Source organism: Chelmon rostratus, chromosome 5 (assembly GCF_017976325.1).
Source record: "Chelmon rostratus isolate fCheRos1 chromosome 5, fCheRos1.pri, whole genome shotgun sequence".
NCBI lineage: Eukaryota > Metazoa > Chordata > Actinopteri > Chaetodontiformes > Chaetodontidae > Chelmon > Chelmon rostratus.
In genome coordinates, this window is record NC_055662.1 from 23,329,172 (window position 1) to 23,401,260 (window position 72,089).

Genomic DNA, 72,089 nt, shown 5'->3' on the forward strand with positions numbered 1-72,089 from the left:
CCACTTTGTTATTACAAATAATAAATGAACATTAGGCAGCTGGTAATGCAACCAATTTGTCTTTCTGAGGGTCGCTAATGACGCAAAACACTCTGCGTGAACTCGCCAGAAAGAACTTTGGATATTCTGGCATTTTCCATTAAAAATTGAAATGCAATCAGCGTTGTAATCTTCGGCTGCAACTCTTGCTGAAGTCAATGGTGCTGAAACAACAGCCAGCCAGTTCAATCTAATATCAATCAATCATCAGAGATTGTGCTCGCTGGATGAAACTGCCTAGACAGAGAGATGGAGGCAGGTTCTGCTGGTTGTGTATACATAACCTCTATATATTCCACAGTGAGACAAATGTGAACTGATTGAGGTGCTGACAAAATGTCCTGCATAACCTGCCTTTGCATTACGATTTTTACAATGAGTTTGAGCTTTGAACTCCATTTGACCTCAAATAAATATATATGCTTGTTCTTTTAACTGGGGATGTCCTTGTGTGTGTGCTCCATTCGCTGCCCATGCTCATTACATATCCTCCCATCGGGTCTCAGGGTCATGGACGCTGGGCCGAGCCGTCTGAGTTGTCTGTGGTGTGGAATACCAGAGAAGCCCTGCCAGTCATACCCCCCCACACACACACTCAGCCCTAATGAAAGAAATGAATTATTGCTCTGGGTGTCCAGAGTTTCACAGAAAGTGACGTCAGCTCGAGCCACAATAAAGCTGCACCTCATACTCACACAGAGGAGGAGGGGACGGGGGATGACTTTGTGTTCTGCATGCACTGTGTCGTGTTGTGTAGTGTGTGCATTTGTGTGTCTGAGAAAGGGAAAGCACTAGGGGCAGTGGGGTAAGGGAGGGGGGTAGGAACAGAGAGAAACTGTACACACAAACACACACACACACACACACACACACACACTGCAGCCCTCCTTCCCACTACGATTCAGTGGCTCAGTAAAGCCCAGACGTCGTAAACAGGATTTATGTCATTTAATTAAGCTTTTGTACAATTACCTTTATTTACAGCTGCATGAAGCGGGCAATGGGGAACTCATGGCAGTGTGAGCCAAACAGAGAGGTCGTAATTTCTGTCCTTTACTTCCCACTGTTCCCAACATATGAGAACAAGTCTCCTCAGTATGTAGGTTACATGATTTGCTTACGGAGCTACGTGTTTACATTTAGCGTCGATTAGTTCTTCCTATGTAATAGTAATAATATATTGATTTCATAATTAAGGGGTTGTCTTGGGAAAATATTTTTGTTAAAACTGTGGAATCTAAATGTAAAGCTCAAAATCTATATTACTCAGGCTAAATGTATTCTGAGATTCTGCATTTGCTTCTGTTCCATTCTCCTATTAACGTACAGAGTTCATTCCCACCAGTCTGTTCAATAATTTGAGAGGAAATGTGTGGCTGACATGTCTCATAATGGTGATGTATTCTTCTTTCGTACTGCAATTTAAGGACACCTGCCTCAGATTTGATGTTGCAGTGCCATCTACTGGCCGGCTCCAGGTTTTGGCTGGTTCCTGATGCGGAAAACATATCAAAACATGTGATTCTGTGAACCGTGCCTGTTTGCCTTGACAACAACAGAGGCCCTTTCTGACAACTGTTCCCATCTCTGTGACAAACCATCAGAGCACATGGCAGTGTCTGTGTGTGCTGGCTCTCTGCCACGTGGCACACTCACACAGACGCGCTGTGACTGCTGCCATTGTTGTCACTCCAGGAGGACGTGAGTCTCGTCAACATGGGCATTGTGGAGCAAGAGTCACACAACATCAGCACTGTGGGTGTCTCGTTTAAAGAGAAACTGCATCACATCAAATCTGAAGTAAGACATATGACAAAACAGGGTTTTCTGTGCATCATCTGTCATTAGCGCTAATTGCTTTTTGAATATTTTCAGTCAGATTTTGCAGATAATTGCTACATTGTGTGCTTTTTGTCTCAGTTTTACTCAGACAAAACATCTCTTGTTTGAGGGTTGCGAGCTCTGACCAGCAGAGGGAGCGTTACCCACACTTTTCCTCTGATTGGCGTTAAACAGCAAGAAGACCAGAAAGTCACATTATCTTTCTTCCATCGTTCTTGAATTTGATACCTCAAATAAGATTAAAATCAGCAACGGTTGACATGCAACTGAAATCAATCAACAGTGCTGCTTTTGTTTCCATTCCACTAAAGTCATCTCACAGAGTCCTTTAAAGCAGTGTAAATATTTCTAACTATACTACTTAAACATCGGCTCAGATTTAATAGTGTTGGCGAACAGTAGAATTAGTATCTCTCTCTCCTCACATCAGGCCATGTCCTCCTAAGAATAGCCTGCTGTTTGCTTTTTTTTTTCTTTTTTTTTTTTTTGTTTGTGCATCATGCCCTTTCATCAACCCCTATGAATGGGATGGGACATGAAACTGAGCTCAGAAATGCAACAGGCCCTTGAGGCAGCGAGACTGAATGCAGAGCTTTACTTCTCATTATTGTCCTCATAAAGAGGCTTTTGGATGCTGCTGGCCTGCGGAGGTCCGTGGAGGAAAGTGAAAAAAAAAGAAAGGATGAAAGAAAGAAAGAAAGAAAACTGAAGAGGCAGATGGTAGAAAGAACAGAACAAGACTAGCAAGTTTGGATTTGCCGGTCACAAGACAAACATAGCACAGAGATAAAGGCCTGGCTTTCACATAATGAATTCAGATATCTATCTATCTGTACAGACTCTCTGCATGTGCAGAGCAGAAGGCCACAGCAGTCGCCTCCTCTCTGAGCTCCTCCATGAGGCCTTCAATGACAGATGGGCATCTGCCACTTCCATTCAGTCTCATTAGCAGCTTACACACACTCATTTAAACTTAATGCACTTAAAATTGAATTTTCTATATGACTCCAAAACTGCACAACTCAGAGAGAAAGGAGCGTCCTCAGCTTACACGACATACAGTATGTGTGTGTTCACACAGCCCTGGGTTATGAATTCATAAGCTGCCATTGTCTTAAAAAGTGAGAGAGGATGAACAGCAAAAAAACCCAGCGTCATTCACTGCTGCAGTCAGTGTCTTAGGCCCTTTTTGCAGTGTTTTGGAAGTGAAGGAAAGGACGGATAAAAATAGTTCCTGTCTAGCCCTTAATGATAAAACCATACCTGCTGATCCGGAAGCTAACCTTCATCCCCTTTGAAGACAAAAAGCTAAGAGCAACATCAAGAGCTCCTGGCCTATTCAATCATGCACAAAACACACTACTACAGTCTGCAGGGAGCACTTCTTTGCATTGTCTTGAGCCCTCTTTTGTGATCACTGAATCCCAAGGTGCATTTTCAATATATTAAATATGCAGCACTGCAAGATAAAATCAAGGTTGCTGGGACAAATTCTATATTCTGATTAAAATTGCTGAGGAGGCACAGCAACTCTGAAGTTCAGAGGCTGGAAATGTGTGTTTACAGTAAGCGTGTGTCTTTGTGAGGGGCGGCAGGAACATTAGCTAGTAAAAGTGAGGAATAAAGTAGTCTTTAATTAATTGCAGAGCAAGTTTTGCCCTGGAGCAAAAAACTATGGCTGCTCCTGTTTTCCAGAGACCCTGAGAAGATTGCCTCTGGTGAAAGTACAAGCTGCTCGCTGCAGGCCTTTTCCAGTCAAAATGAGATCTGTCCAAACATCAGCATCAAGACCCAGGCTGCAGCTTCAGCTGCCTGCCTCAGTTGATAAAAACACTTAATTTCACATGTATTGTTCATGTGAGATCGGAGGTATACGTTAATGTGTCCCAGTAAGGATTAAACTTGTAATTTTCAATTATTTAGGAACAGAACAGCAGGAGAAGCTGCTTCGTGCTAAATAAAGATAGTATTTCTAGCCTGTTTCTGCTGGAACACATGGGTTAAGCAGTGAAGATGAATATCCTTCCTCATCTAATGGTTTGTCCTAGATTTCCCCACCTGCAGTGCCCTTATTTTTCACCGTGGTGTCTAATCCGCCATCGCTCTTCCACTTAACACAAAACAAAGCCTCCTCCAGTGTTACTCTAGGCAGCCCATGGGAGCTGCTGTGTTGAGGCCCCAACACACACTTAACACACTTTTTATGACATTCCGGGGAGAGGATTATGCCAAACAGATAGCAGACACTCACCCCTTGTCTCCAAGCACTCTGCTGATTTAGAATGCAATCTGTTCCGTAATCTAAATTTGTTTTGCATTATTCATGCACGAATGTACTTTTTTCAGCGGGATAATTTGCTTGTTATCGAGCCACTGAATGATATAAAGAGCTTCACAAGGATGTAGCCATTTTGTTTCTGACACCGCCGCTGAAGTGATCAAACAAAACGCTGCAGCCAGATTGGAAAGTCGATGTGTGAGTTTATTAACAGCTACTGTCATAATGTCACAACCAGCTGTGTAAACTGCATTTCTTGGCATGCAGAGGTCTCTTGATCATACAGTGCCCTCCTCCCATTTCCTGCCATTGCAGCTTTGGTAAATATAAGGCAGCAATGCCAGGAATGAGCTACATTTCAGGGGCTAAAACACTTTATTTTACTTACATATCTTACCTTCTAAATTACTAGTTACTTTACTTGCAAAATAATGCAATCGTTGTGTTTTGTTGATACAGGCACTATTTCCTCGTTGTTTGGGGCCCCACAGACTCCAGTGCTACATTTTCTAAAATAACAACAAGCAAAAGCAAACATTTTTTACCCTTATATATCTCGTCTTTTCTCCTGACCTGGAAAACATGTAGAAAACATTGAAGTAGTAGCCCTTCCCTCTGCCACCAACTGGGTTTGCATGATTGATGACAGGGAGCAAATCTGGAAAGAATAGGCAACAGAATGAGGGTGTATTTCATATTTTACAGTATATGTTAAATGGGCCATTCATGAATACATACATACATACATACTCATGCTCAGAATGTTATCTTTTATTGATGTTTTATTGATCGAAACTCCAATAACTGAAATCTAAATAACCTTATTTGGGATTTTGGGGAGGTAGTGCTGCATAAAAAATACGCTCAGTATCAACTGCAGATATAGGGCACATGAAAATCCATCGTATTTAATAACGTATTACAGCTCTGCAACCCCAAATATACATAATTAGCAGACTTCTGAAACATATCATCTGTTCAAAATCATGTTTAAACCTATTCTCCTTTAATTAAAAAAGTTTTGAAGTATCAAGGTCGTAGAGCAAGTTTATAGTATGTTGTTTGAGCTGTTGCAGTAAAGAGGGCCCGGGGTCTGCAGGACCCCATACAGAACAACAGGGTTTAATGATTATTGTTTAGTGTTTTTCCAGCTTTAGCATCCAACAAGCCTACAATTATCTATGCCCAGTTTTGAGTGAGAGGCAGGCTACCTGCCCATTACTGCCCATGTTTGCCAGAGCTGGCAGTTTTCAATACAGTTTCATATCAGTCACGAAACATAGTTTAGCCGACATGTCATGACAATATGATGATGTAAAGTAGCTCATATAATGTTTTCTGCAGTGAAAAATTAGTAGATTAGATCTTTTTTGCATAAATAAACAGCGTCTAATGAGAAGAAAAGAAATGATTTAGTGCAGACATTGTGTCAGTGTTGCTATGCTGACGAAGTGTATGTTTACACACACACACACACACACACACACACACACACACACACACACACATCCCACTATGTACATACCAAATGGGCTGCGTCGGCAGCCACAGGGAGCCAGATCAAGCAGAATTAAACAACATACACCTCAGTGCTGAGCAGTCGGGGGTTACACAGGTGATTGTAAAACACGGTCGGCCTAAGTAGCGGATTTGCTGAACATAGCACAGATCAATAAGGACACGGTATGTTGCTAGGTTGTTACCCCCAAGAGATTTCCTCTGTTAGTGTAATCAACTGCCGTGGCATTTAGATCTCTGCCTCGCTATCTCTCCCTGTACCTGACACGTACTGTAACACGTTCACATACATGTGTGCACGCAAATGTGGCACTTAATTCTGATATGCACATTACAGTCAGGAAGCTGCTATTGTAGGTCACTGGCGTGCATGAAAGAGATGGTAAAAATAACAGCCTCAATGAGTGAATATGACCCAAAGCCCACTATAATGTGCACACACACACACACACACACTTCTCCAAATGTGTCTTTAAGTACGAGACATTCAGCCCCTGCAGACATGAAAAGCGGTTGTAAAAGGTTTGTATTTTGCTCCATTGCAGAGGGGGTGGGTGGGGTGGGGCGGCTGTCAGCTTAGATTCAAGGCAGATTCAGTTTATTTTTATTCCACAGCTGACTCAGTTTCTATCTGTGCATGGCAGCATTGAGCCTCCTTTACATTACTGCCTTGTTTGTCCAATTTGTAGTGAGTCATTAACACGCCTGATGCCATGAAAATTGATAACAGAGAAATCCTGCGGCTTGGCTGATGACGATGCAAAGACAAGAGGTCAAATTACAAAGACACTACGTTTGGCTCCGGGAGCTTCTCAATCCAGGCTCAGTCCCCTGTCCTGATCCATTTCTCCCTGACGTGCACAGAACAAACATCCCAAAGGTAGATATCTGAGTAGGACGAAAGGATCTTTGTTGTGTTTGAGGAATTGCTCAGCTATGCTTATCAAGCAGATCATTTTAAAGACTTTTGCCTCTAAAGGGTGCCCCCTGAGAATTAAGCGAGGGCCTTGCTTTGTTACCGCTGGCCTGATTTCTCATTTTGTCTCACAACAATATTGATCGAAGGATCCTGTTATGGGGTTTAAGGAAGGATTCCACAGATCGCTGATGAGATGTTGCTTCGAAAACCACCTCTGCTGTCGTAATGCCAATAAAACGCCCCGAGGTGGCCAAGGCTAAAGATTAGGAGAATGTTATGCTTGTTGGATAAAAGAGCCCCAGCTTGTTTTTCTGGGGGATTATAGTATCTGCTATCATGTAGCCGACTGAAATAAAACAGGTGTGTGAATACATAAAAGGTCATTTATAGAATTAGGAGTAAGAAAATGTTTTATCATGCGACGTTGAAGGCTTTGCATGAAGCTGACTTTGGTTTACTTACATTTAATTTGTTTGAATATGTATTTATGTATATTCTGCAAAGTGCAAATGAAATGTGGCACATCATCACAGTACGTGCTCATGCGTGCCCGACTGTAACTACACTTTCTGCCCACCATATGCGTAGAAATAGTGTTATGAGCATGACATATGTGTTGGAGAGGCACAGAAACACAGACTGTTGTCCTGTCCTCTCCATGGGAGCACATGGCGCGCTGCTGTGACAGTCAGCATTGAACATGTCTTTGGGGATGCTCCATTATTTACACTGTGCCTTCCTGTGGCCCAGATGAGACATGACAGGAGCCACAGGAAGCTCATGAATTAAACAGAGGGGCCTAAAAGCACAAGGGGAGGGTAGAGGGTGATGGGGAGGCCCGGGGAGACAGCAGAGCACTGGGGCTGCAGATTGCAACGCACATGTCGCCACGGCCTGAGGGGCTGGAGGGAGGTGAGGCAGGGAGGGAGGGAGGGACATGCAGGGGCAGAGGGAGGGAGAGATGGCATAGCACAGGGAGAAGATTTTGCTGAAGAAAAAAGAAAATGAAATAGAGAAAGAGATGGAAGCAAACAGGCGTTATATAAAGTCTCTCAGTAATGATGCAGACAGATGAGAAAAATAGCTGAAAGAGCACAAACAGCAGTCTTAATTTAGCCAAAGAGACATTAATCCCTTACTGATGCACATAAAACACAGGAGTGAAGATGATGTCATGCATTCAGTGGGCAGTTAGCGGGTGTGTGATGTCTCAGCTGTTGTTCAAATAGGTTGGGCAGTGAGTAGCTTCTGGTGTCAGCCCGCCAGTCCGGATGGATGGGATAACCTCATTTGGGCTGTGACTCATCACCTGATGCAGCAAACCAATACGCGGTAGCTGTGGGCAATAAAAGACTCCGGCAGTACCCTTCCTGTTTTAGTGAAGTGATAAAATTTGACTAATGGGTATTGAGGTCCCAGACATGGATGCTGGATTTTCACGGATGATGAATTTAATGCATATATATCAATATACAGCGGCTTTTTTATGCTCTGCTGTGCATGTTGTGTGTTTCTAATCAGAGTGATTTTTCTCTGGATTAATCCATGATCAACACACACACACACAGGCTCACACACTCTCTTATGTGTTTTATGAGTCTGATATTTGTAAGTAACTTTTTACAGGAAGTTCCTCTAATGACAGCCCCTTTCATTGGTCCCCGGGGAGCTGCTGTCCATCTCTCATGGCAACCCCGGACGGGAAAGGGAACCGCCCAGACCGTTGGTGCCAGGGTGATATCATCTGATCATCAACCTCAAACATGGGCGCTGAGCCACACAGTGCATTTTCATATAGTGGAAGGTCTTCATCCTTCACTTTCCCCTTTTATATTCAGGACCTTTTATCTGCAAATATTAATCCTGCAGAACAAGTGAAATTGGCTTGTCATATAAAATGGGGCGTTGTGAGCGTTATATATCTGAATGGGCGCCAAGTGAATTAGGCTTATTAACTTGAATCTGTAAAATCTCTTTTTTTAAAAACCTCAAGCTGAATGTAGCTTCTCTTATTGATGCAGTCCATTAGTTGTAATAGTAGTCTGTCTGTGGAGTATCAGTTGTCGTTCGACTTGTGCTTGAGTGCTCTTAATTCCCTCCAGAGCCCATCTGGACAAGCATTTTTTAAAACAACATGACAAGGGACCGCAATGCAAAATTAAGATTCAGGCATCACATGAGCTGGACATTTACACTTTTCAATCTGTTCCCGAATTTACTTCTATAGCCTCAAACATGCTGAGGCGCATGCATGTGAATTGCGATAAGGAACGTCTGTCTAGTGAAGCTGTGGCATTCTACTGCATTTACATAAACTTCAATAACACAGATTGATGCGGCATGTGAAACAATGAAATAATCAGCTCAAATAAATAGCAGAGGACTTGTGATGTCCCTTTTTCCTCTTCCAACTCACAAGCACCAAGAAACTAAATATATGCTGGAGGCAGAGCACGCTCCGAAAGGATTTATATTACATGTCTGGAAAACAAATGTAGCGAAAAAATTCGGTCTCCAAACACCTGTGAATGTATGTGTATGTGTGAGTGTGTGTGAAAGACTGAGAAATAGACAATGTGTTAGAGTGTCGACATTTATTTCAGCAGGAAGAAAAAAGCTGTGAGCACGTTTCACCCCCTATGTAACACCAAACCTCGGTGCAACAGAGCTCTCTAGTGACGTGTTAGGATGCCTTTATGAGAGGAAAGCATAAGAATTGCATCTAGACGTCACTGCTGATGCTGCTGTGTCTGCAAATATGAGATAAATAATGAAGACAGTGCAAGAGTACCAGTGCTGATTGTCCAGAAATAATGCTGCAACTGTGTGTCCACGTTCACATAGTTCCGGCAGTCAAATGTGGTGTTTATCGCACCTTTCTTTTCTCAAAATCACAAAAAGCTGTGCATGCAGAGAGCTGCTCATTTTCTACCACCATCCCTCTCTAAAAGTGTGACTGAGGGGGCCATGTGCTCTCTGCCCTCCCTCCCCACACCCCCATCTCACCACCACTCTGCCCATATGTGCATTCGAGTGGCAGCTGCAAACTCCCCCGCTCGCCCTCTGAAAAAAGAAAGTGAAAAACAGCCCCCAACTCCTCAGCAAGAGTAGGAAAGCTCCTCCGGTCAGGCGATGTCTGGCTGCCACTGTGAGCGTCAGGAAGAAACAAAAAGCAAAGCTTCTGGCGTCTATTGTTGTAGAAGACAGTTAACCAGTCATTTGTAAGGACTCTGCCGTCTGCAGCATTCATCTGCGAACAAGAAAAGTCTCTCTTTTTTCGTAATTTCACACTGTTTTGCAATTAAGTCGACGCATTTATTGCGCACATGTGTGCACACCGCACACACAACCTGCAGTTATCCGCTAATAAAGCGCCACGGTGGCCTCCCCATCTGCCTTCTCCAGGTCCTTTTAGGGACTCCAGGAGGGGTAGAGCAGCAGACTGTGCCGTAGCCTGCTCAACACATTAGTAAGTCAGTGACACACGGAGGCCGGGCGGGCACATATTGCACATATTGAGGCAACTCCAGCGGAACTCTCATCCGGCACCAATTAGAATATTACAAGACGAGCGTGCAGTCAGGAAAACAAATCCAAGAGTGAGCTGCACATGCAGGCATAAATATGGAGCAGGCCTCGTACTTCTGCCTCTCTCGCAATTTCTGTTTTACATACACCACAAACCCTGAATGAAATGTCACCTCATACATACACACACTGGATCTGTTCAGTGACAGAAGGACCTGCTGGCTCATGCAGCATAATACGCATCTTGTGTGAAGGAGGAACTGCAGTCGTGTGGATTCTTAGCATACAAAATGGACCAGACCCACAACAACAGAAAGTTAAAGCCAACAATATCATGGTGCACTGATGACTGGAAAACTTAATGCTACAGATCAATTATGCAAAACACATTCCCAAAACATAACTAATAATCAGCGCAGTGTCCTGTGTTGGTTTGCATGAGTAACTCTGTGCCGCTTCAGTGTACATAATAGATATTAATGTGAGCAAAGGCAAGTGTATAAACATTAGCAGCACATCCTGGCACGAGCTGAGACATATTCTCAGAGAGGGTTATTTTTTCAACTTAAAGTTTCATGTCACATCTTGGGACTCACATTGGTAATTCACACATGACATTAAATTTTAAGCATCTGGTTAACATTGGACGTGGCACAGGGAGGTTTCATGAATACCATGAATGTTGGGAGCCCACTGCTCCCGAGGACCTTCGCTCACGCTACCCATCCATGTGTCACTCACTCCCTTTTTTTAAAACTTTTATGTCATCTGGTTATTTATTCACACGAGTCCTCATGTGCCCACAAGGATCATTTGATTGAGTTGAGGGGGTGAAAGGCAAGTGGGTTTGTGCACTGATCCAGTAACTTGAAACATATGTGTTAATGTGTGTACTGTAGCTCAGACAGTCACCACTTTAGCACTTAAATGAGACACCATTAAGAAGATTTTACTGAAGGTGTATGTATGCTTGTGTGTGTGTGTGGTCTGTATATGAGAAGGATGACAAATAGTGAGACTGAGAAAGTGCACATATAGCCTGTCACACTCACTGCCGTATTTCACTTTATGTCTCACGTATGACTTTTATTCTGTATAAACTTACCAGAAAGACGACTGACACACACTCCATGGTTGCCATGACCACAGTCTGCCCACTTCACTATGTCATACCTGTAAATGGCAGAACAGCAAAGAACCTTATTTTAGAAATTACATTTAACATGCCTAACATCACAAGCAACGTGTCAGTAAATGGCTTCAAAGGTGTAGGTGGGTGGAGATCTTCCCATGTGCTGTCATCAAGGGCAATGAGGTGTGATGATAATATGAGAATTAATATGGATGAGAGCCCTCAGTTGACACCTAGTCAGGCTCCCGTGGTACTCAAATCAGCGTGCATCCTCAAAGCTGACAACGCAGTTGTGGTGAGACGGAGCAGAACAGCCGGACTGCCCTGCCGTTCTCCTTCACACACTCTTCCTCCCCTTCGCAGACTGTCAGCGCCAGCCTCCCTCCCATGACACACATGCACAGATACAAAGATGAAGACAAAGGCATGACGGTCTATGCAGATTGAGACAAAATGGCAGAGTACACATGCACTCGTGGGCTAAACTCTTGAGGTTAGATTTTGGATTCGGTTATTTAACCTCCGCAGGTATGAAATCTCTTTTTTTCATACTCTGTCACACATGCACGGGTTAAAGTCAAACACTCTTCCTCTCGGCAGGTGTAAAACCCACTCATATTGCCTGACTGCCAGGGGAAGGTGATTAGCCACATCCTGTCCGCAATCTCATTATGCTCAGTCTTGGAGAATCCACAGGACACAGTCGCACTGCCACACAGAGACAGAGGATGACCCCAGGCCTCCATATTACACTGCCATATAAGGCCAAATGAAGACCGGGGACCACCGGACCTAGCAGCAATGACGCCTCGGGCATGACCATACAGTAAATGCAGGGGCAATGACGTCTTGATGAAAAAAAAAGACCAGGCTGTTGTGCCACTTCAGCAGGCCGCTTACTCTGGAGTGCCCTACGTGCTTAATGAGCATGAGTGCATGATTATAGCTAGTGGTACATGTTTGTCTGCGTGTTTACAACCTAGTATTTGTGCGATCCAAGTAGAGTGGCTTTTATGGTTATATGTCAAGTCAATGTCAGCCTCTAGATTTCACAGTTCACTGACCTTCTGTGTCACAGGACTTCGGGGAAGCTTGTGCTGTAGAGGAGAACATAGGCATCAGCTCCCTGAGCAACCCACGGGAATGCCAGGCGTGCTTCCTCCTGAGTGGCAGTATAGTTTTTCACACCCTGGCCTGTCCACCTCTGTCATGGCGCATGTCAGGAGCCATTTGTCATGAGAGGACCACTCAGAAAACAGAGAGAGTGGAGGAGAGGGGGTTACTGATAGGTTGTCACTCACATTAGATCAGAGAACATTGCAAATCAGCAAAGATTTGGATACACGGATGGGAACTGACAGCAGATGTCATCCAGTTCTGCTTTAAAATCCTCATCTATCTATCTATCTATCTATCTATCTATCAGCTCATGTGCAGCTCCAGTGAAAATAAACATCACATATGATCATATATCTGTGTTTTCTTTCAGCCTTTTGTGACATGTTATGTTAAGACTGCAGCACAGTTATTTTGTGGTCACTCAAACCAAGTCCACTACCCACAGACATCAGCGGACATTTGTTATATTCCCTGTTGTTTTGCTCCGCCAGGCCTGCACTGTGTTTTCACGTCTTGCTCGTTTCAGGGGGTATTTTTGTCTCCCGTCTGGTCTTTAGTTTTATTGTGGCCATATATCTGGCTTAGCCAGTCAAGCATTTGTCTATAAAAACCATGGCTGCCTTTCCTGCATCTTTAGGATCATTGTCTTGCTGCACTGTCTCAAAACTGGACAATTACCTATGTATACAACTAAAACAATTGAAAACCCATTACAGCCCTAATTACTTTCCAAATGCACTGTAAGTAGAACCTTGCTATCGGTGCCAGTCTAGCTAAAATGTACAAAGACAGACTGTCTGTCACAAAGCCAGAGCTTTATTCAGATTGTCTTCAGCAGTGAGTCAAAGTGATAATTAAAAACTCCCACTAGACCAGATTGCTACATATTTAAATTAGCCATCAGCAATAAAGAATGAATATTATGTAAACTGCCAGTCTGGAAAGACTGAATGATGTCAATCCAGTGTACTGACAAGCTTTATGTGCATCGCTCAAAAGGAATAATCCTTGGATTCAAGCAGAATAAGGAGCACAATAAATGAGTTAAAGCACTTAAAAAAGGGATCTTATTGTCAATGTAGCCGAATCATTTTGCCGGTTCCTATTTCCTCTTTCCTCTTTTTGGTACCACTCTTTCTCAGAGAGTCAAAAATAGTTACTTGTTTAGTGTGGTTGAATACTTCAAAGCATTTGTTCAAAAGTGTCAAAACGTACTGTGAATATAGGCCGGGATAGTTCAATATGAGGTAATAGAGAATAGAGATGGAAAACATGCGACTACTCCAAGTATCCAAAAGCCCGGTTTTAACAAAACGTGTGCTGCTGGTCTGCAGTTGTACCTATGTCTCTCCGAAAAATAGATCATTATGAAGCTGTATACATACATACATATTTAATCTACCTTAATATCAATGAGGATCCAAATCCCATTTCTTAGAGTACCGATTGAAGATGTAATGGATTGAACCGGTGCCGCTCTGTGCTCACTTGGCTGGGTCTGGTCGGTGACTGGAGAGGAGTGGGAGAGGGAGGGGAGAGAGAGCAGCGCAGCAGCGGGCAAGCCACCAGCCCTGAAACCCAGAAATAAAGGCGAACTTAGCTTGTATGCGCAAGAATAATTCACTGTGGTTCACGATATGGTAGTTCGCGTAGAACAACATATCGTTCCGGGGATTTAGGCGATAGAGCCGGGTCGTTTGTGGACTCTACGCGAGACGGCTGGAAACTCAGAGGGAAAGAAAACAACAACACTGGAAAAAAGACGGGGGTTACACACAACAGTGACAATAAAACAACACTCCCCGACAAGTGGTCTGCCTGGTGCCGAGGGTGAAGTCCGAACAGAAAAAACTGGAGATTTTGGTGAACTGAAATTCTGTTTGATACGTTTTAAATGTTAGTTTCCAGAAAGCGTTTCTGTGTGAACTTTAAACTCAGGAAACAATGAAGACATAGCGAGCAAGAACTCATCAAGTGTCTCGAAGCTGCTAGCCATCCCGCTAGCGTTAGCTGGGCTATCTCGCAGCGAGCGAATGCGAGGTGAAGCTAACGCCCGCTAGTGCAGCCAAGTAAGCTAAGTTAGCTTGTCGGCTAATGTTAGCTGGCTAGCTAAACGCGTTTTAGAGAAACTTTTGGTGTTGTTTCCCCGGAGCCCAAACACTGAAGGAGTGTTGTAAGAACAGAGGGGAAGGGCAGGTTCCCTTCTGGACTTTTTCCCCTCTACATATTTCCTAATATGATGGCTGCGGAGGTCAGCAGTGAGGATACGGGCTCGGTCACGACAGGGACAGGGGTGGCAGGCGGAGGAGGCCCGGAGACGGCCCCTTTCCCCTACTATCCCAAGTCGAGCAGAGTGCGAGTCACTGATTTGGGACAAGGAGCAGCACCAACCCTCCGCCAACATTCAAACACCTCTCCGGACTCACTTTCCGACATGAGCTTAATCTATACCATGGCTAGTGGGGATATGACCGGACAAGTGCTGTCCGCAACAGGGAGTGGCGGAGCAGGAGGTGGACATTCAGTTTTCCAAGGAACAAGCTCAGGGACCGTGGGCAGCATTTGCTGCTCTCCCACTTCCGAGGTTCCAGCTAGTCGATTTTCACCCACATCAACAGGCCCTGATGGGTCCTCTGTCTTCCCCCCACTGCCACCACCACCTCCTCCCCCTCCAGGCTGTGGAGGGCTCGGCGGCACTATGGATGAAAGCGACATGCAGGATGGACCGGAATACGAAGAAGAAGAGGTGGTGTTCCCCCTCTCTGCACCTCCCACGAACCAGTAAGTACACCTCCAATAAAATGACGTCTTGCTCATTGACACCTAGAAATCAACATGTTCAAGCATCCTGTAGTTTTTGTTGAGTTCATTTCCTTCCTGTTAACATTTGAGGTCTGATTTTGACAGTGTTGACTCCTGCAGGTTCAATAGTGACATGTGCGACGTAGGTATAATCAGTTATGATCTGCATTCACAGCCCACAATCATGACTCCGTGTACAGTGGATTCTTATAACTAATAACCACATAGTTGTGGCCATGAAATAATCCCAGTTTAACAACACCTGTTACCTAATGTGTATATTTGTCATATCTGCAAACTTGTTGTACTTTTTGGAAGAATCAAAATTACTCTGTCCATGTTGAGTTGGTCGCATGATGTGCAATTTGACGATGCACACAGTCAAAGTGAAACCACATTATTGTTGGGTGTAATTGTTACACCCCTATTTGAATGAAGCTAACAAGACATAATTAATTACTGTTTCATGTTTTTACAATCTACTTCACAAGCCTTACAATGAGAAATTATGTATTCAGAATAAAGTTATGGCAACTTTATTCTGAATACATCATTTCTCATTTCAAGCATTTCTGTTGAATATCTACCACATTATTGTTCAAGGATTGCCCTAAAATTTGTAAGTGTATTCAGTGTACTGAAGTGCAGCTTGCAGCACAACCCAAGAAATAGGTAAGATTTTATAATAAACACACATATTTAATTTGATGAACCAACACAGAATAAAGCAAAGTAATGAAATCAGACACATTGCCCCTACAAAATTAAAAAGATTGAACATAATCATTGGATCATATACACGTTTCGTTTGATTATGTAGAGGAGACTAAAGATAAAAGAAACTTAAAACAAAGCCTTACTTGTCTATCAGCAGAAAGCTGTAGTATACAAATGCCTTTATCAGGTAGAAAAAATGAATTGGTTGTTGCATTCTCTTTGTACGCCTTAAGTCTCTCTGGTTTTTGTTCATAGCTCTACATCCACCTACTGGTTGATTAATCGTGCAGTCTTTTCACCACAAATAAATGAGATGATCAGTTTCACAAGCGAAAATAAGTTGGCAGATCAGTGAATCAGATCATGAAGGAGTGGTAAGAGGAAACAGCTAAAGTGAACTAGTTTGATGAAGAGTTGCAGGTTACAAGTGCTTACTTCAGTCTGGGTGAGGTCAGTGGATGTTATCTATGATTTGTGCCGTTTCTGTTGAATCAAAAACCAGTTCGGTTATGGCTGCTGATGTTGATCACAATTGCACTCAACTGAATTGAGTTCAGTTTGAGACAAGGTGCAGGGGACACCTGCAGGGATAGACCTGATGTTCAGATGATGCACAAAATACTGCCCTGGCAACTTTGTTAATAGTATATCTTTGTTGAATGAATCAGCATTCACGATTTACATTTGTAATCTAGAGTTAATCATCTATTTTTTGGCTGAATTGTGATTTGTAGGGTGCCACTCTGCAGCACCATAAAACCACCTGTTAGTATGTCCAGTTAGTATGTTTCAGTGAAGGATTGTGTTTGTGTGCTGCATGAGAAATAGAAATCGAAAGAAAAATCTGATTTTTGTGCTTAACTTCACAATTGTTTACTTAAAGCCAATTACAGTCCTCTGGCTTAATGGACATTAGGTATCATAAATATAACATTTTGTTTCTGATTACAGTGAAACAAGCATAAACAGCATTTGTAGGCCTTTTTTGATTGCTGCAGGGGAAATACGTCCCAAGCATTGTATTTTAGAATCACATCTCTAATAATAGGCATTTCTATGAATTTATCAGGCATGCACACGAGCACATGTCCAAACCCGTGTGTGCTGGTGTTGTAATAACCTAAATACGGCCCTCCCATTTGTTACAGTCTCATTAGAGAAGTGCTGAGCTTTGTCATTTCTGGCCCTCATACTATAAGATATGGAAGTGACTGGGCCTGGAGTGTGGATTCAGCTCTTATTTTAGGAGCCACCCTATATCTCCCTGTCAGATTACAGAGGAAGGGGAAGGCCAGCATTTTACCAGTCTTGCCTGTACTGGCAATGAACAACCCTAAATGGAATTAACTGCAGTTGAATCAAAGGTCTTACATACATACATAGTACTTGTGTGGAAATAGTGGTTTTGCCAAGGGAATACAGACTTCATGGGTTTGCACTTGGATTCCAGTTTATCAACTTGCAGGGTTGCCAGTGAGGCAGTGGAACAGTTGTCACTTGTGCATGAATGGCATTGATTTTCTTTGGTCTTGCTTGTTTCACAATGAGAGACTTGTAGTCAAATGTTTCTCTGCCACATTCACTAACACATAACTTTACACGCTGTTGAGAGTCAAAATGAATCTGCTCACTCTTGCCTACTTGGAGACGTTTTACTCAACCAAGTTGTGCAAGGCATACACAACACAAGCTTTTCCTCTTTTTTAGGTTTGTGGTTTTGGTGAATTGCTTGTAGTGGTGGTGAATGCACCAGAAAGCTGGACCGCATAGCTTTCTTTCCTGGTTGTTATTAGCCCGCAGTTTCCCAATAGGTGTTGCTAAGTGTGTTACAGTGTTTATCAAAATGAGGCCTACGCTTATGGCCTTTATGGATGTCGGACTTTGTTCACATAAAACTGAAAGGTGTTGATATGTGGAAGGCAGTGAGAAAAAGTCTGCTCTTAGTATGTGCTATGTTCTTTCTTTCTTTCAAAGCTGACATTTAAAAATATTGAGGTCACATGTTGAATGTATATAGATGTCTGTGCCCATCATGAGAACGCCTGCCATTGGCAATACAAGCAAGGCCAGAGCTAGGCACACAGCCTTCATTCATCCTCTTGTCTGGCGATGAGTGCTTCTCGAGGAAGACAAGTAATAAGGTGCTGCCTTTGCCTTGTAATGATGACCCAGTTAGGGCAAGGGTCTGTCCCTCCTTCAGGATGTGCCACTGATCCACTGTGATATACACTGTGATTGCTGTCTTGTAGAGGATGCCTAATGTAATATGCAGCGATTCAGGCAAAATGCATCACTGTCATGGACGTAGCTCAAATTCTGGCCCGGAGGCAATAAGATGAAATCAACTTATCTTGTGTCACATTACGTAAGTGAACATCCTAGTCTATGTGTAATTGACGACATTCATACATTTGTTTTTTACGATGGACTTTTTTTTCCCACTGTGCTTATAATAGCATATGCCAGTGGCAAATCTACCACTGGCAGCTATGGGTGTTGCATTCACAGCTGACTGAATGATTGTGAATCTCACCCTGCCCCTTCAGCTGTGTAGTTAGCTGTGTATGCCTTCTGTAATCGGGCTCCAAGGCTGATCTTGTATTCCTTTGAGTTATGTTAGCAGCCTGCAAAGTGCATGTTAGACGAGTGATGGTGGAAAACTTCCACACTGTTGTAAGCGGTCCCACTGTGTGTTGCACGGTGACTGTGAAAGCTAAACTTGGCACATTTGCACTGTGCGGTAGAGTGAAATTGTTTGTGAGAGTGAGAGAGAGACAAACAGCAGTCACATTCATTCACACCTCTGTACAACATTGTGTCATTCATAAACAATGGATGCAGCACCGCAATAAGAATTTCACACTGATGATGTCTTAACAAAGAAGCAATAGTGAAGATGTGAGGTGGCCTAACAGTGTGCGTTCCTGCTGCCAGTAGAAACCTCCGGCCCAGTGCCGGAGCTTAAACAAACAGCACGTTGGGAAACGAGTCGTTGATTTTGAGTTTCCACGAAGATTAGCGAGGATTTCAAGTCATAAAGGGTTTCCCTGAGGAGCTGGTGGTAGGAGGAATGAGAAAAAAGGCAAAGAAAAGTTGGATTTGAAGATCAGTGGCTATGTGAATGAATTTACCAGATTTAGCAGTTGGCTGTGGAAACATCTCTGTAACTGCGGTGTTACTTGAGTACACACACTACCTAATTGCCCTTTGTGCTGAGTTGCAGAGACCACAGAATTCTGAAATGGCACAAGGATCATGTCACATAGCTGAACTAGGTTATTCCCTCATGGAAATTGTTCCAACTAGCTAAAATGTTAGGGTGCTTTTATAACAAAGCAGGGTCTTTATCAATAGGAATGATCATTACACAACTCCGTGGTCATTCCACAGTTGTGATGACTTGTGAGCAAAGCAATTAGTATTAAGCCTGTAATTTCCTGTTTTACGTTTTTACAGCATTATGGAAAGTTACATACCCCACTGCAGCGTATATGAAGCTGTTTGCACCTTGTCGAACAACTGCACACTCAGTCCCCCAACCATTATTGCGTAGGATGCACATGCTTTGTGTTGGTTTACTAGACCCATTTATTGAAATACCCGTCCCACTTTTATAAGTGTAAACTCTGTGCTGTGCATTGATAAGGCAAAGCCTATGGTTTCCATGCATTTTCAGTGTGTTACGCAATGTCCTGTCATGCCCTTCCAATACCCACACTGCCCTGCCTTTTCTCTCCTGCATCCTGTTTTCAAGACTTCTGAGCCACTCATTGTGGCCATAACTGGATCCTTAGAAGCATTTCAGTTGTGTTTGACAATACCCAGGACGTTTGATTTGTATGACTTTTCACATTAGTTAGGTGTGCTGGATAATAAGTTGGGCACTTTGCATAGAAAATGTTTCAGTGCCAGGTTAGGCTTAAGCACTATAGTACTGCAGGCATGACTTCCTGCACAACAAGTATGATAAAGGTGTTTCTTTTGACAGTGTTGTCACTGCATTATTACTTGTACAAAAGGCCAGCCACACAAAAGAAAGCTAGTGTTGCACATTTCGATTTTATTTAGATGTGTCTCTCTGACTTGTGGATGTTTGCCAAAAATGATGGTTTAAATTGTGCAGGAAGAGAATGTTCTTAACTGGACACCCCTGCTTGTAGAAATCAGAAGCACAGGAGGAATATTGTATGGGCAGATGACAGTGAAGCCTGTTATCACTGATGTAATGATGTTATTTCAGGGAGGCTGATTCACAGCAGGAAAGCAGAGATGTCGGCTTTGGTCCCTGTGTGTCTGGCTGGGCATTAAAATGATGATGGTTGGTTAGCATTCAGGCTGAGCAAGGCTGAAGATGCATGGATGGACCTTTCCCATCTCTCCATCTGGACTGTTTAAGTCCGCCTCTGTGTGCTGTCACTCTCGTGCCCTCGCTGAGGTAACAAGCTGTGGCAGTCCGTCATGTGCAAAGCAAAACAAAACCAGTTCTTAGCTGCTGTCAGGCTCCACAGCTCTCCACCTTTTTATCTTTCCACTGTGGAAACTTGAGCACACAAATATAAGTAAATGGTTAAGGGATTGCAATTTACATAGCAGTTGTTTGGCTGCCTGGTTTGCACATAAGCCCATACAGTTTTACATTAAAATCTCTAGTGTTTGTTCATTTACTGAAAGAATGCTTGATGTGAGGTTGAAACCAGTCTGAAATTGTGAGGGTGAGAGAGGTTCACATTATCATGTGTTTTAATCTTTAAGCATGGTTGAAGCCAGGTGTATATTAAGGCCACAGCAGGTCACAGGGTTGTGTGATTTGTTTCCACTATTGCATGTCTGTGTATTTGAGTGTTCATTGACAGCACATAAATGTGTATTCATACAGTCGTCTGTGTGCAGAGATGCCACTCCCTACCCTTGCTGTCCCACTGCTTCAAAAACCAATAGGCAGCATGCTCATGATGCGTGGCTTTATGAGAGAGAAAGAGGGAAGGGTAAGAGAAAGAGAAAGCCATAGTGGGATGAAGTGGGAGCAGAGACTGCACGGTCACAGTTAGACTAGTCTATGAAAGATCAGCTTCTTCAGATCAGCATCTAAAGGAGGATGAACAAGACGCGATCCTTCAATTTTCCTCAAATTAGTTAGCACAGCTAAATACATGTGGGTGTCAGTCTGCATCTCTGTGCCCTCCTGTTCATCTTACTTCCATGGATGTTGCTCGACGGGAGATGACTGTATCAGGGCGGCAGCAGGGTCACATCATCATGCCTTGTAAGGATTTAGAGCTGCCATTGCTCTGCTTTCCACGTCGGCGCTCACAGTTTCTGCCTGGCCAGCAGCAGTATCAGTGGAGTGGGTGCATCTTGTGAGACCACGGGACACAGGAGGGAGATGCAGCAGAGGGCGAACTCGGCGTAAGTGGGGCACCAAATCACCCCGCACCTCTAACCTCGCCTCCTTAACAATGGGCTGGTAGAAACACCTGACAGCTCCTGCTTTTCAACTGTTTTCGATTTTAGGATTCCAGTTTTATTTTGGTTGTTAAAAATATCGTTTGTTAAAAAGGAAAATCGTGCCTGTGTGTAGTTCATTCATATGTGGGGGACTTTCTGCTGTGTAAGATTGTTCAGACAACCGTGCGTATCTGACTTTTCAGTTAGACAATCACAGGAAATCCATAGATCTTTTTGTGTTCTCAGTGTTTTGCTTGGAAAGGTGGATAGTCAAACACTTTTGATATAATGGTGTGATATGCCAATTTTGTCAACCAATTTTTGTGAATCACATAATTCACAAACCTGACACCAGAAGTTACAGGATAGATCATATTACATGTGTAGCTGCATGGTATTATGTGATTTCAAGACAACCTAATGGAGTATATTGGCTCCATGCTCCAATGCTAGTGGGATGTTTACTGGGAGTTAAATTGATGTGTAGCTAACATGTTGTACTCAGTACCCCCTATAGAAAGTCAGCAGCTCCCCTGAGGTGCATTGCTAATGTACAGTAATGCAATGTTTGACTACTTTTTGATAATGATGAGGTCTGACAGTACGTCTGTGGAGATGTTTGAGTACAGCTGCATCCATCAAAATAGAAGAAGATGAATAAGAGAGACAGAAGCTGAAGTGAAAGAGCTCACAAAAGAGCATAATGATAGTCAGACAGACTGACAGAGAGACGAGGTCCAATTCACTCAAGTCACGACAACCTATGTTTGTCCTGTTAGTCTCATTGCCAAAAGACATTTTATTTAAAGACATTTGCCTGATTTTTCTAGCGTTTGGTAATAAAGTTGGACATAAAGGGGATGGGCACAAATAGCATCTGCTTACCTGAAATAATCATTAAAACTAAATTTAATATCAGTGTATTATTGTATTTTAAAGAATGGATGATATAGAACTGCTTCAGCAGTCCATTAACTGAGGCTTATTAAAAGGTTGAGTCCCACCCAACATATTCTGGCTACTTACTTTTTCAAGATAGTTACGCTTGAATGACTTTGGTCAGTCGAGTATGCAGTGTCCTCATTTTGAGCACAAAATACTCTGTGTTCCTTTCAAACCGTAGCTTGTCATGGCTTCAACATCTTTACTATTTTAGCAATAATGCCACATTGTGATGACACACTTCTGAGAATTTAAGTCAAAGTCAAAGTCAGCTTTATTGTCAATTCTGCAGTATGTACAGGACAAACAGAGAATCGAAATTGCTTTACTCTTCAACCCTTTTGTGACAGGACGTATATTAAAAAAAGAGAGATAAATAAAAAATGTATAATCTAAATAAAAACTGTACAAACTAAGTAAGTAAAAACTGTACAATCTAAATAAAAACTGTACAAACTAGGTAAAAATACCCCATGTTAAATACCCCTTACAGTTGCAATGATAAGTTGATTGAGGGAAAATGAATCGCCAACTATTTTGATAGCTGATTAATTGTTTCAGTCATCTTTTGAGCACAAATATCAAATATTTGCTGGTTGATGCATCTTGAATGTAATGATTTGCTGTTTTTCTTCGTCATTTATCAAACTTTTTTTTTGTTTTAGAGACTAAATAGTGAATCGATTAATTATAAAAATGATAGGCTGGTTAATAGATAATGAAAACAATCATTAGTTGTAGCCCTACTTAGAACAGTCTGTTGATGTTATTGTCATTTTCTTGATCCATTTATAATTCATTTCCTTATTTCTCCTATGGGGACTATATTGCATGCTTATGCTAGTATTGCTGTCTTTAAGTGCAGTCTAAAATACCCTAATCATGTGTTGAGTACACATTAATGACCCAAATAATGCATGCAGGGAATGCTGTTTACGCTAGACTTTATTTATATAACCACATTTATATTGCTGTATAAAAACACGTCTGTATGTAACAGCTGTTGCACATTTAATTAAAACATCAATTACATACTCTACATGCGTGATATGCGCTGACACTTTCTTCTCTGCAGTCATTGCAAATACAGCATAAATTAGGCTAGTTGTGTTCCATTTGATTTCCAAAATAAAACATTGTCATGAAAGAATTGTAGAGCTAAAGAAAATATAAAATATTCATCCAAATAAGGTATTTTACTGTATTAATTTGTTATCTTTGTGCAGTTTCTCTTAGAAAATTTATCTCATTTCAGATGTACGAAGAAAACTACATTGTTCACTTCCTGTGGCTTCATGGCACCACAGGTTTTTCTTGCTGAATCAAAAGCTATAAACTGAGAAAAAAAAGCACGGTGAGGGTTTATGCAGCTCAACACTACAGGCATAATCTACAAACAGAATGTCACTCCTGTCCTTTCAGAGCTCTTGTGATGCAATATTTTTAAGGCATTCAGCTTTAAAAATATAGCCAGAAGCATTGTATACACAATAAATCATGCCGCTATGCTTGCTGGAGCCTAAGCCCTATGTTTTGGCGTTTTGCCCAAGCTCACTACGCTTGGGCATGTTTGATTTCAGCAGGGCGCAGTAATATTGTTCTTGACAGCATGACACAATTAGCTGAACTGTGCATGTAACTTAACCTAGTAACTCGTATGCTCACAGGAACAGCTGAAAGGTTTGCCCTTGCCTCTTGATGAAGTGTCTAAAGCTGTGTCCTGTGTGAAAGTAAGGTTCAGGATGCGGGCATTGAGAGTGGTGAAGGATGACAGTGTGGTGGCACATCAGGCTCACTCACCTCCGCAGTTTGAAACATATTTTGGTGTGGTGTCATTCACAGATACTTGTGATCTGGTTCGTGGACAAAGCGCTGTCTTTTGCTATGCATGCAAGCCGCCACAATACCATGCATTAAAATCTGTGCTCGCTTATTATCTGTCTGTTTGTATTAGTTAGCTCGTTTTAGTTGACCCTGGGGGAACTGTATGCAGAGAGATAAATGTCTTATCCTGAGCTGAGCGTCAGTAGAGGAGAGAACCAGGACGTCACTGTGCTGCTCGCTGTTCATGTACTGACATGACAGGGCATTCCTCAAGCTGATAGTAGCACTGTATCCTATCACTGCTGTCACGGCTTATGCTCATAGTCTGTTTATCATAACACCCCTCCTGCCTGGTTAACCCACTCACATCCCATGTTATCATGGACAGTGTAATTTAAGAACTGAATGTTATAGTCCATACATAAAGCAGCAAGAAATGTTATCTAAATGGCTTTTTTTCCAAATCTATAGATAGGTGTGATGTGAAAAATACCACATTAGTCTTTCCTGAAGATGCAGCCACGGGGATGTTAGGGTCTTCTGCGTTAGATGTATGGCAAACTAAATTGACAAGGCAGCATAAATAATGCAGATGACCTAAAGGCACTGTACAGCAACAAATCCACATGGCTGGGGTTGCTATGGCAACATAGAAAACATTGTGCACAGCGGTGAAGTAATAGAGGGATACCACAGCTATAAAATGTATGTTTTAGTGCGGTGGATGCCAACCCATACTGAAAATACAGCAAAGCAACCTCACCCAACATGTAACCCATTGGAACGTTTGCTTGTGCTGAATACTGATCATCAATACTGGACTAAAATCCATCTTAGCACAAGACTGGTTTATGCATTTTGTGCACCTGCTTGATTCAGTGACCCAATCAATGGCATAACAAGGTTTGTGTTTGACTCTGTGTGCTTGAGGCAAAGAGTAATAGTGGGTTTCTATAATTAAACAATGCCAACCAGATATTTATTATCACATGTCCACCCAAAGCCAGAGCTATAACAGTAATATATGGTAAGTGACAAACAATTACATTATATCTGCCATTTAACAGTTGAAAACTCACCTGTTGCTGACCTCCACAGAACACCAACGGTGAAGCTCCCCTGCAATCTGCATAAAACAAAGCACTGTTTTTTGTGGAGTTCTGTCTTGAATGCATAATGCAGACATATATTCATTTTCATCCACACCTGGAAGAAGTTGCTTGGAGCTTCTGTGGTTGAATAATCAATCAAAATGGAGAGTCTTCTGCTTTAAGAGTCCTGTATTGTTCGACAGTGTACAGAGGTTAGCAAGTCCTCAAATGTACCCAGATAATCAATTGCATTTTATTTAGTTATTTTTTTGAAATCATCTAAGGTGGGTGGAAGACAAGTAGTAACAGTTAAGAGTCAGAATACAAAAATGAAAGTACTGAAGTGACAGGTTAGATGTAAAAGCAGTGGTCTAACATATTTCTCACCCCTGCCTTCTAATCTGTTAAATTCCCTCCAGTGTTGCTCTTTAAGCCTTAATGCACTTAAGTTACCACACAGTCGTTACACTCGGTGCGACTTGGTTAGACTATGTGTGTTGGATAGCTTTTTGGTTTCACCTTAAGTTACTATTTTTAGACTTTCAACTGCAGCTCTAAACAGCCCAGACGAAGCTAGCCGATGCACTTCTCGGACATCTGTACCACAGCCTAACCCACAGCAGCAGGCTGCCGGACGGCACGATGCACAACCTCAGACATGCATGACACGTTTCAGGTGTATTATAGACAAAACTGTAGACTGAGCCACAGTCTGACTGGAGTAAGGCTAGAACCCACCAATGTTGAAAGTTTAATTTGACTGCATAGATGAGTAAACCTTTTGACTAAAATACCAACAACTCGCTTCGTGCGACCTCATTTGAATTATCCCCCCACCTGTTTGTGCCTCTCCTCCTACCTGTGTACCATACACTGTGGGCAAATTTCAGGGTCAGGAAAATAACCAAACTGTCTGGGCACTGCTTGCGCTGCCCTGACAATAGGGCCCGTTGTGTGCAGTGTTTATGGATAGCTGCTTAGATTAATGACTGTCGCAGGGTTAATAGTTGTTGTCATGAGTTTTTTTCTTTTTGAATATTTATTAGTGACCCAAAAACTTGGGTGTGCCTGTCAAATGCACCCCACACTCTTCTAGAAATGTCATTAATTGGTGCTAGTACAACAGAAGTGGTTTTGGAGTTGGTAAACAGAGCAGACTGAAAACCAGGACAGAGAGGAGAGGCCCTCATTACGAATCAGCATGTTCTTGTCCATCATGATCCATGCCGTCTTGTTCCTTGCCAGTCTCCCACTTGCAGACATTGGCTGCTCCCTCTGTTTAGTTGTTTAGAATAGCTTAAAGCAATGGAAACAGTAACTGGCCCTCACATTGTTTTTCACGTTGGATTGTGGCTAGTTTTGACTGTATAGTTTTTTTGTTGACGTTGCGGTATGGGATGAGTACTTTGGCTCTGAAAGCCAGGGTCTTTCTTGGCTTGGTCCAGGTTTAGTTGCTGTAGAAGTTTGTTTCCAAAATGTCTTTTATTTGGCTTTTAATGTCATTAAATACAAGTTTTAGTGGGTGGTGTGTATATGTGTTTGTGGGGCCACAAACTACTGAAATCATATCACGCTGTAATAATTGGAACCTAGTTGGTTTTGCTTGAAGGATGGTGTACCAAACTCTGCCTTCAGCCATTCCTCTTTTGTAGTCTCCAATCTGTCCTTCCCTCTTCACTCCCCCTATTCTCCTTGAGTATTTTTTCCCTGAACCTCCACAGCCCCTCAAGGGCTGCTTGGCCCTGCTCTCCAACTGCTCACAATTGCCCTCTTCAGATCTCTTATCACCCAAAGCCCCCTCACGGACACTTAACTCTCCCTCTCCTCTTCAGCCAGCCTTCCCCAGCTTACTCCACGATAGCAGACTTCATCGCATTTTCTTTACAAGTAGAGACCTCTTCTTTCCTAAACCAGATGGGAACCCCTTAGGTCTCCCGTGAAAAGAGCTACTGCAGCTCCTCATTCATCTTCTCACCGCTGGATGTTTTTCCAGTCACCGCACTCCGTTCTGAGAGGCACCAGTGGCCTAAATTTGGAAAAGCGTGTTAATTTTTTACCCCAGCTGGCAAGGCCCAGTCAAGTTCAACCTCACCTGCTGAAATTTTAACCAGTGTTGTTCCTAAGGCTCCTGTTTAATTCAGAAAGCAGCAAGACTTTAATGGTGTGCTGGAAACTAAAAAAAAAAAAAAGCTTTTGAATTAAAGCTTTTAGGTGCCTTCCCCTTTCCGCATGACCTGCTCTTGCTGTCTGGGTTGTACTCTTACAGAAGTCGGTAGTAACATTTGTTAAAGCTTCATATCTGATCTGTAGTTCGTACTTATTACTTACTTATTGTATTAATAATTTTTTTTGATGGCTCATTTGCTTGCTTGCTTATTTCTCTTGACAGAACTGATCTGAAAATTATAAGAAGTGGAAATGTATTATCTAGAACATGCGGTATAACCTGATGAAGGTGCTTGTTTGATGTATGTTAAGTCACTATTATTGTTCAAATTTTACAATTCTGTAATATTGTAGTTTATTATATTTATACAGTTCTTAGTACCGCTGCTAAGCATCTAATTTTTTGGTTAAGTTTGTTCATTTTTTTTGTTTGTCTGATTTTTAGTAAGATCACAAAAAAAACAACTGGCCCGATTTCCATGAAACTTGGTGGAAGGCTGTAGCATGGGCCAGAGAAGAACCCATACAATTTTGGAGCGCATATGAATCACGAGGCAGACACACAAATTATCTTTCAAATGCTACGTGACTCCACATCACAATCCACATTCATGGGTACCAGTAATACTATGGGGCATCACACATGCAGTTCATACAGAAAGCAGTCGTTATGGAGTTCTCAGGAGCAGTCACACATTTATTAATTATCACATTGCCACATTGTAACAATGCTTACCAGCCAAATCTGAATTCTATACAATAAAATCCACCATGTTCGAGAACAAGCAGAGTCTGTATGGTTGGAAAGATATTGAAGATATTGAATAACATATATATAACAATATATTTCCTCCTTGTCTGTCTTTCCCAGGTGGTACCATGGCAAGCTAGACCGAACCATTGCTGAGGAGCGGCTGCGCCAGGCCCGGAACCCTGGCAGCTACCTCATCAGGGAGAGTGACCGCCGGCCCGGTTCCTTCGTCCTGTCTTTCCTCAGTATGACCAACGTGGTCAACCATTTCAGGTACGAGCGAGAACATGCAACAAAGAGAAATAACGTAATCTCAGATCCCAGTCTGAATCTGCAGCCTACTTAAATGCCTAAGAGAGAAGTGCACTTTTGTATAGACACATTCAGGTGGTCACGTCACAAATTAGTTTTTCAGAGATGTATCTGACCTGACTTAGCCTACACAATGCTGTCAGAAATGCCCAACAAACTGTTTTTTTATCCATTGCTGCTATAATTTAACGAAAATGGTCCCAAACAGGGGATTTAGATGAAATTGGAGGGTCCTCAAGGCCTCAGTTGTGTTTACCATACCAATTATAGAGGCTACATAGCTATTCTGCCTAGCATGGTATTGCTAACACTATACAACCGAAAGAGCTCTGAGGTGGAATTGTTAGGTGTGACTTGAAGTGTATTCTTAATAATAAAACAAAAAACACAGTATGCCATCTCACAATAATCCACCCTCCAGTAGAAGATAAGGGTGGGGAACTGCAGAGTTATTCATTACCTACTAACCAAAAGGGCAGAAAGCCACGGACACTGCAGTGAAAGATCAACCTCAGAGATGAGCCAACACTAAAGTGAACATGTTTAGGTTTGTTCCTCTCTGGGTTGGTTTCTGGTGGCCTGACATGCCACTGCAGACTACTTCATTCTGTTTGTGTCACAGTTGTTCAGTGTAATGCATGTGGGTGGACATTAAATAAAGAGGACAGCACATTTGTCTAACAGCAATACTTCAGGGTATTTTACAACCTTATAGTCAATAAAACAAGACAGAATATTGTGTCGTCCCTCCCTGAATGTGTAATACTCAGTATGAGGATACATTAACCCTGCAGCTCACACTTTAAAGGTGAAAATATGCAGATCACAGTCAAATGACGTGACATCCTATATTCTAATTCTACTTTTTTAGAATGGCTTACTTGAAGATGGGATATGATAAAATGAAAGTATTCACTGGTACACGAGATCAATAAGCAGGCTACCAATAATGACATTGTTCATTTAGAAGTACCGCCTAGGTTCCTGCATTCTCTGGTGTGTATTTAATACTAACTGAAGGTGCTTGAAGACACAATGTGATCATGTGATGAAAGTCTCTCTTTCACCACATGTCTGTCCAGGCCATTGTGCTGATTGTGGTTGCACTCGCCCACCTCTTTTCTCAAGCACACTGCTGCGCATTACACAAGAGAAGTATGCAGATTACAGTTCTTCTCTTTTTTTAGCTTGTTTTCTCTTTGATGCACCTACAAGTGAAGTTAAATATGTGCATTTTTATAATATTTCTAGCAGCTGCTCTACTGGTCACGTTTGACCTGCTAGTCCTAATTTTGCACCTTAGTAAGCGAAAGGCATGTGCTCTGAGAAATCCTTTTCTCCAGGAAATGCACTTTCCAAATTAAGAAACAATGACATCATCTCCTTCACTCACACCGGCTTCGTGTGGACCCATGATGTCATTGATGCTGGGGGGAAGGAGCCTTTCTGTAAAGGAATTCTAAACATAAGGTTAATTGTGTGACACCTACACTTCAAAAAGCTCATGTCCTTAGATTGTGCCTGCAGCAAATGAGTAATAGCACACGTGGGTTTATTATAAACCCTCAATTAGAGATCCACTCAACTGATGAGCAGAGAATTAGGATTAGTGGCTGTGCAGTTGGATATGTTTCAGAGCAGTACTTCATGATACCATTGTAATCACTGAAGTCATTTACAGGTTTTATCTCAGTCACAAATTACAAATATTGTGGTCATGATTGTAGGATTCAACAGGGCAGCATCTCTCTCTCTTTCTCACACTGTCTGAAATCCTCTTTAGATACTTACTTTTTTCTGACATTTATGGATTGTGATACAGATATTTAATGTTATTTTCTCATAGTTGAGCTATATTTCATCTTAGGTGCAGAAGCACTGATGAAAAATAAAGTTGACGCAGCCCAGATAGAGAATTTTACTGTCGAAGGAATAAACATCTGCTATTACCACTTCTCTGCACAGTGAGTAGCCTGGATGTAAAAATAACTGTGCTGCCTTTTATCATTGTTGTGTTTTCTCTCAACAGGATAATCGCCATGTGTGGGGACTATTACATTGGCGGGCGGCGGTTCTCTTCTCTATCAGACCTGATTGGTTACTACAGCTATGTGTCTTGCCTGCTCAAAGGAGAAAAACTGCTATCACCAGTTGCGCCCCCAGAGGTGAGGTTAACTCCATGGCTGGAAGTATGTGGTAGATTCCAGAATAAGGTCAACTTTAAGGTCAAATTTTGCATCATTCCCCTACAAATTCCACATTACTCAGAACTCTTCCATTGCTTGAGTGACATGATATTAGGTTATAGTTGCTTTTGCCCAGATAAACATGGTGAAATACACCATGTCTAAATAATCTGAGGTCCTCCCATTAGGTTAACAGTGTCAGGTTTGAGGTGAACTTGTGTAATATTAAATATTCTTTTTATATTTCATTTTAAAGACTGTACATAATAAAAGAAGCATCTTGTTTTGCCTTTTCTGTGTGCTTGACTGGGTTGTCACTGTCATTAATGTGTTTTGCTGCAGGTGAAGCACAGATAACAGTCTGATGCTTTGCTGCAAAACTGCATCCAAAGCTTTTTAAATATGCTTCGACAAAAGTAATACAACCGCATCTCCTGAAATGTTGTCCAGTAAAAACATTTCAACCTGAAGAAATGTTTCACAGTTGAAAGATGTGTAAAATTTCCCTTTTTGGGTTAATTGAGGTCAACATTGATTCTTATTTTCAGCCACTTGCTCGGTGAACAAGAGAGTATTTTTCACATCTTCCTCCTCCCGCTTTTCTTTTGCCTTCAGGCAGTATTCAGAGCTGTTAAAGGCAAAGCTCATGCTAATGCTAATTATCTTTTTTAGCCGAGTGTGATATCTCCCAGAGGGAGCTCTAGTAGAATACTTGATTTTTTTTTTAATAATTGGGGGATTTAACATGGATGTGGTTTTGCAAGGTCAAGGCTAAGAGTGAGAGTTTTATTCTTTGTGTGCATGTTTCCACAGCCTGTAGAAGACAGGAGGAGAGTCAGGGCCATACTTCCATACACCAAAGTGCCAGATACTGATGAGATCAGGTAGGTATCTGGGTGCATCTGTACAAACTAGACCTTTCTTTCCTTATGCCTGTAGTATAGCATTTTCATATCCTTCTGGTTGCTTTCTTAAAATACTCTCAAAAGTGTGATACATAATGTTTGAGCCACAGACAAGCACTTGTGATTTCCTTGACTTAGAAATATAGCATTGTGAAGTCAGAGCAGTCAAATGTCACAGGAATGCTCTTCCCCTCACAGCAACCTGGAAAGCACATCATCTGACTTGTTAATGAAAAACAGTCTTGTCGTTGTTATTAAGCTGCAGTAGGCACACTTACCAATCATTCCAGCTACCCCTGATTTCCTAAATCTGATAAACATCTGTCTGAAGTCAACCTCAACCCTGAGTCTGCTAGCAGACCACAGGCTTAACTGAGTAGATAGACATGCAATATGCAACTCAAATGTTATGAATCAGAGGAGACACCTGCTGGTAATGTTGTGGTATTACAATCGACACAACATAAATAGACAGTTTCTTCAGCTGGGAAATTTAAGTTATACATTTGCAGATGCCCAACTTTTCCTGGTGTGAGACAGATGGTGTGATATTATAATAACCTATGTCAAGCAGAGTTTAGAGTGTGTTTTACACATTCCTTTATTTTTGCATTTTTTATACATCTCTCTTTCTTAATATCTATTTTGCCTCACTGTATCTTCAGCTTCCTGAAAGGGGACATGTTTATTGTTCACAATGAACTGGATGATGGCTGGATGTGGGTGACCAACGTTCGCACAGAGGAGCAGGGCCTCATTGTGGAGGATCTGGTGGAGGAGGTGGTAAGTACTTAAAAAAATATATATATATGTGTGTGTGTGTGTGTGTGTGTGTGTGTCAGAACGTCAAATATCATTATATGGAATAACGTCAAATTAATAGTAGCTTCTGCACAGTTAACTTGGTGTATATGTGGATCAGAAGAAATCAATGTGAGGTGACAGAGTTGTGATAAAATGTCTGAATATACAGTGTTACAGCCCATCGATGTCACAGACTGCAGTGATTGGCCCGTCAGAGTTGGTGTCTTGACAGATTTGTGTTTCTGATATTTTTCAGGGGCGGGAGGAGGATCCACATGAGGGAAAAGTGTAAGTTGTATTTCACAGAACTCGCTTTACTGAGAGTCCAATATCTGATCAGTGGGAACGTTTCAAAGCAGGATGTGAAAGTTCTCATGGATAAAAATCTGTGATTTACAATTGTCTCTGATACAGGGACGTATTACTCAACTTTATTTTGTGAAACTGCTTGTTTCCTTTATTCTTTTAGATGACAAGATGTCATTACAGGATAACATCCACCCTGTTAGTTCAGCCCCTTTGTTTGCCTCCATTCACACAACCTAGTTTGTCCTCAAGATATAAATTATGTTTTTATTTTCTCTTTAACAAACAGAATGGCATGACGGCACAGTGTCTACAGTATGATACAGTTATTCATCAATCAATAATGGTCACATTAAGCTCTTTCTCTTCTTTCTTTTAGCGCCTTTAAACAATAAAACATAAAAGGGTACTTTTGATATGTTTGAAGACCCCAGCAATTCATTTTGTTACTCAGATTATTGTCCCAACTGTTGTGTCAGTAATATTTCTGTGTTGTTGCAGTTGGTTTGCATTTTGTTGACTGAGTTATGTTTATTGTGTGCATCTCTTTCTTCTGCTGCTCTCGTACGATCTCCTGAACAGCTGGTATCACGGAAAGATCACCAAGCAAGAGGCCTACAACCTGCTGATGACAGGTACCATTCCTCTTTGCCTTTCATTAGGCAAAGTTGTTAACCACCTGCGACGTTATCCTGCCCTCTTTTTGTCAGAAATAGCTTGCGTACATCAGTTCATTTATCAAAATATACTGCTGAGCATGCACCAAAACCTCGCTGGTTCTCCCTCGCTCTGACTCTTTTGCTCCCTCTCCTTTCATAGTTGGCCAGGTGTGCAGTTTTCTAGTCCGACCATCAGACAACACACCTGGGGACTACTCCCTCTTTTTTCGCACCAATGAAAACATCCAAAGGTTTAAGATCTCCCCCACCCCCAACAATCAGTACATGATGGGGGGGAGGTACTACAACAGGTAGGTCTGACCCCCTGCGGCAGTTGTTACATCAGAATAATGTAAAGAAAAATGATATGCTAATTGTAGCATTTATAGCTAGCCTTTATTGTGTATCACCTGTGTAGTTACTCATGTGCTGCATCTTGTTTGATCTCACCGCAGCGTTGATGACATTATCGACCATTACAAGAAAGAGCAGATTGTCGAGGGCTACAACCTGAAAGAGCCGGTTTCAGTGCAGGTACGTGCAAATGTACACCGGCATGACTGAAGCCTGTTTGAGTCGATATTTTTTGACTTAATGGGAGGATATTTGACTATTTAATGGGTTTGACAAGACTTTAAAGATTCATTTATTTTGTTTTATTTTTTACTTTTTTGTATTTCCTGTAGCACCAGGAACAGGTTCTTACTGACACAGTGGATGGGAGAGAAATTTATAACACTATCAGACGGAAAACAAAAGACGCTTTCTACAAAAACATTGTCAAGAAAGGCTACCTCCTGTTCAACAAAGGTATACCTGACATCTGTGTTATACTACATTTTTAAGAAAGACTTTCAGTTGCACCTTGTATCACAAATAATATCATCTCAGCCTTGTTTTGTGGTCGGGACAGTCAGGATCCGTTATGTTAAACTTTTCTTTGGGTCCTCTCACCATCAGGCAAAGGCAAACGATGGAAGAACCTTTACTTCATCCTGGAGGGTAACGACGCCCAGCTCATCTACTTTGAGAGCGAGAAGAGAGCCACCAAACCAAAAGGGCTGATCGACCTAAGCGTGTGCTCCGTATACGGCGTGCACGACAGTCTGTTTGGCAGGTGAGATGTGAAATTACTGTTCTTGGTCCAGTTTAGTAAAATTGTTTGGAATTGCTGTCACGCAGTTGTAGATGAAAAGTTGCTCAGACACCTCATGAAATTTATTTTAAATTATATCTTTTACATTACAGAATGATTTAAAATCTTCTCTTCTGCTTGACTTTTTCAGGCCAAACTGTTTCCAGATTGTTGTCCAGCACTTTAGTGAGGAACAGTATATATTCTACTTTGCGGGGGAAGCTCCAGAGCAGGCCCAGGTAATAAGAGGGTCAGCAATGCCCTGTCACTAATAACTGCTTTGTCAAACAGGGCAGAAGCACAAAAAAAGTGTGTGCTCTGTTGTGAAAATGACCCACAATGCTGTGCTCCTGATATTTATCAAAAGAAAATGTGTTTTTAGCCAAGGGAGGACCACTGGGTAGTTGGGTACAGAAGTAATCTCAGTCCATGACAACTGTGTTTTACAAACGCACTGACAGTGTTCTGGTTTTGCAGGATTGGATGAAATGCCTTCAGACTTTCTGCAGTAACTTAAGGAAAACCACTCAGCCGACCTCCAACAAGAGGCTTAGACAGGTACGTATACCATCAGCAGGTGTGTGTTTGTGTCGATGAAGTAAGGCCATATGTGATCAAATCAAAGAAGGCAGCGGAAAGGTATTTATCACTCAGGTGTACGATCAACAGCATTGAGTAATTGTACAATCTGAATTAATTCAAAGTGTGGCCATATGATTAGAAAGGCGTTTAACTGTTTGAGAGGTATTGAGTTCAACATCCATAACATTAAGTGCATTAATTAGAAATGCACACACAAAAGAGGCTAAGTGACCTTTTATGCTGCCTGGGTTGACACATATTGAGCAGAGTCATTGTACTGCCACTGTATGACAAGTCAGTCTTTGTACTGCATAATTACACCATACATCACACCAATTACACCACAAGTCAGATTTTTGTTTTGAAAGCTGCCTGGTGGGGCCTTGAATAAGTTTTGTTTTACTTATACAGGCAATTAATGAAGCTTATTATTTTTAATGCCCTTTATATGTGGCTTATGAGTAACTACTTGCATTTCTTAGCTGTCTGAGTGGTCAGATAGTCTGCAGGACTGGCATGGTGCATCATCAGGAGTGGGTGGTAACGGTTGGAAATCCTGTAGGAGACGGCTAGTGCGGATTAAAAAACAACCGCTTACTGTCCTCTTTGGATTTTTCATTCTCAGAGTTGTTCTGTTCATTAACTGTTTTAATTTTAGAAAAGTCTGAGAGGACTAACGTGAGCACTTCCTACAACCATCCCTGCATGTGTGGATTTTGTGTGCTGAATCTCTTTTTCCTTCTCCTGCTCAGGTGAGCAGCCTGGTGCTGTATGTGGAGGAGGCCCACAAGCTGCCAGTGAAGTATTTTACCAACCCCTACTGTAATATCTACCTGAACAGCGTCCAGGTGGCTAAGACGCACCCTAGGGAGGGGCAGAACCCCGTCTTCACTGAGGAGTTCATCTTTGAGTGAGTCTGTCACATATCTGGATGCATATCTTCCACTGTTCTTTCTCCCTCTCTATTTAATCCTCCTCCCACGTCTGCACGTGCGCTGAATTACAAAATGCATTTATCTGTTTCAGTGACTTGTCAAGTGAAATCAACAGATTTGAAATCAGCCTGAGCAACAAAACAAAAAAGAGCAAAGAAAGTGACATCTGTAAGTACATCTGTACATTTTTCATCTGTAATATCTGTAAATCTCCTCACGTGTTTTCGTCTGGTGTCAGAACTCACATCTCTCCGTCTCCATCGCCTCAATCTCTCTGTCAGTGTTCATGCGTTGCCAGCTGAACCGTCTGCAGAAGGGCCAGATGATCGATGAGTGGTTCCCTCTCAGCTCCCACGTGCCTCTGAAGGGCATCGAGCCGGGCTCCTTGCGCGTACGTGCCCGGTACTCCATGGAGAAGATCATGCCCGAAGAGGAGTACAGCGAGTTCAAAGAGGTCTGTGCACCAAGAAGTGGCTTTGATTGCAAAGTCCATTAACTGTCTGCTGCTCTGGTATTCACTTCATCATTGCTGTGTGTCCTCTGCAGATGATCTTGCAGAAGGAGTTCCATGTCATCTACGCTCTGGCCCATGTGTGTGGTCAGGACCGCACCTTATTGGCGAGCCTCCTGCTGCGGATCTTCAGACACGAGAAGGCCGAAGCCCCTCTACTCAGGACACTCAACGACAGAGAGATTAACATGGAGGGTGAGGAAGCAAGCACGAATAACAAAAAAACAGAAAGCATTGCTGAGTCAGTGGGCTTAGCTTTTGTCTCAGGAAACACAACATATAAACGTTGACTAGACTGACTCAGTTTGCAGTGTTTTACAGGGTTTTAAAGGGTTCACAGGGTCCACAGCCATCTGCAAGTACACTTGCATAACCCTTTCTGCTTGTGCAATATTAACAGATGAGGCCACAACATTGTTCAGAGCGACCACGCTGGCCAGCACGCTGATGGAGCAGTACATGAAGGCCACAGCCACACCTTTTGTCCACCACGCTCTCAAAGACACCATCCTCAAGATCATGGAGAGCAAACAGTCCTGTGAGGTAAAGACCTGAAAAGGGTTTTTTCTCTCGTACACACGGCAGCATAAGCCTCTAATCTATTTGCTCCTTCACTTATCTGTGGCACAAGGTTAAGTACTGACATTTATATGATATCATCAAATATAAACAGAAAACAGGAGCACAGCATCAGCAGCCATGGTCTCAAGGCTGCTGCGTGAGCCACAACAATCAGTTCTTATAGAGATCATACACCCATTGAGAGAAATGTCATCTTACTTCATCGTCGCTTTCTGTTTTTCCTCCTGTCTCTTTGCTTGTTTAAAGCTGAACCCTTCCAAACTGGAAAAGAATGAGGATGTGAACCTGAACCTGGCTCATCTCCTCAACATCCTGTCTGAGCTGGTGGAGAAGATCTTCATGGCTGCTGAGATCCTACCACCGTAAGAACAAACACGCATATACTCACACGCGGTATTGTCCTGCTTTGTGGGTGCCTCACTTAAACTGGCTGTTCACGCAGAAATACAAAGCCAGAGGTGTGATAAACCCAAATAATCAGCCAGTGTCTCTTTGTGGTGACCCATCCAGGACGCTGAGGTTCATCTACGGCTGTCTGCAAAAGTCTGTGCAGCAGAAATGGCCCACCAACACCACCATGCGGACGAGAGTTGTAAGGTAAAACAAGCACAAGTGACCAGTGCGTTAACTGTGCTTATTTAATGTTTGCTCTCATTCAGTTCTAACGAACCTCATCCATTCTTCTTCCAGTGGCTTTGTCTTTCTACGGCTGATCTGTCCTGCCATCCTCAACCCCAGAATGTTCAACATCATTGCTGGTGAGCGTCCGTTGAAAGAGCACACAAAATCCCCCCGTTTGCCATGTGACGTGTTACACCTTACATGTGTGTTTTGTTCCGCCGTCTCTTCTCGCAGACCCTCCATCTTCAGCAGCAGGCAGGACCCTCACACTGGTGGCTAAGTCTGTCCAGAACCTGGCCAACCTGGTTGAATTTGGTGCTAAGGTATGAAGTATATGTACCTGAAGCAACAGCAAATATTGTTGTGACGGTGGTTAGACATTAGTCCCGACCGATCAATCGTATTTTCATTGTTGTCACGATATGAGCATGTGTGATACATATCGCAAAAGACTGGATGAATAAATAAGTTTTATGTACGCGCACCAGTGGGTCCTAAATTAACACCGAGGTAGATTTTCCGTTTTGTGAGTAAATCTCAGAAGGCTGTCCGCCACGCTGGTGGGTAAATGTTTGCACCAGAGTAGTCATGAAAAACTATGCTGAGAGTCTCAACTGGCTTTGGGGTTACTTAGAGGCACACTGCTTCTGTCCTCTGCTGTCTGTGTGGGAGTTTGATTCTGCATTCGAGTGCTCCTCATAAACTCAGAAATCTATTCTCAAATGGCCTTGAATAATATTTAAATGGGAAAAGTTTTTAGACTTTGTCTTTCCTGAAATGCATAGATCTACATCTGTTTCTACTTTCTTGTTCCTTTACTGCAACATTTTTAATGATCAGGTGCTAAAATCGTAACAATATCCCATTTATTTCTGCATGGGCAGATTTTTTTAAAATTCTATTTTAAAAAAATCTAAATTTTTATTTGGAAACTCAGACGTATTTTTGCACAACAGGTCTCCAAGTACCTCTGATCATTTTCAAGTTGTTTTACTGCATTTTCTAATAAAACCATTCCCAGTATGCGTACGTTTAGGCCAGTAAAAAATCTGCAAGTTCATAAAATTATTTTTCGTTTCCTGTGTATTTAGGCTTTTCAGATTCGGGGTATATGTTAGCAGTGTACCATTAAAGCAGAAAGATGAAGGAACTGTGTAGCTAATATGCACACTTCACTTCCACGTATTTCTTTATATATCATGCAGGCCTACACCAGAGGAGTCATTTGCATTGGTATTTGTTTGCTGTAAGTTATGATTAGGAATCATTCAACAAATGTTCTTTCTATCCTCAAACAGGAGCCCTATATGGAAGGTGTGAACCCTTTCATCAAAAACAACAAACATAGGATGATCATGTTTCTGGATGAGTTGGGGGTGAGTACAACATTCTTCACCTTTTGATTAAATTCTCAGAAGTCTCTCGTTCTCTTCTTCTTATAATTAAAATTGTCCTCTGCGTTTGTAGAATGTCCCTGACCTCCCTGAAGCCACAGAGCACTTTAGGACGGACCTGTCCCGGGACCTGGCGGCGCTGCACGAGGTCTGCGCCACACACTCAGACGAGCTCCGGACGCTGAGCAACGAGAGGGGAGCCCAGCAGGTGAGTGATGATATGACACCTGTGCCAACGCGGGACAATTCGTGTCTCAGAAGACTGATCTGACTCCTGTTTCCTCTCTGCAGCATGTGTTGAAAAAGCTGCTGGCCATCACAGAGCTCCTCCAGCAGAAGCAGGCTCAGTATGCCATGTCCAACAGCAACAGGTAGTACTCCTCTCCTCCCATCTTCCCATCCCTCCGCCAAGTCTCCTCCACCAGAGTGCAGCACAGAGGAGACGTAGCATGCTCTGCCCTCATCGCCATGGCAACCCCTCCACCACCACCCTCCATCATGTCCTCCTCCGATAGCCCCGCTCATCCCCACCCACCTGCCACCATGTCCCGTTCACCACAAGAGAGCTATGCAACAACAACAACAGCAGCAGAGTACAACAACCGACGCAGTACTTAAAACACAAATAAGTAAAAAAAACTTGCACCAGTGACTGACAGCTGTATGCACAGGAAACAGTTTTTCTCCCTCAGAAACTGTGTTCACGAGTCTGACTTGGGTACATTTCATTCCCTTCATCACGAGGGCCAAATATTAAGATTTCAAAAGAGGTTTCTTTGTACCCACTATGTGTTTTGATAGCACAGGTTGCCAAAGTGTACCCCCCCCCCCCCCGCTCAATATGAGGAAAGTGACATGAAGAAGCTAGTTCTCAGTCCCCCTTTCTTGTAACTGGATTATGAGCGATAATGCTTTTTATACTGTAATTGACTGATTTATTTTAAGGTTGTGACAATATCCGCAAAGTGCTGAAACTAGCATTTCTGTCTATTTGTTCCTTTTTCTTTCTTTGTTTTCTAGATTGGAACAAAGTCTTTCAGAAAAGTATGGTTATTTTATATTAAGAATAAATTCTCTTGCTGGAATCATGAGTATATAAAGTGAGATGAGCTGAATTTTTTTTTTTCCTCCGATTGTATCAGCTATTTTTTGATTATTTGGTTAAGTCTTTTTTGAAACTTCTCAATGCCAGACAAGACACATAATCAGAGAAACCAAGTAAAATGAAAGTGTTTACAGCAGTAAATTTTTTTGAATAGTACAGACTGTATCAGACATGCATGCACTTATTAAACAGTTTTTGTAAAGTAGATTATGGAGTCGTTCATTGTCCCCTGACAAAGGCAGGGAAGCGTATGCGCACAGTATCATGTGGCTTGGTTACATGTAAAGATTATTGCATTATTCTGTTTTTGATCTGCAGAAACATTAAGATGCAAGATGTAGAAAAATATCTTTATTTTTCCTGCAGAAAAAAAGGCAAATCCAAGTTTCTACATATCTTTTAGAAAAGTAAATATAACATGTACATTTATGCAAACTGTTAATGCCACTCTGTGTTTTCTACAAAGGCTTGCTCATCTAACCTCACAGCTCAACAATGACATTAGTTTAATAACTTAAAACTTTGTTTGGATCCAAAAGCATTTTGGGCTAAATGCTCATATCAGGTCTTCATCAGTCCATTCCTGCAATGAAACGAAAATTCAGAAGGACTTTACAGGAAAAATGTAACTTAAAGTTTGCCTGTAATGCAAAATATTCCCACCTCTTCTGCCAAACGCGCCTCTTTTGCTATGTGACCGTCTTCTTCATATCCTCTCTTTCGTTTGCTGCAATGCAAAACAAGTTCAGAGAGACTTCTGTGAATATTTCACGATCAGAACTTATCTTTGCAAGCCATAACTGTTGGTGAACTCTGTTTGTTACATTATGTTTGTGACCAACCCCTTCAAGTCCATTAAGAATGTGGCATCTAGTTTCCTCTACACCTTCATGATCACCATTAGTAGCTGTAGTTCCACGTCTCTTCATGTTATAACGTGTAACTTCATTTAGACTAGTTCGCACCGTGTGTGAATATATATACATGCAGTGACAGTCCTGCTGTCAGAAGCCTTTTAACATACAGCAACAGGTGATTTCTCCAAGCTTGTGCCTTTCAAACATGTCCACTTTATCTTACAGGACAGAGTGCACCATCATGTCACTGGCTGCTGCCATCCAGGTAATGTGAGTTTTACAGATTTCCGCCTGAGAATCAAAGTGTGGTGCGACCGCACAGCCAGCCAGCCAAAGTGAGGCCTCGTCCCACGAGGTGCACGACTGAAGACTAAAGTCAGTTTGTATTTATAAGCATGTGGCCTAGATTCCTGGCAGTTCAAACGCAATACGGCCGTCCTCCATGGGAAACCACTTGCTGCATATCTGAATACTGTCCTTCCAAAGCCCTTCCCAAAATGCTTCAGTGCGTTGAACTGACTCAAATTTGAGGAGACGCCTTGTCGACTAAAGACCCTGAAGAGGCGATGTCTGTGAAGATGGACCTGAGATACAGTCACCCACGGAAGTGTCTGAACCTTTTACGGTGGGACGCCTGCCACTCCCCTCATGCATTTGACTGGCTATGGTTGGTGACTGACATGGAGCCAGACAAATGGGGCACCCTGATCACACCTTTCCTCGGACACAATTTGCAGGGGAGGCCATCCAAAGCATTAAAGTAGCGTTTTCTGCCGTCATCAGGGAATTTAAACATAGCACCTCTCTCCACGATGACATAAGCCTTAACTCCCTTTCTACACACCATCTGCCTGCCCACGTCACCTGGATTTATGGCTAGCTCTTCCTCCAAACCGACGACTTCCACCGTCTCTGTGTATGAACGACCAAGCAGCACTGGAACCACTTGTTACATTTTTATAAGCTGCTTTGTTTATTGATATTATATAGTTAGGCTCGTGTAGCAGTAAAAGGTGTTTGTGTATGATTATAGCTGAGCAGAGCTGAGAGATAGTCTAAGAGTTTGTAGGAGATATTTGTAACCTGTCCTGTGCATGTGTTAACCCCGAATGGATCCTGCTATAGTGTGTGGGCCTACATACTGTATATGCTGCTCTAACAAACATCACCTGAACTCCCTCTAAGCCTTGGGATGTGAACGAAAGCTTTCATGCATTTGCAGTCTCTCCTGCTCTCCCGCCACCACAGGTGGTGTTTCAGTACACCTCTGCACCGACTGTTTTCTTATAGCTTCATCCTGAGAAGTTATGCCATGCACAGATTTATCAACTTCAAAGTCATAGTCGTAAAGGCGGGCCTCGTGTGCCTCCTGATGATTCAAGCAGCTGCAAAGTCTGAATCTGTGCCTGTCATAGCTCAAGAGTTTACCAAACTGTTTACTGTAGTTGCACTTAAGATACCACGGACCTCACCAACCTCACCAAGTGTTACAACGGACAACTGGCGACAGAGAAATGATAACGAACGAGCCTAAAAGTCTCCTCATCAGCAATACCAATATCAGCTGTGCTACATGGTATGGATGATGTAGGTAGGAATGTGGCGTGCTGTTGTACTTCCTTTCTGTATTTCATACAGCTGATGATGTGTTCCTTTTTATTTTTCTACCTGAAACTGAACCTTGAACCTTTTTGCATCTTAGATACGACGACCTGGCTAAAATAAAACTGTTACTACGTATGACAATGACAAACTCCAGTTGCTTACTTTGGGATTACAAAAGCATACACACACCTGTACCTGTGTACGACACTACACTGACGTCAGCATTTTAACATTATTAAAAGCTGGAACTAAACATGTGCCCAAAATGACACGATGCTGGTTCTGTCTTAATATCAGGACCAGATAAGACATTTCATTCAGCTCTCATCTCCACTTAAAAAAAGTCACATATTCTGACTTTTAATTAACAGTGACAACATGAGCAGTTCCCTTCATCTCCTTACTTGCTTGAAGTGGCAAATTCAGCATGAATCCTCTCCAACTTCGGTTTGTAAACATTCACCTCCTCCGCTTTGGGAAGCTCATACTTCTTTAGGAGGGTTTTCATCCCTGGATGCACAGAGAAACCACTTTTAATTAAATGTCAGATGAGACTTGGTCTGTGTATTACGCTGCAGTGAAGCTCTGAACGGCTCAACATCACCACCTTGTGGCGCCGAATCGAAGGTGCACTTTACTCACGTCTCATCGAGTCATACATCTTTGAGAGAGTCTCTTTGTCCCCTTTCAGTCCCAGACATTCAGTCAGGTAGCTAAGCAGTTAAAACAATAAACAAAAGAAAATTGAGGGGCTTTGCTGCTACTTTCAATTAAGACACTTAGCAATGTTCCTCATTTTACCCTGAGCACGTTTAATGACCCACCTCTCCAAGCTGAGACCGGCTCTTGAGGCGCTGTTCAGAATAGCTGTCAGAGCGATCTGGGAGGGAGGGAACAACAGTCCTGCGTCTGTCATGGCTGCCTGTGTCAGGAAGTCATCAGCGCTCTTCCTCAGCGACTCTGGGCTCTCCAGCGTGGGGTATCTTGTCTGAGGGATGAAATGTATGAAAAGTGTGGGCAAATAATCTTAACTAAGTGCTGTGACATGTTATGTACGTTTTTTCCCCACACAAACTGGTATTTACGGAGGAAGAATGCACCGTGATGCATATTTGAGCATACACATAGTTTAAGTGGAGAATCTACACAGAGCTTTATACGTCCACCTGCCTTAAGGTCGATGAGCAGGCCCTCCATGGGTCTGTAGGGGTTGTGGACCACCAGGTGAAAGTTGAGCTGTTGGATGAGCAGCAGCTCATACTCCAGGATCTGCTCCAGAACTCTCTCCTGCCCTGCTGGACTCTCCTGCAGGAGGTTGCCCACAAACTGGGTGCTGGACACGTTGAACTCGTCCACTTTGCAGGACAGGTATGCACAGGTCAGCCTGAAACAGGAAGGTGAGTCTGACATGGGCTGCACAGACCTTAGAGTATATTCCTTATAGTAGGATTGCAAAGGATAGAAGGCAAATTGATGAATTCGATGCTAAACATTAATTCATGTTTTAATTCAATAACTGGATCTACCATTAGGTCTATCACTGTTACCTACAGCGAGACAGATGATATGTTCCCATTAAATAAGATGTCTAATTTCTTGATCCACGTTACTCACATGATAATCCGAGGGTGGTACTCCATGATGGAGTTGTTCAGGTAGAACCTTCTGAAGTACATGATGGCTGTCCCCTGCACAGGTGAGACACACGCGGGTCAGGTATCTACAGGCGGGCAGTAAGGTGGTGTTGTTCTGGGAAAGGTGCGTACGTACCACAACAGACTTGGGCATCGCAGGCTTGAAAGCATTGCAGAAGTCCAGCATCCTCTTCTCATAGTGTCTGAACAAAACGTCTTCCTCACGGCGCTCCAAGAACGTGGACTCGGTCACTCCAGGCTGGCTCAGACAGAGAGACGAGATAGAGGAGGTGAAGTAAACTGTCACACACTGGTTCTCATCTTTATTTATGCACTACTTACTTTCCCACTTTCCAGTATCTTGTTCCGGAATTTCTGGTTAGCTTTGTATCTCATATGCTCGATTTCGTCTTCGCTTCTAAAAATCCAGTATTTTCTCTGTGAGCTGTTGTGGAACATGGCTGCTTGTGAACGAAAAAGGGGAGCAAAACTTTGCGATAGAGGGCGAATAAACACGAACAGTGACAGAAAATAAAACCCTGCTGCACACAGGTTTACGCTAGCATCAACTCGCTTGTTTTATTTGGGTATAAATAGGCGACAGTCCATTAAAAAAACGATTAACGTCGACGACGACGGCGATGTAGTGAGGCGGTGCGAAGCCGTGTGCGAAACCGCCTCTTTAGCTCCTCGCAAAGTTCAAAATTCAAAGTAGAAACACTAAAAATCATAAAACTGATACGCGTCGCTTCTCTTCTGCGTAACGGTGTCCCCTTTTGATGACGCGCCACTACCGTAATTTAGAGAGCAGTGCGCAAAAGAAATGCACTCATTAGCATGCTCTCTCTCTCTCTCTCTCTCTCTCTCTCTCTCTCTCTCTCTCACACACACACACACACACACACACACACACTAACACACACACTGAAAAACTCAAACAACAACGTTTTCTTTTCTTTCTAGACTTGATGCGGTTTCTGATTAAATTAACGCTCAGGCTTACAGCGTGGCGAACGTGCATTTAGATCACGTGAGATATGATTACATTAATTTTAAAAAATGCAAAGGTATCTGGCTTCAACACTTTTAAACCATATAGAAATTACAGTGGAGTTTAAACACATTTAAGTATAATACAGGCCTACTTAAAACTAGGCTAAATGCATTTTTTTTTTTTAACAAACTACACCACTTATGCAGAGTAACTCCTCTGCATACAGGTAAATAATAAACAGAGCCCTACAGTGTGTGATGTGTTTAAGTATCTTCCTACAATCACCCAGTTTTCACGGTTTTCCCCCCTGTTTGAGTTTCACCTTCCTTGATTTGAGCCCCCTGAAACTTCAGAATAGCAGGACCACGTTGGCCGAACGCGTGGATCTTGGATCAGTTTTAGATGGGAGAGCCGAACAGAAATTGAATCACTCGGTGTGTTTAGACGGAGCCACTCAACCCCCGCCACTGTTTCCGCATACCGTAATTTGCATAAACATGAGTAATTTATGAATAATAAATGCCCTTGCATTCAGCGCGAGCCGTTAATTTGCATATCACCACAGCTACAGTTTTATTTCCTTAGTGCGGTGTTATCATGAAGCCCTTCAAGGCTGCATAAACCAGAATCAAAGAAGTAATGCTGTAACAGGTATGTGCTGAGGACTGTTTTATTATCTTAATCTCCTTCTCTGCAGGCAGAGAAGATTTTAACTTGTGTGTCTGAGCTGTGTCTGTGATAGGCTTGTAGGGCGCTGTACGCTCATTGTGCGCCGGGCTTACATCTACAGTATCCATCGCTCGGTCCTGCCCTGTGAGTTGCATAAACATGAAGAGCCGATGCATTATTGATGAGACCATTGCAACGTTTACTGTATGTGCGTCCGCGTGTGCGCGCACCGATAGGGCGTGATGCTTGCGTGCGTGAGTGCGTGACTGACTGCGTGCATGTAGCCTGTGTGTTGTCAGTCTCTCCAAACACCTTTGCTGCTGCTGTTTCGCTTAATTCCGCCGCGTGCTGTCGATGACTTGTTTTTGTCTTGTAGGAAATCTTTAAACTCGTGCGTTTTTTTGCGCTGGTGTTGAAGTATCAGTTTATATTTTTTGGCACAAATGAGAGTAAGTCAATGCAGCCTGCAGTGTTGTTATTTGCAGAAGAAACGCACGGATGCTATTGGCACTGAGGCAGCAAGTGAAGCTCTGTGTGTGTGCCTATGTGTGTGTGTGTGTGTGTGTGAGGTGAAATATGAGGTCAAGCTTGTGTGTCTGTGACTAAAGGCTGCACATATATAATCTGACAGGCAGTGTTTTATGGGAAATCAGACTTGGGTGATTTTGTGGCATCACCAGATCAGCTGAATGATCTCTGAGCCTCCCTGATCAAGTTAGTTTCATCCACCCAGAGTCGAGTCTGCGCTCGGGCGTAGCTGCATTTGAAAATTGTCCCGGGCATGGTGAAATTATTGCAATTCCTGGACACAAAGTCAGCCGTTGACCGATGGCTTGATGCGGCGCGAAGCATCACCTTGGCTGTACACAGCTTTGTAAACTATTCATGATGATGATAATGTTGTGGAGGAGGAGGAGGAGGAGGCTCTGGAGGAGGAGGATAATCCCCAACCCGTGGCCCACCTCCCCACCGTCTCATCTATGAAGTTACTTTCTTGTATGGAAGGAAATCATTTGGAAATAACCTTGACAACGATGCAAATGATTTCTCTGACCAATGAGCTCGCTTAATCTCTTTTTCCCCTCCTCGGATATTCCTCGTTTTTGCTTGGCGTTCAATCCATTTCAGCTTCACACACCAACAAATGCAATTAAATCCTCGTTCAAACTGCCTATATGTGCATATTAATTATTCTGCCCTCCATCTTGCATGCCCTATACCCCCCCCAAAACCCCTCCCATTTGTGCTGCGGTTGCCGTGGCAACCAAGGGTGGCAGTGCTGATGTCAGAGACTCCTCCAAGGACACTCGTGCAGGCGCTGGGTCAGGTGATGTGTGCTGCTGCTGCTGGGCATCGACTCACACCCAAGAACAAAATGGCCGTCGTCCCCCCCTCGCACATCTTGCCGCATGGGAGAGCCCCATCTTCGAGCCTCACACAAAAAAGAGGAAGTGCACCTGTGCTCGCCCGATACCTTTTTGCTTTGATGACATGTGCGATACGGACGATGCGGGATGCTCTCGGTGTGATTGGTGTGACCGAAACGCATCACAGGGCTGAGCTGTCTGAGCCCCCCAGAGATCAGCTGCCTGTCTGAAGAATTTAGAAATCTGCCCGGCCATTTCAGCGCTGCTCACACCCGTGTGTGCCTTTGTGTCTGAATGTGTCCGTACATCAGTTTCCTCAGGTTGGCATTAAGCAGCCAAGGGTTTTTTTTTTCTACTTTCCCCTCCCCCTCCCATCCAGACACTCAACACTCCCCCACCATCCCTCTCTCTCTCTCTGTGTGTGTGTGTGTCTCTAATTGAGCTTTGTGTCTACCTCCATCTCCATTCAAATCCAGAGTCATTTGCATACTGCCGCCGCGCGCCGGACAGCTCCCCAGCTGTACAGTACAGAACTAAATGAGGAACACAGACCCACTTTACGTGACGTGAATACCAAGCAGCGAGGAGAGTCATTTTCCTGTTTCCTGAAAATACAGCTACCTGAGAGATGAGGGCTGGAGAGGAAGGAGGATGGCTGTATCAAATCAGCGCATTCAGAGCGAGACAGGCGTTACCAGTCTGAACGGAGAGATGTTGATGTAGAGGCAGAGTTTATTATTTCTAATAAAACAAGGCACTGCAGACGGTATCATAACTGTAATTTGACATCAGAAGGAGCCGGATATACTGCGATATGTAAAGGAAGTTGGTGCAGAAGCCAGTTTTACATGCATGTAAACATTCAGGGATCAGTGCTTTCCTGCTCCGGTTTTAATACGATTTCTGATTTGTTGCAAAATTCTGCTTTATGTTCACATCAGAACCAGTCTGCAGGAAAATAGAGGATTCACCCCGCTTTTTTTTTTTTTTTTTAAACAAGCCCGACATGAGAATTGCTTCCGCTTTGCTCAAATGTGGCCTTGTTTAATTTGGACCCAGCTGCCCCTTGGCTTTTCTCTCGCTTCAGCCCTGTCGAGGCCTGATCCCGAGCTCTCTTGCACTTCACCAGAGACACTCGGCATCAATATATTTTAGAGACATTTTGCTTGAGTGCGCGGAGACACGTGATTGCGTCGTATTTCTGATGCACTCCAACCACACTTAACAGAATGTGTTAAGCACACCCTTAATGGGAACCCTAAAACCCCAAGGCCAATTTTCATTTCTAGCATATTGGAGGGGATTTGTGACATTTCAACTCATTTCAGGATTCAATCAAAGCCATAGCTCCAGGGAGAGCAAAAATGGCATGCTCTTTATGGCAAATCCAACTGTCCTTGGTTTGCCATATGCATACAACTTCCTCCTACGCAGTCAGAGCAGTGAGAATTGAGTGAAATTTAATGACCCATTTAACTTTACCTTGAAGACAAATGCAAACAGTGCAAAAATGTTTCCGATTTTTTTTTCTTCTCCTCGGTGAGCTTAGATGGAAATGTTTTATTTGGAAAACAAAGTAAGTCACACTCATTTGTAAAGGCCGGGATTTAAATCAGCGGGGAGTGAAAAACACACACCGTGCTCCATCATTCTGAGCACCTTGAGTGAAATGTAGAGAAGGACGGATAGAGTGATGTTAAAGTGCAGCCATTCTGGTGGAAATCCAATCCTTCACAGCACAAAGCTCCAACAAGTCCTCCAAATGACCCTTTATATCAGCGCGTGTTGTCCTCACCTTTCCAAACAGCCAGGCCATTTGGGCGGAATGGGCGCACGTACGGTGTGCTGATAGCGTAATGTATGGCCTCTCTGCTGGCTCTGCTCTCACGGAGTGTGTTTGTGTGTTTGAGCATGTGTTCTGCTATTTGGGCTGCATATGCATGTGTTGTGCGATTTTCTCTTCCTTTTAAAAATACTAATAATTTATTTCTCTCATCTTTATGTAATTTCTATTAGAATAAGGAGGATAAAAGTTCTGTTTGCAATTGAAGTGATCCCTCATGTCACGATAAAGGCAGCATTTTGGTTTAAATGCTTAATTTAATTTAAAATAGATGGATTCGTCTACAGATATTTATTAATTACATTGGAAATTAGATACCCCCAAAACTAACCTTTCTCGCCCTGATAGCTACACTTTTAAATGGGCGTGTACATCACTAAAGCAGTGTGTGTGTGTGTGTGTGTGTGTGTGTGTGTGTGTATGAGAGAGAGACACTCATACATCAGTGTGAATTTGCTCACAGTGGGGGGTTTTGCATCTTAATCTAATTAAGAACTAGATGCCCAAATATAGTCGAAGAATTATGAGCTTGAAAATGGGGGAGGGGAGCCGTGTTTGATCAAGTCGGGTTGCCCAGCAACCCAAGCCATTTATTTCAGACAAAAAAAAAAAAAAGCCCTCTAAGATTTAATAATCAGGTTGTCGGCATTAAAATGCAAAGGAGGCTGTCAGGCTGCACCTGAAGGACAGCAAAAATTAGGCAGGGTAATTTCTCGACTTACAGGTGAATTGCTGACCTTCTGCAGTGAGTGCCTGTCAAAATCAACACTCAAACGCTGCAAATCAGCCAAAATGAGCTTTTAAACGTGGCTTGTGAAAATTTAAAGGGAGCAGAATTGAACCGGCGTGCAGCGTGTTTTTCCCATTTTGAATTTTGCTAATTGAGCAAAGCTCAAGTGAGTCTAAACGCGGTCATTAGGAATTAAAGTGTTAATTTTCAATTTTCTGCTCCGGCTCACAGAAAACCAGATATAAAGAGGAGAAAATGCCCAAACACAGCTTTCTTATATGACAATAAAATAATTCATTTTGAGACAGTAATCATACAGAAAACACATGTTAAATGATTTCTATATTTATTTAGATTTTATCGAACTATAACAGAGCTTTTATAAAAACCTTTTTCACAAACATGAGCCAATAGAAAGAATATTTTCTGACACTCTTTGTTGCTTCTTCTAATTGACGTTGTGAGCGCTGGGTGTTGTCTGTCGAAGTGCTCCTGCTAATAATCGCCGGCACCCTCCTCTCCTTTGTTTTCCTAATTGCCGCCATCCCTTTTGTTAGGGAGCATTCTTATAAGTGCATCCATCCCTGCTGGAGAGCGCTGAAGGCTTCCTGCGGACTTCCTGTGGACTTCAACAAAAAGCCCTGTCAGGTGGATCAGCCATTAGTCACCAGTCTACAAATCTGATGTTTGAAGTACATGCATAATTCCGAAGCACCCCGTGTGCGCCACAAATTGCAGGCGCTTTATCCTGGAAATGTCACACAGGTTGAAGTTTTTACGGAAAACATGTTGATACAAAATGTTGATTTGAACCTTTGCTCGGTTCACAGAAAAGGTCCCAATTAATACATTTAATTGTCAACAATGTTTGCTGTTATTATCATACAGCACTGATGTGACTTGGTAATTTATTTCTTATTTTTTTCACCAAATCGAGATTCAGTAATTGTAATTCCAAATTCATGCTCACCCATTTTTTTGTGCGATGAAATAGCATCTATAGTTATTCTGAAATGTGCTGAAATCTCTATGTTAATTTGAAGATAATAATAGGAATAAGAATAAGTAAGAATAATAATGCTAAATTATTTTTCCTCATCGTTCAGTCTTGTCTTTATCTGAAGAGGTTCAAGCTGCTTTAAAGCTGCTATATTTTTGCAGCTTCAGTGTGATCTGTAATAGATTTTACTACAATGGCCTGATTAAATAATGCCCTCTTGTGGTCTTTGTGTGAGGAATATTAAGCAGACAATATATAATTAATATAATGATGACAGTTCAAATACATTTTTCCCTGTTTTTTTCTCTTCATTTAGTCTCCAAATATGCTCCTGTTCTTACACAATATGCTGAATTATGTGAACTCTTTTATTCCTTTCAGTTCTATTTCTTGAGAATCTTGAGAGGCTCACGCAAGAGAAATCCAAAACACACACACACACACACACACACACACACACACACACACACTTGAGTGGATGATGGGAATTACTCCATCTTTTCACTAGATGGGGTAAGAGCATCATTTAAAAGGCTTTGAAACTGAGCAAACGCTGCCCCGCTGCACCGTTGCACCGTCGCAAGCGGCACTTTCTTGCTAAAGCTGTGCTGTAATTCTTGAGGTTCTTGGTGAGCTCTGAACTTACATCACCTGAGCGAGGTTGTGCACGCGTTAAATCTCCGGAGGAGGCGTCTGAACTTGGAACATTTCTTTCCCCTTCAGATTCATTTATGTGCATGGTGGAGCAGTAAGCAATGCTCACCGAAGTCTCTAAATGCATAGAAAAATCTAAATGACCAAAAAAGTGTATGTTGTGCATATGCGTATATGAGTGTGTGTTACGTTGCATTTGAATACAGAGTGTCTGCTGCAGTTTGAGGAGGCCTGTTGTGGGTATTTGTATGTAAGTAGTGGTAATATTAAGCAAAATAACTTTCTGATTAGCACATTTTAACACCTGCAGAACAGCATTTCTGAATCTTCATTTCATTCTTTTTTCAAATGTATTCAGACTCTCAAACTTGCATTTGTCTGTGATTCCCTGTGTTTTTCTTCTCTGGCCTCCTCATTTCCCAGCACCCCACCCTGCTTCATATATTCATTTCAGAGTAGCATATCATTAGCTCATGGTTGCGTTATGGCCCGCTGTTGTTCGCCCCGTCCCGGCTCCTCAGTGTGTCTCAATTGGCATGGGAAAGAGAAGGGGAGAGCTTAACCGCCAGAACTGTGAGGCTCTGTGGAGATGACAAGTAGCTCCTTGATTAACCCATAGGCTGGTTGAGCGGACACACTGTGTTCTTTATTCATTTCCCTTGTCCTTTTCTTTCAGAAAGAGACCCAATAGGGCCCAGCAGGTGAATGTAAAGAAACGCGAGAGGACTCCCCTCCGATCAGCCCTTTCAGACCCAGACAATGGGCCGGCCCACCTCTTGTACAGCTGCATTAAAACCCTGATTAAAGTTCTTCCTGTTAGCGATTGATTGAGGATGCACAGCTAAAACCAACAAAACCCCACACTGCTGAGGCCTGATAATGACCGGGCCCCACCTACAAAGCACAGGCTTCAAATGATTAGTGGGGTTTTGTTTTCTTAGTAGGTGTGTGTGTGTGTGTGTGTGTGAGTGTGTGAGTGTGTGTGTGTTAGAGAACGAGAGAGAAGTGAGGGAGGAGAGCTTGTCTAATCATACCAGGAGGTCTTCAGACAGATAGCTCTAATTAATCAATGGGCTCTCTGAAAAAACAAACACAAAAAACAACAAAAAATACCTTTCGTTCTTTCTTTCTATTTCTTTCTTTCTTTCTTTCTTTTCGTTTTTTCTTTCCTCTCTATTTCAGCTTGCAATGACAGCGTCTATGTGTGCCTGTTTATTTGTGTAAGTGCATGTTTGCGTGTTGTAAAATGGAATAAAAACAAATATGAGACAACACCCAACATTAACAGCCGATATCAAATAATTCGGGAATATTATCATGAAAATAAAGAATAAATCAGGAGAAAAAAAAAGAAACAAACAAATGAATCAAGGAAAAATGAACATGCATGTGAGTGATTAAAGAAATACAAAATGAATTGATGAGGAAAAAGTGTTGTTCTGTACTTGAAGCCCATCAGTCATCGGTAACATTGTGGTCGGTAAAAGAATAAAAATCGTCTCCCACATGCGCTTAAAAACTTTCACATGCTTCCCATAATCACGCTTTGAAGAGTGGATTTTTACACACTCTCGTCATTGTTATGTAAACAGCCTTTTTTTGCATGTTAATCCTTTTATGAGGGAACGTTAGGGAGACGCATGACGACATGGGAAATGATTTGTAGAGAAGACGCCGAGAAGACTTTAACAATACACGTGTGTGTGTGTGTGTGTGTGTATGTGTGTGTGTGTCGAGAGAGAGATAGAGGTTCTTCAAGAATCCATAAATATTGCATTTCTTTGTTTGACGGATGTGTGACACATTTTCATGTTTCCTCAACAAATTCCACTGTCATATTTTTCCTTTTGTCAGTCATCTTCCAAACAGCAGATCCTGACAATTATCCTCGAGAAACTCCTGATCAAAACCATCTTATTCCGTCTGCTGCTCAGCTCATCACACACTCTGATTCTGCATCGCTCTCCTCTTCCTCTCGCGCCGTCTTCATTTGATTCCTGCTCTCCATATTGCGCCACTCATCAGTTCAAATGCAAAAATTACATTTACAAAGTGTTTGTGTCATCTGCATTTGGCACATTTTTTGTAATGTCTGTTTGTTGATGCGTGGCACAGTTATTACAGCGCTGCTGCAGCGTGATTGTCGTCAGGCTTCTCTCTCTCTCGTACTGTAACGAAGCGGCTAATTCACAGTCTCGACAGAGGAGGGCATCGTGCGTTTGGCTTAATGTGAGCCTGCTCTTAATGGTGGACTCATGAGCAGAACAATGGTAATAATGGTTTGGAGAAGTCTTAAAAATAAAATAAATGTTCACCAGGTTTTCCTTTTCAAGAAGAGTCAGTGTGCATTTGATTTTGGAGAATTACATTTTTTGCCTTTAGTCAAATAGAAGCAACATAACATCAAATCACAAAATTGATGGCTTAAAATTTGGATTTTAAGCAATGGAATTTATTTTTAAAAAATGATAAATCCACGCTCTGGAAACTAGAAGAAAAATGTTTTTATTCTGTCAGAGTGTTTGAAAAGCAGGAGTGAAAACTGCAGACAGGTGGAGGAAGGCACTGAGGAGGCCCTCAGGCTACTGTGAGGGTCTTGGGCAGATTGGCTCTGGGGCTCCACAACGATCCTCACATCCCACACATTCATCAGAATAGGGTTAGCGTACCGCGCTGTGCCTACACTTACACTGTGCCCTCACGCAAACACACACACACACATACACACGTTTAGACGCCCGCCTACACCCACTGTAAGCCTTATAGCCTTTTTAACGTCTCCTCTGCGCACCTCTTCCTCCCACTCTACTGTTAATAGCCTCAGACAATCAGACTACCTGACTCCACCTCGCGGCGTGCGTGTGAGTCAGAACGACCTCCAGTCTCGGTTATTTTCAAGAGCATAATTGTTCCGTGTGCATGGTGTGCATCAATTGCAGAATCAAGAAATGGTGCAGGAGAAAGACATTGGTTAAATAATATTAAAATGTCTAAGACGTGAAATCATTAGAGATTCTCAAGTAAGGTGAAAACGCACCATGTTTGTAAATGCAGTTTTGCTTTTATTCGCTTAAAGCCTTGCAGCTCAGCCTGAGCCCTGTGATTTTTTTTTTCTATTTCATATATGGTCAGGGTGTCTTAGTTAGTCTTACATGAGACAAGTGTGGCCTCAGGCGCGTGAAAAGAGAAAATTCAACTTTTGACGGAGAGTCAATCGCTCTTTCATTTGCACCTTGTACGTCTCTTTGCTCTTTGGAACATTTATGTATGCTTACAGAAACGGACATTAACCGTACCTGGCAGGCAGCGAGCGGGATAAGAGCAGGGGTCTGTTGATAAATCCGGCGTGGTTCGCAGTCAGACTCTAACAATGTCTACAGCGAGCCCTCGGAGTGAAAAGCTATGAAATAGTGTTTCTGTGTAGCGCCGCTGTTCTGCATTCACCCTGCTGATTTCGTATAGATAGGACACAGTGTTGCTCTCTGCCTACAAGTCTGCTTTTCATGTGAATCTGTGGTGGGTCAGAAATGAATGACCACAGGAATCACAAAGTGCACATAAGGATGAGAACTGTCAGTTTTGAGAAAACCCATCTGTATCGCCCAAAAAGGCGCTCTAGTTCTAGTTTTGCCATTTTTTGTCCGTTTGGAGAGAAATGAAATCTGCCGTTCAACACGTGTGTTTATTTAAAACAATTGAGAAATGATAACGTTGATCTGATTTATGTGTTTTGTGGACTAAATCAACGTGGATTCAAGATTGAGGGGAAAACAAAAAGGACTGGCAGTCTCGACGCCACCCCCAACCTCGTCTGTGCCCCCACCTACCCACCCTCAACAAACCCGCGGTCCTCCGCGGCACAAACAGCAGCACGTTGTCACACACTCCACCCTCGGTGTCAGCAGCGGGTCACGGAGGCCGCCGACGGGATGTGTGTACCATCGGGCACACATGTCAGTGTGAAGGACTGCCAGATTGTCAGTAACTCTTCTCATCCAACCCTAAAATATTGCATAGTCTAACACCCCCCCCCCCCACACACACACACACACACACACACTGGCTCAATATCCTGATCCGTCTGACCCCGGCGGATGTGGATCAGTGCAGAGGCACTGACAACTCAGGCTCTGGCATGCCAACAAGTCTGGTGTCGATGAAGTGATGCTTTGAATTAAAAGTACGTTTGACGCTTAAGAGGAGCTAACCTGATTTGACTGGCTAACGTGATTTGAGTGGGCTCAGACAGAGATAGAGTGCTACAGCGTGCGGAGAGAAATGGATCTCTGCCAGCCGGATCTGCTTATTCACTCGATAATGGAAGCAAATGCAGCCAAATGAACGCTGAGGTTCAGCACGGAGCTAATCTGAAATGTTAACAGTTGCCCTTGCATTGATGCTATTCTAGGTTTTATCTCTATGGTTATCTAATAGCCTCTGTTAAATGCTCTTCAGCGCTGTAAGTATTTAGTGTGGTGATCATTGATAAGCTTGCAGATTTTTTTTTTATTGGCATTCGGTAAAGAAATCAAATTTAATCCAAATGCAATTATGTGTAAGTGTTGGTGGTTTAGTGGTTTGCATTTTGAACATCTCTACGGCCATATTTGTTTAGCACTGGATATATTCGCCCTTTAATAGTTTTTCTCGGCCATACTGTGGCTAATTTTGTTGTGAGAGAAGCCTTTGATGAGAGAGGGTGAGCTTCTGGGGTGTTTTCAGAGGTGAGAGAGTGTCAGAAATGGTGAGATACAAAGTGCAGAAGCGTTGATTGGGGAGAGGCGGCCGATTCTGGAGATCGTGGAGAAAAAGATTCGACAATTAGAGCGCACCGTTATATCTGCAGCTATGAAGTACCAGCAGCCGGTGTGTTTCTCTCACCGACACTTTCTCTGTGGCGTCACTGTTTGTGTTGGAAAAAGCAAAGTCTTTTGCTTTGTATGTAAAGAAGCTGAGGTGCAGTGCCCCCCCCCCCCCCCCCCCCCCCCCCCCCCCCTCTTTCCTCCGCATCCTCAAAGAGCATTAATCATTGGTTCTCAAAGACACAGTCTCTGAGGAGCAGTCACTCACCCCACGATGACGAGACACACATGAAAGCTAGCAAAGGGGGGTTCAAGATAAGGTATAGCGAACCATCCTGCAGGGAGAAGAGGGAGAGGATTTCCCCTCTCATTAAAGATCAACTGCTCCGCTCTCGCCTAACGAGAACTCCCTCCTGAAAGCAAACAAACAAACATGCAGGGGGACCATAAAGCGCAGGAGAGGCTTTCCACAATAGATGATTGCATATTGTCAGCTGCGCACCTCCGATAAACTCCACCGGCGTCACGCTCGTCAGCATGAGTTGTGGATGGGTGGTGCCTGTGTGAGGTCATTGGTCACAGGTGGTCTCAGGAGGCAAGCAGACCAAAGCTGAGCCTTCTCCTGCTCTTCCCAGAAATGCCTTCATGATCTCCAAGCGTGAGGCCTCGCTCTCGAAGACCGTCCCCCGCTGGGCCTTTAATCCTGTCTGAAAGAACCAGGAAGATGGCTTCTCTGCACCTTCTCTGGCCTTTGGGTCCTCCAACACCTCCCAGTATATGAGGGGATTAGCAAAGCGGGCCTCGAGCACCCCCCGCTGCCTCAGTGTGGAGCTGACCCTTCAACCTTGTGGACAGGTGGAGCCCCGTGATGGGTGGGTATCAAGGACTGAATTAGCTTCTCTCTTCCTCTCTAAATGAGGTGTCCTGACGGGCGCCAGGTAAGGCGGGTCACGAGGGGTCGACGCACCCCCGCGGTCTGACACAAAAAGAGGCAGAGGATCACCTGCCGCTTGCCAGATCAAATGAGGGTTTAAATAGGGGGCTTCTCTCTTGTCAAATCTCTCCATGAATACTCAGGAAGGCCAGAGACTGCTGTACAGCCTCCCCCAGTCTTGGCCTCCTGTAGACCCGAGACCCTGTTGACTGCTAACACCCCTGTACTTCAGCCCAGGTCCCCTCGCAGTAGCCATCAAGCTCTTAATTCCTACTCTCAGCCCATCACTAAGTACCGTGTGCATAATGGACCTATAATCAACCCCTGGCCAATGGAGCCTTTTCTCTCAGCGTGTCTGCACTCATGTCGAGCTCGCATGTCGAGTTGCAATGAAATGCTAATTAGACTTCATATCTACAGGGCTAATCTGTGTGTTCATATTCAGGTGCTTTTAATCCACTCCATAGCTGAGCAAGTTGCTAATTTGCAGGTAGTATTACCATAGTGGTCAAGGGAGCAAGGGTAAAAATTATCTTATGAATTATTATGGCGTGGACGTGCTTGAAGGGAGCTGTTCAGACACAACGCGGGGCAGTAATTTCTGAGTGTACGTACAATGTGTTCCGTGGCCGTAAGGTTGATGGTCAGATCCTGTTCTCTCCACCAAATAACCTCATCAAACTGCACCGCATGACAGGGTAAGTGAGGGGTGTGGCGATCTAGGTGCCCAACACAATGCCCCTTGTCAGTCAGCCTCATTCCTGGGGGGTGGAGAGGGGCGAGGGAGGGTGCGACGGAGGCAGCCACAGGCCATTGGGTCTCTGCGATAGGCCTTAATCCGCCAGCTAATAAGTTCAGAGAGGGGCCATATGCTGCGGTGCAATGTGTGGGGAGGGGAGTGTTGCCTCATGTTACTTACACCAGGCCGGCGCTTTCTCAGGTACCGCCCTCCCACGGTCTGTTCCTTTGTACTGGGGGATCAGCCCTCTCCACGCTGTGAATGGCCCGAATTGATTAAACCCCACCGTATAATTGTCAGCAAATCCCAGCGAATCATTTCCCATCCATTTGAAAAGTACAATGTGCGTTTCTCTTTTTCTCCTCGCCTCCTTTCTTCCTCACCATCCCCACCCCTCAATGTCCTTCCCCTCCTGTTTTCTTCTTCTTCTTTTTTTTTTTTTTTGGAGGTCTCAGGTTTGTCCCTGCATGCCACCCTCGCCTGCATGAGAGAGAGAGAGCAGAGGCAGGAGGAGGAAGAGGATAAGAGGAGGCAGGGGTGAGGAGGCGTAGGGTATGCTTGGCTGGACAGTTGGCTGCAGATGAAAGTGGGCGAAGGGGAGACGTGTTTTAATCTGTGGGCCGGGCCAGCTGATCTGAGCTGGTACCTGCCCGGGCACAGCCTGGGCTGAGTCTGCTCACAGCATCAGGTCAACACCAGCAGTCAAGGTAGGAAGGAGAGAGAAGTGGAGCAGGCATCGCTGGAGTAAATGTCACGTTTTTTTTTTGCCCGTAGTATTTTTTCCAGTCTGTCCTCCCAAGAAAAACAGCAAAAACAGTTGTTACAGCAACAACATCTCTTTACGTTCAAGTGACAAAGCCCTCCAGCAGCTGTAGTAATTATGACTGGAGCAAAGGAGGAAGCCAGGTGACGTTATTGTAGAGGGACAAAGTCCACGTGGGGAAGAGGTCAGGACATCAGAGGCCGCTGTTCAAGGTAATTATTGTAACCGTGATAACAAAGGTCCCCTAGTCTCTCCAAAGCAGTCATTTTAACTCAAACCATGATCATTCCATAAGCCGAACCAGCCGTTTTTGTGCCTTAAAACTACCAAACCTCAACCGTAGCACTGTCACATGATAAAATGGATTTGTAAAAGTAAGCAACAACTGATGCTGTCCTGCCGGTAGGGGCATCAGCTCTGAAAATGTATTGCCTCTTTCACACTGGATAAAAAAAAAGAAAAAACCCTAACACCCCCTAATATCTGGCTCTTGTCTTCAGTGAGAAAGGGTACGATCAGCATTCATTCCCGGGTCAAAAGACTCTGCAGCAGTCCCGGGTGTTTATCAGCTCCTGCTCCGATCGGCTGGGATAGAAACACGAAACCCGGGTGGACACACTCACTTTCGGTCCTTTTCCTGCGCCGTTATGAAACTCCTTGACGTTCGAGACGTTGGCGTGTGAATAATATTATTCAGAATTGTCAACTCATTACAATTTGTTTCATCTCATCATCATCACCTCATGAAAGATAGAAACAAGTAAGCACCATAATGTCTACTGAGGCAAACTTGTCTACCGCCGATAAGAGAAAGGAGTCAATCACAGATGTTTAGTGGGTTTCCGTACATTTAAAAAAACCTGCATACACTTTAATTTGGAGGTTTCGTTCAATTGCACTTCGACTTCTCGATCTAAAGTTGGCTTTTATGCGTTCACGTCTTGTAGCATCCAAAACCAAAATATCCAGTTTGTATGCTGTTATAATATTACAAACCTATCTTTTTCGATAAATACAGGATAGCAGAATCACCGACCAGAGAGCAATCAGCCCCTCTGACATGATGAGTACACATGTTCAACACCCTTTCATTGATCTGAGAGGTCCCTTGACAGAGGTTCAAGACTCTCTGACCTCAGTCATTTAACCCTTGACCTTAGCTACCGGCTGAAAGCATGTCCCAATCGGAGGATCGTTTTTTGTAAGGAGGCCTGTGGCTTCAAAACATCGCCAGTTTTTCGAACATTTTTTACTCCAAATGAAAATATAATTATTTGGACTATTTTGTAAAACGTCTTATCAAGGTCAAGAATGAATTTTAGTTCAGTTAAAGATGGTACTCAAGTGCTGTCTGAGTGTCATACACATCGAAATGTCCCCCGTTGTAATGGATCGCTCTGTATCTCACACCGTTCTCGATCTACATCCCTCGGAGATCCCGTTCACGCGTGGGGTCATATACATACAATCAGGCCCTGTCAGGAATCTCGTAACCTGACATTGATCTTCAACTTTGACGCTTGGCTTTCATTACTGGCTGAAGGGCGTTGTTTGTGAGAGTGATCTTCATGTAAAGTGCTCATAAACGATCACAGGCCATGCGGGCAGATTTATGATCATGGGAGTTACAAGGAGACGTGGGACAATGCAGCATCTCATCTATGCTCATATAAACAGGGCAGTCGTGTAAGTTTGGGGTTCGTAAGCGGTCATGGTGGTGCTGATGGTGGTGATGATGAGGAGGAGAAGATGGAGAGACACGCGGGGGCTAGGATACGAAGTGCAGCGAGTAAGCTGTTAGGCAAGAAGTTGTGGTTTCTAATGCTTTTGGACAGATAATAGAACCCAACTGACTCGGTGTTAATTCATATGAAAACCGCCATGCAAATGCTCATATGGATACAAAACACATATTACCATGCTAATTCTGGATGTAGCTCGTGGTCAGGAAATGCTGCACCTCTGGCCCCTTATTTCCATGCAGAATAGTTAACCTTGAGATCAACACTGGAAAATGCAATCCTCAAAGACTGTTCCTCTAAAGAGCCCATCTAGAGTTAATTATCATTTCCCACTCTCAGTTCTGCATTGTTAATGACTTCCTGCGCATATTTTTTCCCCGATTCAAACTAAAATGCTTTCTATCAGGGTGCTTTATCTGGGCAGGTGTAGGACTGGGAATTCAGACTACAATGTGGTCTTATTCTTCATCTGCATTATAACTCCATGTATTTGCCTGTTCTGTAACATCACAGTACATCAAGGTCAATGGCAATCCCTGACAATAGACTAGCAGCTGGTGTGATGCTTTAACGCATGTGAATGCATTTACGGCTGCAACCTCGTGATTATTTGCTACCATCGCTTGTTTGCCAAGTTTGCAGCTCTTCGATCACAACTTTGGCTGCAAGGCTAGCAGCTCGTCATGTCCGGGGTCATTAATCCTTCACTTGCTCGGCCCAAGTCCTTAATGATGTCCACTAACTAGCGCAGGAGTCCATCAGCAAGAGTCTCCCGGGAGTGAGGTCGTGGTGTTTGGTTCGCGAACTCTGACCTCTAGCAACCACAGTGGTCTGACCCACACATGTGGTCTTGTACCAATGAGGTCATCAATGGGACCTTGTCAAGGGCCTTGAGCAAACAGATTAGGCCCATTGTTTGCAAATAGGATGACCAGCTGCCTCGCTGCCCGTCACCATGTGACCCGTGAAGAAGGACACTGACACAAGTCCCACTTTACTGGGAGCACAAGTGGTTTTCCAAGTCATGAAAAGGAATCATTTAGTAAGATATGTGTGTTTTTTGTACTGTTATACCATTTTTTAAACAAAAAGTTGAAGTGAGACCTTAATGTTCAGAAAAAAAAAGGAGAGAATAGATGTCATCATTTACCGTTTTTAAAGGCTGAATATAAATTTAAATTCTAGCATCTTACAATTTAAGCAATGTGTGATGTTGTACACAAAGAAAAAGTCAAAGTTATATTTGCTCTGTAGCATGATGAACCAAAACATGACTGATCACACAGCCAAAAACCCCCCAAAAAACTCATAGCCGCAGAGTCTTGGGTTAAGTCGAGTGTTGCTTAGTGCCAATCATTCCCTCGTTAACCCCCTGCTCGGCAACAAATTGCCCCCCCGCCATTGCTCTGTGTCTGCGTCCACCTAGGGGGCCGCAACCGCCCCCCGCCCCCGACCCCTTGGACAGCACGGCGTGGCTGACCATATCCTCATTTGACCTGCATCTCCCATATGGAGAGGGGGCAGTGGACGGCTTGAGAGGAGACACTGCTGGAAGGTCAGAGGTTAAATGACCAGGACTGTTTACAAGGCGATGGGGAGTTCAAACAGCAGACGCTTGTCCAGTCTTTGTCCTTACCCTGTTAATGACTCCATTGAAGACCAGAGAGTGTTTGAACAATTATCTGCCAACTGAATACAGACATATTCATTTAAAGGATAATCTAGAATAATTGATCCGAATGGTGAAGTTTATTGGTTTTTAGTATGGAAATACGTAGAAATGTGGGAAAATGAAATCAATAAGTTCTTAAGTCCAGTGAATCAGCAGCTACCAGTCCAAACCTAAAGCTTTCACACCTTAGCTTCTATACATCTTCTCACATGGGTTATGAATCTGATTAACACGGGCTTTGCTTTTGTTTGGACACCCTGTGTTTACATAAAGAGGCCCAGTGGGACCAGCCCCGGAGGTCAGGGGGTCGAACCTCGGTTGTCAGAGAGCCTTGTGACATTTCTTTCCCACGTTTGCCGGCTCCCATTGTCCGCGGCGAGGAGCCCCCGTTAACGTTTGGCCCTGGGAGGTAGTGTGGCGTGAGAGGGAGGCCTAAGGGTATTGGACCCTCAGCGGGTCCCTGGGAAACGGGCGTAACCAGGCGGGGCTGAGGCGAGCAGGGACAGCATGGGGTCATTTTCCGGCTTGCTGCCCCTCTAAAGGGCTTTGGAGCACAGTATTGGCCCCTGGAGGAGTGCTGGTGTGGAAGACGGTACAAAGGGCTTTGTCTGAGTGTGTGTGTGTGTGTGTGTGTGTGTGTGTGTGTGTGTGTGAGTGTGAGATAGAGAGAGAGACAGAGATGTGTGACTGACTACACACCTCAGCAGGTTTGTCTGAGTATCAAAATGATTATTTCACATGTTGTAATCTATAAGCTATAAATTCTGATTATTAACAACTAATTCAAATGATGGATCAGGACAAGCCGTTCTGACTCCCAGCTCATCACATCCGGATGCTTGGTCAGGACCCCATGAGATCAGATTTACGGCACCGAGTTCTCCTTTAGCCTCATTTCTCATAGTGCAGGTTTGTCCCATAGACTTCTACAGAGAGCCTGCTCTCACTGATGGAGGAGGTTGGGCTGTTTGGATGAAGCACGTACAGGACGTTCACCCAGGCGACCGCGGTTCATGTCCCGTGTCAAACCCAAAGTGACGATTTATTTCTTTTGTCAATGAAGTAACGCAACGTACGTAACTAAAGTACTTATTTCAAGCCAAACCATGCGTTAGTTCTGGCGCCTAAACCAAAGTGCAACCATTTCAGAGTGTTGACCTCATGCTTCTTATTGTTCTCAGTCAGCTTAATTTTGAGAGTCTGCTAGCTGGATGTTGCATATTTATTATTGCTAACCTTACAATAGAGCCTGTGCGTTGAAAATAGATGCTGAGTGGGCACCCAGTACCTTAAAAAGTGACGTCAAGGCGTCCTGACCAGGCGTCCGAATGTGACGACGGGAGTGAGGATGTATTGATGAGGAGGTTCAGCCGTGTCGTGGAGCAGAACTCGAAGATGTGCGGTCACAAAATACGGGGTGATGATTCACTGATGATGGTGGCTGCTGCTGACGAGGAGTCGAGATTGTCTCATAGTTTCAGATTATTTCCAAATTAATGACAACACAGCGTAAGTGGAATGCCGAAAAGCTGAAATCAAATATCTTGAATAATAAATGTGATTAATATTCTGTACGCGAAAACTAATTTCAGAGGTCACAGGATAAAATATTTGCAGTGTGACACAGAATTACAGTATTATAAATGGTAATTTCTTTAATAAAACATGATTTATTAACTGATTTAATCACTATAGTCAGACTGTTGGAGGGTGATCATCGGCGTTTCTCTCATTCAGATAAGAAAATGGGAACATTTCATTTTGAATTGCAAATACTCTTTTATCTGTTTAGAATATCTTTAAAATTCTGCTTTGTTTTAGTTAAAAATAGAAATTATGCCATATGTTTATTTATATCGCAGCACGATGCTGCAATATTAACACACAAATTCCTTCTTCCTTACACGTTTCCTCGCTAAGTAGATGTGCATTTACATTTTCCCTCTTGTAGTCCTAGGATGTCATTTGAAGCTAACACACTGAGCTATTGAATAATAAATAGACATCAGCAAAATGAATAAATAAAACATATCACCCTGCCATTATCACCTTTTTCTCTGTCTACATGCCAGAAAAAATATAACCCACATTCCGACTTATAATAAGGTCATCCTTTTTTAATGCTAGCCTCCTCGTATCTTCAGGGTCTCGGGCAGGTTTTCAGGAGTCTGGTTTTGCAGTGGAGTCGACATGTACAGTAATGTGTGACCAGGGCTTTGTTGATCTGAGAGGGGTGCGTGCTCGCTGGCTCTGAGCGGCGATGGTAGAGAAAGACCCCCTCCACCCCAGCGCTCTCACACACCACCACCACCACCAGCACCACCACCGCCGCGCCTGTGGAGAGCGGAGCAGCGGAGGATCTTGGGGGAGAAGCGGTCTCTGGCGCACAGTGCGTGCACAGGATCCGTGCCACTTCTCTGTCGGTGCAGCCCGCACGTGAGGTGACGAATGGCAGCCATTTTGTTTTATGCACCGAAGAGTCGCCGCGTCCCCTTCGTGTGTGTGAAATCGCTTGAGGTCACCCCGGGGGTGAAAGTCCAAACACCTGGACTTTGATTTGTTCTCATTCCTTTAAGAAATGATTTAACGTTTCACTGGAAAACATAATTTCTCAATCGTTAATTGCATTTAATTCAAATTTCTCTCCTCCCTCGTGCAAAGCTGCGAGCAATGACAGAGCTGCGATCTGCTCAAGGTTGAGGGAAAGAAGAAGTAAAAAAACAAAAACACTGGCAGAGATGGAAATTTTTGCGCACAGAAAAAAAATGGAGAAGCACGCTTTGTTTATCTCCAATAGACCATGCTAGCTCCTGAGTGCTATATATAAAAGTTTCAATAAAGTGTCTATTCATCCCAGGGCTGAACGTATTACCAGTAGCATATCAGCCACAAGAACTAGCCTGATAGAATCTCTCCACTCTTCCAAATCGCAGACAAAACATTGCAATCCAGTGGCTGATTGCAGCTATTTTCTTGCTTCTCTCCTCAGCAGAATTGTTTCCTGGCCCTTACGAATCGAGTTTATCAGGTGCTGAACAATGGAACAGGGACGCTTTATCAGGTGTTAAACAACAGAATAGAATATTGTGCAAAAGGTCACAACTTTTTTTTTTTTTTTTTTTACAAAACTCAAAACCAAACTTTGTTTCAATTTCACTGCGGGGAGAGGGCACAAAACCTTTAGATCTGAAAAAAAAAGAAGAAGGAGAAGAAATCCTGGGCGCTTTGAACGTGCTGCAGCATTCCCACACATCTCTCTCGTCCAATAGCCCTGACACGTGGGAGGGTGCCATTCTATTTTCAGATGTATTTATTCATGGATCTGACATTTTAAACAACCTCTGTGTGCTGGCAGAGTTACAAAGCAAGCTAATTTTCTATCATATTCCATAGGTTTAAGGCTCTATCACGTTCCATAGACTGTTAAATCTGAGGGCTATTCACTTGCTGTCTCTCTCTCTCCTCGCCTCCTGCACTCCCAAAGCCTGAACCTGAACTTGGGAGTGCAGGCATAGATTTATATGCATGCCCCTCCTTTGATGACAGGGTAAATATTCACACAGACAGCCAAGGTGCCCCCGTCATTACCCATGTGCTGTGTGTTTGCCCACCAGTTAAATTCTTAGGGGGATTGTTTGGCGAGATGAATGGGGCCAAAGTGCTGAAGGACGTATCGGAGTTCAGCAAACAAAACCTCCCCAGATTGGCTCAGCAACAGCTCGGTCCAGTGGGCAAAGTTAGCGACGAGGAGGTGGGGGGTGGGGGGGGGAGCCGTTGTAGGGTTTTTGCCTGTCAATTAAGGCGGCCGTGAATGGCCGGGAGGTGGAGAACGCTCGGCGGTGCTAGCCATCTCTCTGGTCCTGTTGGATGTGCGGAGATAGGCGAGGTACCGTTCACCTCGAATAGGAAAAACCCTGTCAATATTCAACTATTTAATAACCCTGAATGTGCTGCTCACGGTGCCTTTTGAAGACTGTGGGGTCTGCATTTCCCTTTGATGTACTTTCATTGTCAGACTCTCTATCTGAAATCTTCGAAGATGGAATTGGTGACATTTTCTCTTTTTTCATTCATTCAATCCAACCTCAAAGGTTTCCAGCAGTATTTCTCTAGTCCAAGATGCTTTGTTGTATTGGGGTGGGGTGGGAGTGGGGGGAGGGGGGCATTCAAGTTGGTTGTAGTTCCCCACTAGGATTTCTATTACTGGGTAATGGAACACCAGGAGATTTAGGCAAGGATGTTACTGACAAAATATACCAAAATATTGCCTACTAAAGCATAGACCTTGGTGTCCAGATTGCTCCAATTTAGTTCCTTTTTCTAAAGTCGGAAATACAAGGCACGTTTACTCACATGAACATTTATTTCTCTTAAACACACACACACACACACACACACATGCCGATATTTATAGTCGCATACTCACCTTCACTGTGTCATAGCACGCTAGCCCATGCCAGCACAACCCCATACAATAACATCGTTTAAATTACACATCTTATGCCTCCATTCACTGACTGTGAGTGCTCTATTTTAGATTCAGCATTATGGCTGTATCTCACTTTGCTGACCTGTAACACTTTTTTTTTTTTTTTTGCCTAATACACATCATCTGTGTTAGCCGACGACCTCTAGCGACATTTGTTAGTGTAACAGGAGCAAAGGAGAAGTCAGGTGACCTAGTATAAAGAGAAAGAAAGTCTTCATATGGAGAAGGTGGGGTGGATGGATAGGTCAGACAAACCCCATGTGAAACTGACAGTCAGCGTTAACTTTTACATTTACATTTACATTATTATTATTTTTTTATTATTTTAACATCAGTGCTCCTCGTCATTTAAATTACAAAAGATATCTGGTCACGTGTGGCCCAGATCACCTCATCAAGTGGTTCGAGTGATCGGATTACAAATGTCTTGGTTAGTACTGGTATTTAGTGCTGTCCACTTGTAATCAGATGGCAAAAAACGCGTGTTACTGCCAGATGTGAACAGGGTATAAGTAGCTGTTGCCTAAAACTAAGCAAACTGTTTGTGTATATGTCGTTTAGATATGATGATGTGTTCATTATATGATGCAAAAACACTGTGATGGCATCATATTGAGCATTTAAGCATCTTGAGCATCTGTATGAAACACCTTAAGACTTCTCGAACATGTGGCTGATGTGGTGAAACAGTCACAGTTCTGTTTAGGCACCAAAACTACATGATTAGAAAAAAATCGTAGTTTGGGCTAAAATAATAATAAAATAAGTTTACGGATGTTAACTGAATTAAGTACGCTACCATAGTGATGTTCAGTACATGATTATTTAAATAATTAAACACAGACTTTTGGTGTCAGACGGAACTCAAACCACAGTCTCCCAGGTGAAATTCTGGTGTCTTGAATACATCCTTGCACACCATTGGTGATTGCTTGATGAATGAGTGACTAATTAGCATATCGTAGCCTAGCTTAGCAGTGATAGCTACCGTTAGTTATGATTGATGGATTACTTGGAAAACTGGTTCATTTTCATCAAAAATATTTGTTCCTTCTCTGTGCAATTACTGACACTTTTGAGCTAAATATTAATTATTTCCACAAAATGACCATTGACAGTAAAGTTCCCTTTAGATGCATGTCCTGCCCGAAGCAAACAGTTATTACCATTATGGCTCCTAACTTTATGCAAAGCCAGTGAGTGGAATACACTCAGGATGTGTGGGCTATATATATATATATATATATATACATATTATATATATATATATATATATATATATATATATATATATATATATATATATTGTATATTATATATATATATATATATATATATATATATATTATATATATATATATATATATATATGTACATATATATATATATATATATATATATATATATATATATATATATATATGTACATATATATATGTACATATATACATATATATATACATATACATATATATGTATATATGTACATATATATACATATATACATATACGTATATACATATATGTATATATATATGTATATATATATACACATATATATATAATGTGTAATATAATGTATACGTTGTATTATAACGGTTATAATTGGAGCCCTGCTTGCAGCACAAAAAAGGCAAACTCTGGGTCCTCGAATGTCGGTCAAGGTTGGCAGTTTTCCTCTAAAGGTCGTTTCATTCTTATTGCCATGAAACCTTTTTTTCCCCTGTATTTAAAAGAAGAGGGCACAGCTGCTGGTTGTTGTGTTTCTTCTGTTGCTGTAGCTTCAAGCTTGTCATTCAAAGGGACACGACTGTCTTTGTGCTTAGGTTGCTGCAGCGTTCACGCCTGTTTTGTTATACATTCACGATCAGTGGACTTCCACTCGTGTGGAATTTCCAGTGCAAGTTATATTTATGGTACATTTGACACGTCAAAGATGCAGCACCAGTAAATTGCTTTGTGTGTCACGAAGTCACTCCTGCATACAATGAACACAGAGAGTAATGCTGAAGAAAAATATTTGCCATGATGTCATTTACTTTACAAATATACTCAAAATGCATTTGAGAATGACATAATAAGATGATTTTTTTTTTTGTAGTAGCAGCTGCAGCTGCTCTTCACAGTCACAAATTAAACATCACATTTTATGAAAGCTTAACAGGAGTGTTTTCTTAGCAGTATATTTCAAGACTTTTTGCATATTATTGGTTTTGGTGCTGAATTTGCTTTTGCAGTGCACTGCACGCTGTTACTGCACGCTGATAGAAGTGACCACAAAGGCCCCATTTACTTAATTTGAACCATGCACATGTGTTGAAGGTAGTAAATAAAATGTCACCCGAGGCGTCAAATGATTGAAGACATGAACAATGGGTTTAGCAGAGATGAAGGTTTGGCAAATTTCAACAAGAATCACATAGATCTTAAGTATAACGCCACTCTGGGTGTACGTTTTTGATAAAAGTATAAAGTGCAGTGTTTTTGGCTTGTAAAAGGTTAGTGGAACAGTGGAGTTGTGGTGACTGTACAAACACCTTTCTCCCTTTTTCTTGGAATCTGACCTCACTTTCACATTTATTTCAAAGGGAGGTTCTTACACAATATTCTTCAAGTCAACGGTAGCACCCCTCCTTGACCCTTTATTTCAAAATACCCAATAAGCATACAAAATGTGTTTATTGGGATGCTACGACACCTGAAAAACTCAAAGCAGAATCCTGAGCCGAGGCAGTTATGAGTGTATGCAGCACTAGTGCGAGCAGAGTCCCTGTGAAATGAATAGCGTGGACTTTCCCTCACTATAAAGTATCTTTCAAGGTCCGTCTGGAGGAGGACATAACTATAGAGCCCACACTCCAGAGCGTGCAGCTGTAATGTCTAACAACTTCCTCCATTTCTCCTTCTCATATTCGGCTAATTTGTGTCTTCCCGTCTCTCTGTGGCGCTGTGTGCTCCATACATCTTCACCCACCATTCCCTCACATTTTCACTCTGTGCACTCTCACTCTGGAGGACCTATACACTGGCAGATAAGAGGAAATGAAGTCTCGTCTGCACAATTTGAAGCGCTGCTTTGAAGCTGAATGTGAAATAGCAGCTCCGCTCCTTTCTGCTCCTCTCCGGCTGGTAAAATAAGGGCCCTCTCGTTAAAAGCACTTTACCTGTGCTCCCTCTATGGATCATTGCTCTCATTAAACGGATTTGGGGTTACATTCAAATCACAATTACTCCAAGCACTAACTGTTAATGGGCACAAGGGTTGAAAGAGTAAGAGAAATGTTTCTGACATTTCTTTTTATATCTCTCTTTGAGCTGGGATGAGAACACATCAAAAGGTGTAAGGTGAAGCATAAACTAACCTAAACCTGAATGGGGATTAATTTCAAAGATGTGCAATATTGAACTATACCTGAAATCACAGGCAAAAAATTTAAACTTTACACTAGATTTTAATCCTATGGTCTGCTGGAAGCTGTGATTGTATAATGATTATATTTTTAAAATATAGAATTGAATTTTCTCTCCAGACCTAACTAGTAACTGGAGCACAGTCTTACCCTGATGTGACCTTTCAGGAGTTACTGAGGGAGTTTTCCTGCACCTGAATATGCAACAGACATTAGTGTGTGTCTGTGCATGTGTGTGTGTGTGTGTGTGGGTGTGTGTGTGTGGGTGGGTGGGTGTGTGTTTGCATGTAAATGGTTGTATATGTACAAGACTGTCAAGAACACCCCCTGGGTCCCACTGCACAATGCCAAGAAGAGTGTAGGCAAGATGCTTTCATCTGCTCACCACAGAGATCCTGGTGTGTGTGTTTGTGTGTGTGTGTGTGTGTGTGTGTGTGTGTGTGTGTGTGTGTGTGTGTGTGTACTTGTACAGCAATATTATTGAGCCCCAATATGAGTTTTAGACCTTGAGAAGAGGATATTTTGGGAAAGTGACGACATTTTCGGACAGACTTAGGTGAGAATTAGGGTTAAGGTTAAGATTAGGCATTTAGTTGTGATGGTTAAGGTTAGGGTAAGGAGTTAAGATATGCATTATGTCATTAAGTGTGAGTGTCTTCGCGAGGACAGAAGAGTGTGTGTGTGTGTGTGTGTGTGTGTTTGTCTGACTGGTAAAGGAAGCAGGTAGTATGTCACCTTGGGCTCTGCAACACAGAGAGGAAACATACTTTTTTTGCATTGCAGATACAGTCACTACTCCTAATTTGACACTTGATCATTTCAATTTAACAATATTTAAATGACTGTTTGCACTTTGCATCAACTGTTCCTCAGATGAAGATAAATCTCTTTAGAAGTCACAGACTCATTGCTTCCCCTGAGAGTTTCTCTTAGTTATTAACCTGCTGACTGCCTCAGGAAAAGAGAGCGATATGAAGTTTCCCGGTTTTTGTGTGTATTTGTGAGCATGCATGTGGTTGCATCTCACTGCTACTGCGTTACATGTGTGTGTGCAGTTTAACTGTGTGTGTGAGGGCCTCTCCTGGTGACTGCCTAGGGCAATAGCACAGGATGTAATCCCATGTATGCCTCCAGTCTCTTAGCTGCCTGCGTAGATGTGGAGGAACGTTTTAGCCCCTGCAGTGTGCCGTAGGGCACAAGTGCTCACCCTTCTGTACTGCTAACAGACAGCAGCTGCTGGTGCAGTTCCAACACAGTTTCATCCTCGCTTTCACCATTTGTGTGCTACTCTTTTTACACTCCCTTTCTGTGTGGCACAGTTCAATTTGCAGCAATGAGAGATGGCTTAAGGAGGGAGAAATTTACTTTTGACAGCCATTATATTAAAGTATGCACACTTTCACATATTTGTATCAGTGTCTGGAGGTGAAGAGCACTCTCCTGCCTGGAAATCAAATCATCTACGTAATATGTAACGTTATCTTGATTGGCACCTGGTTGTGCAAAAGCTAAGAAATATAGTGAGTAAAACATGCTTATAGTGAAGGCAAATGTCGTGCATTGATTGAAAATGGAGTGCAGACATTCTTAGTCCTCAATTCAGGTTCCATGACAGGCAATCAAATTTCATTTGACAAATGAATTCAAGGAAACAGTCTGACATGAATGGCTTTATTCAGCAGGTGCACAGAAATCATATCGCTTAAAATAAACATCAAGGGAAATTATCCGAGCGTTTTCTGTGTTCATAAAATATTTGATGCAGATTTTCTGATAGAAACTGAAGCCACACAAGTGAGATGATGTGAAAGCGCTCTTGTTATTTTGGCCTAAATCACAAAGCAGCGTTGCATCGGTGCAACAATCCCATCCTCCCTACCTAAGACTCCAGGTTTGCTGTAAATGCATTCTGCTGTTGGGTATCAGTGCTTCTCCACCTTTTGGAAGTTACAAATAGAAACTAGAAATTTCTTACTACCCCCTTGTAATTTCTGGATCATGTGAAATAAAGAGTCATCACATGTTTGGGCTGGAA

At 42.8% G+C, this 72,089-nt stretch overlaps 2 protein-coding genes across 2 annotated transcripts; one reads left to right on the forward strand and one right to left on the reverse strand.

The window, feature by feature from the left end:
• The first annotated feature begins 13,935 nt into the window (after positions 1 to 13,935).
• On the forward strand, positions 13,936 to 40,376 carry LOC121606431 (ras GTPase-activating protein 1-like). The gene is made up of 25 exons (XM_041936746.1): positions 13,936 to 15,156; positions 28,234 to 28,386; positions 30,455 to 30,590; positions 31,425 to 31,495; positions 32,182 to 32,299; positions 32,577 to 32,608; positions 33,209 to 33,261; positions 33,446 to 33,596; positions 33,741 to 33,819; positions 33,972 to 34,095; positions 34,246 to 34,402; positions 34,572 to 34,659; positions 34,898 to 34,978; positions 35,755 to 35,912; positions 36,029 to 36,105; positions 36,219 to 36,391; positions 36,484 to 36,643; positions 36,849 to 36,991; positions 37,277 to 37,392; positions 37,541 to 37,627; positions 37,721 to 37,788; positions 37,886 to 37,974; positions 38,950 to 39,027; positions 39,119 to 39,253; positions 39,337 to 40,376. Exons 1-25 carry the CDS (start codon positions 14,612 to 14,614, stop codon positions 39,418 to 39,420), a joined length of 3,156 nt encoding a protein of 1,051 aa, XP_041792680.1. The 5' UTR covers positions 13,936 to 14,611; the 3' UTR covers positions 39,421 to 40,376.
• A 112-nt stretch (positions 40,377 to 40,488) lies between these two features.
• ccnh (cyclin H) lies at positions 40,489 to 45,007 on the reverse strand. Its single transcript, XM_041936747.1, has 9 exons — positions 44,589 to 45,007; positions 44,383 to 44,505; positions 44,227 to 44,300; positions 43,783 to 43,996; positions 43,437 to 43,600; positions 43,255 to 43,325; positions 43,017 to 43,122; positions 40,814 to 40,877; positions 40,489 to 40,733 (listed from the first exon to the last, which is right to left on the reverse strand). Exons 1-9 carry the CDS (start codon positions 44,703 to 44,705, stop codon positions 40,707 to 40,709), a joined length of 960 nt encoding a protein of 319 aa, XP_041792681.1. The 5' UTR covers positions 44,706 to 45,007; the 3' UTR covers positions 40,489 to 40,706.
• Positions 45,008 to 72,089: the final 27,082 nt, after the last annotated feature.

What these genes read in the sequence shown, in the direction of transcription:
- ccnh (XM_041936747.1), bottom strand. Translation starts at nt 44,705, where the DNA reads ATGTTCCACAACAGCTCACAGAGAAAATACTGGATTTTTAGAAGCGAA. An exon ending in AGATACTGGAAAGTGGGAAA is followed by an intron (nt 44,506 to 44,588) that starts GTAAGTAGTGCA and finishes TGTCTGAGCCAG; the next exon opens with CCTGGAGTGACCGAGTCCAC. An exon ending in CGATGCCCAAGTCTGTTGTG is followed by an intron (nt 44,301 to 44,382) that starts GTACGTACGCAC and finishes TCACCTGTGCAG; the next exon opens with GGGACAGCCATCATGTACTT.
- LOC121606431 (XM_041936746.1), top strand. Translation starts at nt 14,612, where the DNA reads ATGATGGCTGCGGAGGTCAGCAGTGAGGATACGGGCTCGGTCACGACA. An exon ending in AGTACAGCGAGTTCAAAGAG is followed by an intron (nt 36,392 to 36,483) that starts GTCTGTGCACCA and finishes TGTCCTCTGCAG; the next exon opens with ATGATCTTGCAGAAGGAGTT. An exon ending in GCTGCTGAGATCCTACCACC is followed by an intron (nt 37,393 to 37,540) that starts GTAAGAACAAAC and finishes TGACCCATCCAG; the next exon opens with GACGCTGAGGTTCATCTACG.